The 72,089-nt window shown below is 37.0% G+C and overlaps 1 protein-coding gene and 1 pseudogene across 1 annotated transcript; both read right to left on the bottom strand.

Annotated features, from left to right (window-relative positions):
* Nucleotides 1-17,970: 17,970 nt before the first annotated feature.
* Nucleotides 17,971-18,149, bottom strand: LOC119541038 (annotated as a pseudogene).
* A 5,379-nt stretch (nt 18,150-23,528) lies between these two features.
* LGSN (lengsin, lens protein with glutamine synthetase domain) lies at nt 23,529-49,805 on the bottom strand. Its single transcript, XM_037843600.1, has 6 exons — nt 49,757-49,805; nt 47,047-47,157; nt 36,198-36,330; nt 35,293-35,487; nt 31,178-31,344; nt 23,529-25,892 (listed from the first exon to the last, which is right to left on the bottom strand). Exons 2-6 carry the CDS (start codon nt 47,074-47,076, stop codon nt 24,690-24,692), a joined length of 1,728 nt encoding a protein of 575 aa, XP_037699528.1. The 5' UTR covers nt 47,077-47,157; nt 49,757-49,805; the 3' UTR covers nt 23,529-24,689.
* Nucleotides 49,806-72,089: the final 22,284 nt, after the last annotated feature.

Here is a 72,089-nt window from a genome sequence, read left to right as displayed (position 1 = left end):
TGTTTTCATGAACTCTTAGAATTTATCATTAAGATTATGAATGTTAAAGAAAACCCTACTTGTTAAATTTTTGTTAGACATTACAGCAGTACATTTGAGTTCCCAATAACATGCAAAATTCTCATAATTATAAGATGAAAAATATAAATAAAGTGTGGTATCAGATGTATTGAAAAATATACCTGAAGCAATATCAAAAAGAAACACCAAACAATGTTAATAGTTACTGTTAATATGGCTTCTTATAGGAAATTCTTATATTTATATTTTCTAATTTTTCTACACTGAGCAAAAATTAACATTGAAAAGTTTTAAAAACTTAAAATAGATTAACTTCAAGTTTCTAGTCTATGCAAAGTATGTTATCATTACGTGTTTGAGGTTTGAGAAACCCCATCCCACCCTGCTCAGTTTCTCCTCCAAAAAGATGTCATGGTGCCTAAAATTTTATTGTTAGTTTTTTCTTCCTTTGGATTTCTCCTATCCAGTTTTAAAACTCCTGGCTGTGTTCAACAAATTAAACAGTCATAAGAATATAGTATTAACTGATCTGATGTTTTATATTCAGTGGGTAGAACATAGAGCAGAAGCAAGCATCAGATGGAGGATGCAGCACCAATAAGGAAAATTTCCAGAAAAATGTAGTGGTGGGCATCAATGTTGAGTTTTGCTTCTTTCCAATTTTCACTCCAACTGTCCCTGATATCTCATTCAAGCAGATTAACTTCCAAAGATAATCCAACAGATTGCCTAACTGTTAGTTATGCCTTTAACCATGTCATCAGAAAGATCTTATGAGAAAGATCTCTATCCCTAAAGCCATATTAATTACATAAAACAAATTGCATAATTTTTCTTACTGTTTTTATACCATCAATACTTTGAAAGCAGAAGTGAGTTTATCAACTTTATAAAATGTGGGTTTGTTTTAATTATATGGATATGTGTATGTACTTGATTCTAATTGCTGCTGTAACCACCACAAACTATAGCTTAAAGCAATGCAAATTTATTATTGTACAGTTCTGGAGATCAGAAGTCCAAAATCAGTCTCACTGGGCTAAAGTCAAGGTGTCTGCAGGGCTGGTTCCTTCTGGAGGCTCTAGATGTAAACCCATGCTTTGCCTCTTCCATCTTCTAGAAGCCATAGGCATTCCTTGGCCTATTCATTCCAAATTCTGCTTCTGTCACATCAGCATCTCTGACTTTGACCCCATTCCTCTCTCTTATAAGGACCCTGTGATTACACTGGGCACATCATCCAGGATAATCTCCCCATCTCCATGGCCTTAATTCAACTACATATGCAAAATCCCTTTGCAATGTAAAGTAACAAAATCATCACAAATCCCATGGATTAGGATGGGAGCATATTTAGGGAGCATTATTCTGCCTAGCAAAGCATAGTGTAAGTATTTCCAGATAACTGACAAGTATTTTATTTCTTTGAAACCAATTATAGATATAAAATCAAGATTATAAACATGTTGATAACTAAGTAAAATCCAATATTTGTTTTCACCAAATCAAATACATCATCAATATTTTTAAATAGCATAAAATAAGTTTTGGCAAATGTTGTCATTTGATGGACCTAAGGTGTGTCAATAATTTGCATAAAATGGTTTTAAAGTTAAAGGTATTCAAACCTTTCTTTTAAGAGAATTTACAAAATTTATAACAGGCTTTTTCCTTTCGAGTTTTTATAGACAATTTGTAGACTAAATGTCTGTGGATGTCAGTAATTTATTCAGCAAGGAATGTCATTTAATCAAATTGTAACTAGTATAGTTGTTGCACTGTACCCTCAGGACCCTTTGAAAATGAGAAAAGAACAATCCAAATTGTTTATTCTGATTAGAAGTAAAGAAGCTGCTGGGGGAGAGTAATAGCAAGACAGAAGAAAAATAAGTGCTCTGTGAATGTTCTAATAATGAATCTGATTTTTTTTCTGATAGTGCCAAGCAGTATGGGTAATAGGGTAATAGAGAGACCTGGATTAGTGATTTGAGCTAAAGAAATAGCAGTGCAACCCCAAAGAGTGCAATAACCAGAGTGAAATCAGTTCTTGGACTAGAGAGTAAAAGTCTGCCTCATCTTTTCTGCCAGAATATGGGTCAGAAAAACCCCTTATCATAGAAAAACAGTATAACTCTTAAGAAAAATAAAATGCTTTTAGGTTCTCCCAGAATTTCTCACAATTTCCCAGAGTACTTGAGAAAAGAAGATATGATAGTTTATACTGACTTTTATAAAAGCAGAATTTGTTCATTTTCTAAAATCCTAATCTAAAATCTTTGGAAAATAAAATCTAAATATTTCATTAATAAATTCAATCATCCTAGAAGGTTGGCACCAGGCTAATGGAAATTCCCTTGATTATATTGTTTTACTTCATTGCCCAATTTGGCATCCCCTAAACGCAACTGAAATTGCATTTTGATTAAAGTAAGTCATGAATAGTCACAAAAATTAAGTATTTCAATTTGTAAACATTTCATCAGTATGTGTCAGATGTGTACTGGGCATCCACTGTGTTCAGTGCACTAGAAGTGAATAATAATGGAAGTCAGATCATGTCGCCTCTGCTCAAACCCTGCCATGGAGCCCATCTGGCCCAGAGGAAAAGCCAAAGGACTTGTGTAGGCTTGTGAGGCCCCCTTAATTCTCTACCCCTCCCCCTTACTTCCATGACTTATCTCCTGCTCCTCCTCCTGCCCCCTCACCTAGCTGCAGCCTCTCTGGGACCTCTGGGCAGGCTCCTGTGCAAGAATATTGGCACTATCCTGGGGCCCTCTTCTTCCAGGTATCTAGTTAGCTAACTTCCTGCCTTCTAAACTTTGCTTGAATCTCACCTTCCAGTGGAACCTTCTCTGACTATCCTATGCAACACTGCAATAGACCCCTGCCTCACACACCACCACCACCATGATTCCAATCCCTTTGCCCCCTCCTTTTTTATCTTTCCATGTCACTTGTGGGCTTCTAACATTCTATAAACTAACTGATTGATTGATTATAATTATTTTTTTCATTGTTTCTCTCCTCCCACTGTAATACAAGCTTTGTGATGACAAGAACTATCTGTTCTGTTGATTGATTTATCCCAAGATCATAGAATTGTGCCTGGGACAGAGCAGGCATACATTGACTGTATGTTGAGCAAATTAATACAAATAAAGGACAGGATTTTTTAAAATTATGCTTTAATCCTTGCAATAAAACTGTGAATTAGATGTCATCACTAACTTATTTTTACAGATGGCTAATATAAGAGTTTGAGAAGTTAAATGATTTATGCATATCGTACAGCTAATAAATGGAAGAGCTGAATTTTAAGCTCAAAATCTTTATATTGTCCAACATACCACACAGAAAATGAGTTTTCATTCTTTAATTCAATAATTATTTCCTGAGTAACTAGGCCATACAAACCATCATGCTACAGTGATTGTAATTGTAATAAGATATGGACCTTGTCCTCAAGGGGGTTACTGTCTGTCCAATATGTTTTAAAATGAGAACAGGTGAAAATATATTAGGACAAGACATTTAAAAAAGAGAAATATCTGAAAAGAAATAGCAAAAGCTTTCTCCATTTGCATTCCCCTCTCATTCACTTAATAATGGACCCTGTCAAAACAAGAGTTCAAGTTGATTTGGTGATGAGAAGGGGGCTGAACTAATAAGTCTTTGAAAAAGACATTGTAACAAGGACATGGGCTTTGTCTATATTAGGTGTGAGAAAATGTTTACTCCTTTGAGTCTGGCTTAGGATGTCACATTACTTACAAGATCCTGACTGGGTTTCTGTGGTTAATAAAATCTCTTACTTATTTGCAAATTAGACCACGGGGTCAAAGAAAAGTCATATTTTCCATTTAAGGTGTGGCTTGAAGGGAATAAGAGATGTTATCAGTGTGAAAAAGAAAGAACATTGAAGCTGGGGGTTTTTTGTTGTTGTTTGTTTTTTGTTTTCTCTTTTGGGGGTGGTGGTGGTGGTGGGGTAGTGGTTGTGGTGTGTAGCTGGGTTTTGAAGGTAGAAGATTTGAGCAGATAGAGAAGTAGAAAAATGGTAGTTCAGGTAAAAGGAATACCAAGAGAAAAAGCAGGCTTAGTGGTAGGAAAATGACAAGTGAGAATAGGAATTGTAAATAGTTCAGTTTGGCTTGAGTGTGAGGCCCATGAAGAGCAGTGAAGACTGGAGATTACAAGATAAGAAATATAAATAATGTACTGTAGGCAGCTGTGAGCCACTAATGGTTATTCTTCAGGGGATGACAATAACAGAACTATTCTAAAAAGCTTGATCTGTGTGTAAAAATATTTATATATATTATTAGTAGGAAAAAAACAGTGAGAAATAGACTATTCTGTGTGTGTCTTCCCACAAACACATGAAACTTATAAAAACACATTCACATATTTTGGCATCTAAGAACCCAAATAGGGAACATAGAACAGAACTTGGGCATAGGTTACCTTAAGTTAGCTCCCTGTAACAAGAAGAATCCTCATCAAGACAATCAAATGCATGGACATCAGCAAAAAATTACAAGCCATACTGTGTAACAAGAAGATAGGACTCAATTAAGGGAACAAATTAAAACTTCAGGTAACACTCAGAAGTTGGAACAACTAATCAAAGATGATCAATCAAATCTCCTAAATCAATTCAAAGAGATGGTTAAATATGGGTAAAGAGATAAAGGACATTAAAAAGACACTGGGTGATCCTAAAGCATAATTTTTAAGTATAAAAAGAAACATAACAGAAATTATGGGGATGAAAGGCACAATAGTAAAGATTAAAAATACACTAGAGGCATACAACAGCAGATTTGAAGAGGCAAAAGAAAGAATCAGTGAACTTGAAGACAGGACAATCAAAATCATACAGACAGAAGAACAGAAAGAACAAAAAATTTAAAAAATTGAGCAGTGTCTCAGAGATTTGAGTGACACATGAAGTGTACAAACATATGTGTCATGAGCATTCTGGAAAGAAGAGAAGGGAAAAGAGGCAGAAACAATATTTGATGAAATAATGACCAAAAATTTCCCAACTCTTATGGAAGCCATAAATATACATGCCCAAGAAGCACAATATATTCTAAAGAGAATAAATCCTAATAGGCCTACTCAGAGCACATACTAATCAGAATGTTAAATGCCAAAAGATAAAGAGAGAATTCTGAAAGCAGCAAGAGAAAAGTGATTCATCACTTACACAGGATTCTCAAATACTAATTTCACATCAGAAACTATAGAGGCAAGAAGGCAGTGGTATGATATATTTAAGGTACTGAAAGAGAAAAAATGCCAGCCAAAAGTTATTCATCTGGTAAAACTATCCTTTAAAAATTAGGAAGAGCTTAAAATATTCATAGATAAACAGAAACTGAGAGAGTTCATCAATGAAAGATCTGGCCTACAAGAATTGCCAAAGGTAGTTCTGCAGGGTGAATGATGCCCACTGTCAACACAGTTATTCAAAAGTGTACTGGAAGTTCTAGCCAGAGCAGTTATGCAAGAGAAAGGAATAAGAGGCATCCAAGTTGTAAAGGAAGAAGTAAAACTTTCACTATTTGCAGATGACATGATCCTATATAAAGTCCTGAAAAATCTACAATAGAGCTACTAGAGCTATTACATGAAAAGAAGAAGAAGAAGGAGGAGAAGGAGGAGGTGGAGGAGGAAGAGAAGGAGAAGAAGGAGAAGGAGGAGGGGAGGGGGAGGGGGAGGAGAGGAAGAAGGAGAATCACCTATGCCACCCTAGGAAACCTTGATTAACAGATTTTTGGCTTATTTATTATTCTGTCTGAAAGATTCTCTGCAGAACCCATCCACCAAGAAGACCCAAATCCCTTCAAGTTTGAAGAATCCATCTGTTTGTTAATAATATGAGTCTTATCATCAGATACTATTTTTGGGGGGTGAACAATGGAAATTCACATTAAGCTTCTACCTAGAACTGCTGTTCAGATATTGAGAAGAATCTCTGGCACTCTTAGCATATCCTAATGAGTAATTTCTCTGGTCCACCCCACCCTAGTGGTCTCTCACAAATAGTGTGAGAGTCATTAGAGAATAAACCATGTACTTAAGCTAATTATTCTATAGTTCTAAGCCCATACAAACTACTTTTAATAAGCTAGTCTCCATCAAAATTATATTACACATTATAAATTTCCCTCATTAGAGAGGTCTGTTTGAAGTCTCTCTTTCTCTCCTTATCTGTGAGGCTAACTCATTTCTTATGTGTGCTTTGCAGTGTTATGAAGCGTCCATCCTTTCTCATCACCATAACCTTAAGCTATTGTGTGAATCCCACCCTCTCTGTCCTTTTTCCCACTGTACTTTTTCACCTAAAGAACATAAAGACTTGTGATTCTCACACCTCTGATGCCCACTAAGGTTGTGGTGATCTTCTTTCTCTGCTAATTCTCCTTTTATGCTTTTCTGGGCCATTGGTAGTTACCAAAGTTACCAATAATGCTGTAAAAATAGGTCACCAAATGTAGATATTTTTTAATGGGTAATTGTATTAAGACTCACTTGTGGGTCTTAGGAGCATTGTATATTGGGGATCATACCCTTCCTTGTTGTCTTTCTCTCTCTGAAACTAGGGTATAGGGATAGTGTATGGGAAGATCAATATTTTAAGTCTTTCTTCTATTTATCATCTCTCTATGCTTTACCAATGAAGCAAAAGAAACATAGCCAGTGTGCTATTTATATGAAACTATAGACTACTCACAAAGCAGAGACCTGACATACTAAAATTGATGTATTATATCAAATATATAACCTATTAAATAAATATCAGAGTCAAATTTTATGTATGTCCCATAATTTGAAGAATTTAGAGGATTTTTGGAAAAGAGAAAGGAAAAGTCATCGCAATGAAGCCAAAGTTGATCTTTTAAGCTAATTTTACAGATCTACGAGAGTAAAATAATAATTCTGTGGATGATGGTTATAATACTGGTGATAATTGCAAAAGCTCTTGGATGATTACAAAGAAGACACTAATGATTTTTAAAGGAAATGTTTCAAAATAAAATTGCAGTTTTGAAACCATCTACATTTTTAAAGCATTCTAATAAGGAAGGCTAAAATAAAAAACAACCTTGAAATTTTTGTTTTTCTTAACAGACAGCAATTAAGCTTTATGATTGTTTCAGGCTTGATAAGCTTCTGCTTAATTATCCTTCTCTCCTTGTCATCCTCCCTACATGCATTATTGCTCAGAAAAAAAAAAATTATGTATGTGCTATAAAAATAATGCCTGCCCCTTACTGAGTATCTTTCACATGCAGACTGTAGTAGGCACTCTACAAATCTTATTTCACAACTCCACAAGAGGTGTGTTCTTATATCCATTTTATAGTTGAAAACACCAATCTCTCACATTTACACAATGGTAAGTGGCAGCCTGGGATCCAACTCTTTCGGCATTGAGAGTATCTTGATTGATTTCTACTTACATCAAAAGGCTTACAAAAAAATAGTATTAAATTCACAAACAAAAATTCTCCTCCTTTCCTGTACCTATGCTTCCTCCCCACTTGGAAAGGTGTTTTCCAGTATAACCTTCACTTCTCTGCACACTCCCTCTCTCTCCTCAGCTATCCACAGCAACTGTCAGCAGAAGTTCCTCCAGAGCTCTAAGGACGTAGGCAGCAGAAGATAGTACTTAGTAACCATCAGAGCAGATAAATAATTCTCTGTTTCTCAAATAGCTGTCTACAAAATATGTCACTGAGAAGATTTTTTTATGCAGATTTTGGGGTTCTACCTTCAAGTAATTCTTTTTAGTTGAGCTGGGGTGAGGCCTAGGAATCTGTATTTTTAAAGCTTCCCAAGATGCTTCTCATTCACAGGCAGGTTTGGTAACTGTTAGTTAAATCAGAAGCAGAGCTGATAATACTCTGAAAGTCCAGGAGTAAGAAACATTTGGCTGCACATTAGAATTTACCTTGGGAGGTTTTTTAAATCCTGATGCTCAGGTCCTAGCCCAGAGCAATCACATCAGCATGTCTGGAGGTAGGACTTGAGCATCAGTATTTTTTCAAGCTCCCCAGGTGTTTTAGTTTTCTGGCTGCTAAAACAAATACCATAAAAAGGGTTGGCTTAACAACAGGCATTTATTGGCTCATCATTTCAGAGGCTAGAGGGCTTGTTTCCTCCCAGGGTTGGTATCTTCTAGCTGGCCGGCAATCTTTGGGGTTCCTTGGCTTTTCTGTCACATGGCGATGTCAATGTACATGATGGCATCTTCTCTTTTCTCTTCTGGGTTCCATTGATTTGCCGCTTCTGGCTGCTCACAGTGTGGTCTGTCTCTCTCTCTCTCCCTCTCTCTCTCTCTGAATTTCATTCTGCTTATAAAGGACTCCAGTAATCAGATTAAAACCCAAACTGATTGAATTAGGCCACGTCTTAACTAAAGTAACATCTTTAAGAGGTCCTATTTACAATGGCTCCACACCCACAAGACCAGGGTTTAGGACCTGACATGCCTTTTGTGGGGCCATGATTTGATCCCCAATCCCAGGTAACTACAATGTGCAGCCAAGGTTGAAAACCATTGCTTTAAGGTGGAAATAGACAGTCTGAGTTTTTGTTTTATTTGTCCCTCAGTTTGCTTATCTCTGTTCCTTCTGCTGCTCTCTGCTCCCCAGGACGCAGCTGTAGTCATCACCCTGAGTGTGATGATGTGTGAGCCTGTCTGCACTATGAGTGCAGCTAGTGGGCAGTAAACTGGGTTTGCAGCTTCTAGTTGGCCTGCCTTCCTCTGGATCAAAATATGGAAATGTCCAAAACTGAAATTTGAAGAAAAGTGTACCCTAAGTTCATTCATTACACAATGGATATTTGTTAAGTTGAATGTAAACATTATCTTTCAGAGAAATGTAGATGATTTTCTATTTCTAACTTGTTTACACTTGCCCATACACAAATACCCCCCCACACACACACACACACTTATATAACCTCCAGTGCTTAAACCTATGTCCTCTCATATATTTCAGGACTCTGTGACTCTGCTGGGGGAAAAAGGAAGGCAGAATAACTTTGCCTGCAATGTCTGTGTAAAACTGGAATACAGTAAGTAAAATTAAGATCTCAAAGATTATTAATGGTAGTGGTAACCAATATGTTTACATAGCATTTCTCGGGCTAATCCAATTCCCAAAGGGCATTGTGAGTAAAGTTTTAAGTGCAGTGGGGGAATATTTCACATTCCTGAGGGAAAACAGGAAGCCAGCAGCTGACAATGACATAGCAGCGAGCATCCAGGGTCCAGCAATCAAAAGCTAATGGGGTGAAAAAGGACTGGAAGAATATGAGTCACTGACACCTGCTGGCATTTTTCCTGGAACAGGTTTGAACACACTTTTTTATCTAAAATCCTCCCCCACTCCTTTTCTTTTTACTTAGTGTGTTTGAATCAGGCCCAATGTGCTCTAAAATCACCTCAGGGGTTCAGAAGGATACCTGATTTCCTGTCAGTAAGAACATAAAACAGGATCGCAACAGTCTGACTAGTGATTGGGAGGTAGAGAGAAATTGAAAATTCTTTCCAGTTTATGCCTAAGTCAATTTAAATCAGGGGTTGGGACAAACTCAAGCAGGACAAGCACACAGTTTTATGAGCCAATTCAAAATGTGTTTTAAAACAAATTTAGAACCCAAAAGGCAATTTAATTCAAAATTCCTCTAGGCAAAAAACCAATGGGACTTTAAAACATAGCAAAATGCAAGTAAAAGGGCAAATTCAGGATAAAAATATTTTACAAGTTCCAGTGACAGCACAAAAATCCATTTAAATACAGAATAATAGGAAACTGATGTTGTGCAGCATTTTAGAAAAAGTATTAGACTGGGAATTAGCAGATCATGATATAGTTTCAGTTCTGCCAGTAACTAATGGCCCTGGGGTGGTCATATGAAATTTTCTGGGCCTTAGGTTCCTCATTCTTAAAAGAAAGGTAAGTGATAATTGGCATCTATCACATCCCCAAAATGCTGTGGTTCTGTATATACTCAGAAACCTCACACTATGAACTGTCTGAAAGGTCTGCATTATTTGATTATATCATAAGTGAAAGGGTTTAAAAATCATATTTGATACTTTTAATTCCTTCCCCCTTTAATAGACCAAAACCCAACCTAACCTCACCCTACTTAAATTTAGTCTACAGAAAATTAATAGTGCTGTACTATAAAGGCAAATGGTTTCCAGAATCGAGAACATATTTCAAGGTTGGTAAAATATTTCCTCTAGAAATTGTTTCTCCTTAATTACATATCCCAAAAATGTTTTAACTAAAGGAGATCATGAAATCAGGGAATTATTTATCTCTAGCTAGAAAAATTAAAATTTGTATTAACTGATGGGTAGGATTTTTCAATTCAGTGCTTACCCAAATCCCATCTCCTTCTGGGTGGTTTGAAGCTGTATATGCCCCAGAAAATCATGTTTTTAGATTGAATCCATTCCTGTGGGTGTGATCCCATTGTAAGTGGGGTGTTTTGATAAGGCTGCTTCATTCAGTTAAGGTATGACCCACCACAGACAGGATGGGTCTTAATCTTCTTACAGAAGTCATTTATAAGAAGAATGAAACTCAGACACAGAGAGAAAGCCACAGAAAGCCAGAAGCGGAAATAGAACCCAGAAGAGAAGAGAGAGCCCAGGAGACACCGTCATGTGCCTTGCCATGTGACAGAGGAATCAAGGATTGCCGGCAGCCAGGACGGAATGCCACCATCTTTGGGGAGAAAGCATAGCTTTCTTTCTTTTAATAGAAATTAAAATTAAATTAAAAGAAAGCATAGCTTTCTTTTAATGATGCCTTGATTTGGACAGTTTCCTTATCTCAAAACTGTGAGCTAATAAATTCCAATTGTTTGAGCCAAACCATTTCATGGTATTTGCTTGAGCAGCCTAGGAAACTAAAACAGATTTTGGTACCAGGATAGCAGGGTGCTGCTATTGCAAATACCAAAAATGTAGAAATGGCTTTGGAGTTGGGTAATGGACAGAGGCTGGAAGAATTGTGAGGTGCTTGATTAAAAAAAGGCCTAGATTGCTTTAAAGAGACCGTTGGTAGAAATATGGATGCTACAGTCACTTCCAATGAGGCCTTAGAAGGTATTGGAAACTGGAGGAAAGATGATCGTTGTTTTAAAGTGGCAGAGAACTTGGCAAAATTGCATTCTGATAATGGACAGACGGCAGAACTTGAAAGCAATAAACTTGAATATTTATCTGAGGAAATTTCCAAGCTAAATGGGGAATATGCAGCCTGGTTTCTCCTTGCAGCTTACAGTAAAATGCAAGAGGAAAGGGATAAGCTAAGAACTGAACTCCTAGGAACAAAGTAACCAGAAACTGATGGTTTGGAAAATTCTGAGCTTCCAGAAATCGAGTCCCCAGAGAATAGTGCTCCATGTATCTGGTTAGCCATTTCAATACCAGTCAGGACTGGAGATACAGATATCCAGGAAGGATCCATGAACAGTTCTTTCGTCTGATGAACTGAACCCCTATGAACTACATGCAAGACTGATAAGTTTTGTGCATAATCTGTATGAATGGAACCATTGCCAGCCTGGACTAAAAGGACAGAGAAGGGACAAATTGAAAGAAAAATCACTTCAAGGGAAGAAGAACCATGGAAGTGGAGGTCTGTGCCAGAGATATCTTCTTGGGCCAAAAGAGTGGACCCACCCATGTGTGTGGAAAGGATGAGACTGCCCTGGCACTTGGAGAGGGTGGGCCTTCCACCCTGTTGTTCCAGAAGAATGCTGCCACCCCAGTGCTGAGGGGGGCTGGAGCCTGTGCCCTGGCATTTACAGAGAGCTTGGCCACCATCCTGATGCTTTGAGAAGGTGGGGCCTTCACCCCAGTGTTTGAGGACAGCATGGCTGCTGGGCAAGCACTAAAGAGTGGGGCTGCCATGTCACCAGATCTGAAGGACAAAACATCATTACATAGATGACTCTCAAACCTTGAAATCTAATGGAGTACGCCCTACTGGGTTTCTAAATTGTTTGGGACCCACGATCCCTGTTTTCCTTCCAATTTCTGCATATGGGAATGGAAATGTTTATGTCCCTCCATGGTATATCAGAAGCAGATAACTGGTTCTCTAGGCTTCACAGGTCCACAGATGGAGAGGAATTGTGCCCCAGGACAGACCACATCCATAAATGATTTTGATCAGACTTTGTACTAAACATTGTTTCTTTCATGACTTAAGGCTTTTGGAATATTGTGATGGAATTAATGCATTTTGCATGTTGAAAGAGCATGTCTTTTTGGTGTCTACAGGGTGGAGTGTGGTGCTTTGAAGCTGAATGTACCCAGAAAAACATGTTCTTAGATTTAATCCATATCTGTGGATGTGAACCCATTGTAAGCAGGACCTCTTGATCCACCTCAATCAAGATGGGTCTTAATCCTCTTACTGGAGTCCTTTACAAGCAGCATGAAACTCAGACAAACAGAGAGCCACAGGAAGCAAGAAGTTGAAATGGAACCTGGAAGAGAAGGAAGAAACCAGAAGATGCTGCCATATATGCCTTGCCATGTGACAGAGGAACCGAGGATCACTGGCAGCCAGCCCCACAATGCCACAGTCTTTGGGGAAAAAGCATTACCTTGATGATGCCTTGATTTGGGTATTTTCCCAGCCTCAAAACTGTGAGTGAATAAATTCCCATTGTTTAAGCCAGACCATTTCATGGTATTTGCTCAAGCAGCCTAGGTAACTAAAACATCTTCCTTACTCCAACATCCTCATTCTCTCTGAATCCTTTTTCCCACCATCTTCTTGCCTCCCACCAACAGGAAGAGTTCTGTTTGTAAAATGCTATTGTCTTACTGTGTGATATATTGAAGCTCATGGTGTAGCTTTATTGTGAGACTCTTATTCTCTGTGCAGCTGCATGAAACCAACTGAGTCACAGTATGGTGAAATTCGGATATAATATGGATCTAGAGCATTTTATTGTGACGCTTTGTGGTAGCACTCAATAATTCACTATGAACTGTAACTTGAGGTGAAATTTCAATCATTGACAATGGAAAGTGTAGTCTTACTATATGGAAGTCATGAAAAAGCAACCTCAAAATAACTTCTTTGGGCATAAGACATGTCCGTTACTAATATTCCTCTTGCTAAGAGGGATGAAAGATTTTACCTTATCAAAAAATCATTAATACTAGCGTTCATAGTACACCATGCCAAAATTGAGAGGGGAAACAACAATGTGATGATCTTTATCTTTCATTCATTTTAAGATCAGCTATATTTTGTAAACACTTTGAGATTGCTTGTGAACATCTTAATTTGTCCAAATGTTATTTTTAATTTAATAAATCCAGTAATCATTATTTGAAATATGTAGCACAAAGAGGGACTGCAAATAAAGTAGATTATTATTCTAGGGGTGATTTTTTAAGTCTTCATAAAAAGTATACATAAACTTTGAGAGGATTTTTTAATCTGAAAATAAACTAGAAGTCATCAAGTGTATAAAACTCTATGATATTTCTGGGTCTAAATTCTGTTAACAATATATAATGTTTTATTTCTAGATTTAATTATGGATATCCTTAGTGGGAAAGGATTTTTATTTAAAAGGTTATCATAAATCTTTCACTCTTTAGAATAAGCTTACTTTCCTTGAAATCTAATTAAATGAGCTCTTTTTAGAAGAAACTCCAATGTCAAATATCATTTTTTGTATATGTTAGGTTTTTGTCCTTCATATAAATTATTCAAATATGTCTTTCTCTTAACTTTGCATATTTCTTCTCTGACTTATCATGATAAATGTACTGGGAGTAAGAAAATGAGTGAATAGCCCTGAATTTAGTCTTTTCTGTTATTCGAGAAACTCATTGTGATTGAGCATGTCAGAAAGATTCCTCTCGATTTCATACACAGATGAAAATCCATGCTATAGGGGATGTCTTCCAGAAAGTTCTATCTGTGACTATTCTCTTCTTACATGTAGATTGCATATAAATGTAAAAAATGATGTTTGGGGAATTGCTTGAATCAGATGAACTGTTATATATTCTCTGTCAGTCAAAGGCTAATGTTACTCTCTCAGCTCCTGTGTGTTCTTCAAAGCGTCCCTCTCGGCTGTAGCAAGCTCACTCCTTCTGTCTGAGCTTATGTAGTGCTCTAGTAAACTAATCAAGGCTCATGCTGAATGGGCGGGGCCACACCTCCATGGAAATCATCCAGAGTTATCACTCACAGTTGGGTGGGTCGCATCTCCATGGAAACACTCAAAGAATTACAATCTAATCAACACTAATATGTCCACCCACACAGATTGCATCAAAGATAATGGAGTTTGGGGAGACATAATACATTCAAACTGGCACATCACACATACACAAGAATAATTCTGTAAATAATTGCAAATACTGCATGTTTAACAAATGCCAGGCTCTATTCTAGGGGCTTTACATACATTAACCAACTTAATCCTCACAATGACTTTTGAGGTTTTATTACTATCCTTCTTTTCACAGATGCAGAAACTGAAGAACTCAGAGTAAGTACATGTTAGAGCTAAGACTGTAACACAGACAGTCTCACGCCAGAGACTGTACTATAAGATATTACACTAGACAATCCCAATAGGCAAAATGACTTTACTTTTTCAAATTTTTCAGTTTTCTGGGTTTTTGTGTAGAGATTTAGATCAATAATAGATAACTACATCGTTTTTCTCAGTCCCATCACGCAGTGTGTGATGTGTGTGTGTGTGTGTGTGCATTTGAATCTGTTGTGACTAAACATTTTGGAATCCTTTACAGAAGTGTGGACAAATGCAATGTGTAAATTGTTTTTTCCTATTGTGAGTATATATCCTGACTTGGTTGTTTCTATCATATGAAAAACTGCGCTGATCAGGCAATCACTTACTGCTAGAGAAAACAAAGAGGCGTGGATGGCATAACCCAAATCTGTGCTGAAGGAAAACCGTGTGACTACTTGATCATGCAAGAATTTTGCCTTCTGGGAATATCAGAGCTCAATAAGGTCAAATGTGCTGCCAGAATTCTATTCTTAAAAATATCCCAAACCAAACAGGCTTGGGAGGCTATTTTCATAGAGTCTCTCTCCTTCCCTAAAGGAGTAAGCAATGAAGTGAAGTGGGATCATTCACATGTCAGGAAGCTTTTAACTGTCTTGGCTACAAACTTGATTAATAGTCATCACATTGGACCTAATAGCACAGCAGATAACATACATTTTTTTAAGCATGTAAAAGCCTTCCTTGGGTATTAAGAAGATATCCTAGGTGTGAGAACAGCTGTTTGGCTTCTGTAGCAATTTAGAATAGCTAACATTAGCCCCAGGGGAACAAGAAACTAGAAGCATGGAAATAAAATCTTGAAAGCAGCAGAAGCGGGTGTGTGTATGTGTTTTTTAGATTCAGGGCTTATGGAAATCTCTGTGGACTATTGGACAGGTCCTAATCTTGCAGGGCAGTTCTTCTTAAGCTTAAGCATGCAGAGGAATGGCTTAGAGCACTCTTGAAAACACATTGGCCTGGGCCTGAGAATTTGCATTTCTAAAAAGCTCAGAGAGGCTACCAGTTGCTGCGGCTGCAGAGGCTGCAAGGATTCCATTCTGAGTAGCACTGTTTTAGGCATCCTGGTAACCACTGATTCTGAAGCTACCTCGCTTTTCACTAGTTTTTTCCTTTCTTTCATACCAGAGAAACACAGAAGTACCTTTTGCAACTACAAGACATGCAAAACAATTACTCCCCTATGCTGAAAAAAAGAAAAAAAGTAATATTATCACTGTCATTATTATTAGCTCACCATGTCCCACAGGGCTTCCTTGGCTGGTTATATGAGTCTGATTGAAGTGGGGAAACTGTCCTATTCCATACCACCACCACCCCCATATGTCTCAACTGTGGCAAGTGACCTTGCCAATAGAATCCTTGGGGTATTGTTTCTTACCTTAAAGGGTGGCCGAGAGGATCTGAAGCAGCATGCAAATAGGGTTCAAGTCTGATGCTCTCTGCAGATTTCAGTCAAGATGTTTCCTTATTCTCCAATCAACTTTAGATTTACATTAATACAACACCTAGCAAAATTTTCAGTAAACACTGGGTGAGTAAATCATACCATCATTCTTTTAGTGTCATATTTTAGAGGAATGTCCAAAGCAGCTTAAAACAATACATTTGTGAGTCTCCTTAGAATTTGACCTGACCTAGTTATGTGTAGTCTTTTTAAGAATAAATAAATAAATGGAAATAAATTATTGTAACAGATTTCTTGTTGTGGGTAAGGAGGATATCTTCATTTATAGATGGAGGAATTGTGGCTCAAAGAAATGTGGTTACCTTCCGGAGATCACTTGCCAAGAACATAGAGAGGCGGCAGTTCTGCTATAAGCCACAGTGGTGTGGGGAGAGGTGAAGCCTTTGCCAAAGCAACACGGTGGGCGGGGGATAACCTAGGCCCTTCAGTGGATGGAGGGCGTGACTGAGGTTCAGAGGACCCCTAGTGCCAGCAAGAGCTGAAGCGGGACTGAGTGAGCAGAAGAGAAGGATCTGGGGGGTTCCCTGACCAAGTGAAGAGCACAGACCACATGTCTTATCAGCGGACAGAAGCAGGATGACCAGTGACCAGGTGTGACAACAGCAGACATCTCCTGGGGGGAGGCAAGTGAAGAAGAATATCAGAGGACCAACTTGGAGATTTTTTAGGCCATGTGGGATGATATGGAAGTCATAAAATAAGCACTGGACATGTTGAGTTTGAGATCCCTGTAAGACATTCAAATGAAATTGATTTGGAAATCATCTGCTTGTAGATGGGAACAGAAGTGATGGGCCTTTCAATGGATACCCACTGGGTTGTCATCCCATCCCACAAGGATTTCCCTTCTCTGTCCCCACCCACATTGTACTAGAGAGCAGACATGTTCATACAATGTGACTTCTCCCTCCCAGGCCATGGTTAACTAGACGAGGAGTGGGTACATTATCCAAGCTGAACCAGGGAATTTGGAGTTGGGACCAGGAGAGCCCAGCTTCAGACAGATTGTTTCTTGAACATAGAAGAAGTAAACTTGGGCTGTTGTTTCAGCAGCCATTTTCGGTAGTATAGAGAAGGAAACAGAAAACTGGCATACAGCAAGAGAAAAAAGCATGATGCTGGAAAGAAGAGAAATTTAGAAAAGAGAGCAAAGAGAGAAGAATTTGGTGCCTGCAGTGCTTTGGTGCCTGGTTAGATCCATTCCTGAGACCTTAGAGTCCTTGGGATCCATGAGTTACTCTTCTAGATTCACACACACACCTTCTTTTTGTTTAATTTCATTTCCATTACTTTGAATCAAAAATTTTAATTAATGGAAAATAATATTAATAACAGATAAGCTCTTATAGGGACACTTTTTAGAGTGAGGAGGGAATCTAGAATAGAAGATTCCTGGATAATAACCATTATATAAGTATCAGGTTGAAGAAAGGAATGATGGGAGATGGATGGAGAAGCAGCCAGAGAGAAAAGTAACCCTAGAGCCAATAAGTGTTTTACAAACCAAGGGAGCACCATTTCAACAAAAGAGAGTTCAGCAGTGTCAAATTCTGCCTGTCTGGTAGTCATGAACTGCGAAGAGTGCGAGATGGCCAGTGGATTTAACAAGAGGGAGGTCACTGTTAATTTTGTTGAGAGCAGTTGGAGTGGATTGGTGGGGGTAGAAGCCAGAATATTTGGAGGAAGTGACAGGAAACTGTGAGGAGTAAATAATAAGAGGAAGTAGAGAGAATATGGATATATAATCCAATAACAAATTTTATTTTGAAGAGGAGAGAGAGCAAGAACAGGAGTTGGGATTAATGAAGAGTTTTTTCTCTTCTTTTGTTCTGTGTATGTGCATATTTTTTTTCTTTCTTTTTTTTTTTTTTTTTCAATGCACTGTTCCTGGAAGTACTGCAACTAGTTCTATGCATGGAGTGGACGGAGCAAGCCCCCATTCTATCTCCCAGCTCCAAAAATCCTTCTGATATATTGTCCTCAGATAGAGGATGCACCAGATACTAAACTGATCAGAACAGATACTACACTTGATCGGCTGAGAAGCGACATGTGCATATGTTTTAAATATAAACTGGAAATATGTCAGCATGTTTTGAATTCTGGTAGGAAAGAAATTGCAGGAGAGGGACATACTGGAGAGACAGGGAAGAAGGGGCTAATTGTTAGCGTTAGGCCTGAAGAGGACAGAGCGTTGAATCCAAAGAACACCCCAGGGACTCTTCTTGCATGGCAGGGGCAGGAGGAGGAAAGGTGGTAGCCTCAGGTAAGAGGCCAGGTCGCTGGCAGGGAATTAAGGAAGTAAGACCACTGACACAGCTGCTTTGATGTCTGAATTCTCTTCTCCCCTCTCTAGCCACATTCTTTTTCTTTCTTCAATTCCTGGAGACATAGGGCCTGAAAACTATTGCTATCTTAAGGGAAATGAGTTTGGAGCCAAGGAAATCTGTGACAGAGCTGAGACTTTAATATTACTTGATCAGTGTTGTCCTCCTCTATGCTCTTTTGAGCTCCTCCTTGACATATACATTCTGTCATGTATCCTAGACTTTTATAAACATATATTATTCCTTCAGCTAAATTGCAAGACCATATATTGTCCATTTTTGTAACTTCCCCTTCAATAGCTTATATACAATATGGCTCTCAAAACCAATCACTTAATAGATGGAATAGAAATGCTGCTTGGTATCTAACTTCAATAATTTAATATCTAACAATCTCTTTCAACTTCAGACACTAAAGTATCACAATTCCTGTTACCTAATAAAAAGTGAAATGGCATATTTGTTTTGTAGTTACCTCAGAAAGAAAACTAGCAATTTGTAGAATTTATTTAATTTGTAGATATTTTAAAGCTCTTGTAAACCGAGACATTTAAATGACCTCCCAATAAGTAGCAAATTATAGCTAGATTTTCATCATTCTTTTGGTAGTTTATTATATATTAAATGTTTCTTCTTTAGTCCTTTTCAGACCTATTTCTTCCAAATCCACTGCGAAGTCATCCAGAATTTAAGAAACTGTGGATCAATTCTGGGCATCACATACTGCAGCTAATGGTTCCATGGCTTCATATTTCTAATGGCTCTTGAGTATACACTTCAGATTGAGTAATACATCCTTCCAATGGTCTTCTCTCCTCACCCCAATACTGAGCCTGTTCTTAACATCTGTTAACCCAAATATATTCAAATACAAGTCATGGAATATGAAATGCATTTCTGATTTTAGCATTCTAATACATTTTTTCAGCTTTTATTTATATAAGATCTGGTTACTTTCATGTTTAACATTAGGCTTTGCAATGAATTCTTAGTGACAGATACTGACTGTTTAATGGTACGTTGCTGCCCTCTAGCTTATGTTTGAAAGGTTCTATACAACGTAACAATCTATTCAATAAGTTTCTTGTACATACCCAATAAATTGTTATTTGTTAGTTATCAATGAATCATATATCATTAGTTCTATAAAAATAGATGTATAGGGTTATTAATTAAAGTTATACATTTATTTTCTTTCCAGTTGTTCATATTAACTCTGAAAAGAGAAATCCTTAAAAAAGGAAACAAAAGAAAAAACTTTGTTCTTATCTCGTTGTGTGCTCAATTCTCAGACCACTCTCTCTTTATCCCTTGAATTTATATTCTTCCCCTTCATGCAGGCTGACTGATTTCAAAAATCAATGTGTTTTCCTTATCTTTTATTCTTTAAGAAGTCAAAGTGAAGAAGTATCAAATCTTTTATGCTCTCAGTGAATGCTGAATTCTTGTCAAAGGATATTTCTGAAGATGGAGCAAAATAACTTAAATGGCACCTGATCAAATTTCAAGTGCTGTCAGACATTTCAACCAGGTAGTTTTTATGTTCAAAAATTATAAAACTATTAAAAGGCTGAATTACTATAGTTCTCTGAGAAAAAATCTGAAATAAATGATGTTATGGTCTAATATTTCTTTGTGATGAGATTTTCTGACCTGGAAAGCGTTATCAAGCAGGTAGTTACCTGAAAACTTCCACATCTGCTTTGCTGATTTGTTTGTAGTCCAACATATCAACTAAAACTCAGTGAAATTACATTAAATTGAATTGCATATTAACAAAAAGGAAAGGTTCAGTTATTAACTATCTCCTTGCCTTTTGGTGCCCAGAAGCCTTAAAACTGAAATATCATGCAAAGCATAGTTTTCAGTGTTGTACTTAGCAGGGACTATAAAGTGAATGGCATTTTAGTATAGCACAGAGACCATGGGACTCAAAGAATGGAAATCTGGATTTGATCCCTAGTTCTTCCAATACTTCTCTGAGTCTTAAATTTCTTACTTTTAAAATAATGACCACGCTTTTCTTGAAAATTTTAGAGAGCATCAAATAAGGTGTGATGGTTGGGTTCATGTGTCAACTTGGCCAGGTGTCTGGTCAAGCAAGCACTGGCATAACAGTTGCTGTGAGGATGATTGTGGCTGATTAATAAACCAACCAGCTGGTTTATTAAATCATCAGTCAATTGGCTGCAGCTATGACTGATGACTCAAAGAAGGGCGTGTCTTCCACAATGAGAGAATTCAGTTGGCTGGATTTAATCCAGTCAATCAGTTGAAGACTTTTAAGCGAGACAGATAGAGGACCTTCACTTCTTTGGCTGACCAGTGAAGCATTTCCTAAGGAGTTCATCGAAGGTGCCAGTTCATTTTCTAAGGAGTTCATCGAAGCTGCCAGTTCATTTCCTGAGGAGTTCATCAGATATCTTCATTGGAGTTGCCAGTTTGCTGACTGCCCTATGGAATTTGGACTCATGCATACCCACAGTTGCATGAGACACTTTTATAAATCTTATATTCATAGATATCTCTCATTGATTCTGTTTCCCTAGAGAACCCTAAAGATATTAAGTGGTTTACAGAATCTTGACAGAGCCAGAAAAAAATCAGGCTGGGAAGCTATCCCTGACTGCCCCAGAGATACCCTGCAGCCACCGCTGCTGGGCAACAGCACAACCAGCGATGGCTCCAGACCCCAGTCACTGCTGCCGTCTTCCAGCTCATCCGGAATAGACTTCACCTGGGCTGAATGATTGGCAGAGTCTTTGTACTGCAGATGCAAGAGAAACTGAAAAGGTGAGGTTCTGGCTTTCCTTTGGGAGAGAGAAGTCAAACGGGGAAGAATTCCACAAACGTAAGAGAGCTGGTGAAAAGTTCCACATGGCCAAAAAGTATGCTCCTTTGCCCTGCTCCATTTGTTACAATCTCCATCAAACTGATCAAAGCTGGGTTTACTCAGGAGTTTCTAGAAATAGGGAACCTGAAGAAGTTAATCCAATAGCAGAAATTTTAGGACCAATAACAAACCACAAACCACTGATACTCTCAGCTGTCTCCACCTGTATTTCTCTTCTCTCATCTCTACGAGTTTTATCCTGTCCAAGCATAGTAATGTATTATGTTTACACCATAAACAGTCAATGACTGATTGAACATTTTTTGAGTTCCAGAACATCTTTAAGGCACAAGAAACATAAATATAAAAATTTCCTGAACTCATATCCTATTTAGAAAAACTCATGTAAATAGCTAATTTTTGGCAACACGAGAGATGCTCTAATGGGAAAGATGCAAGATAGAAAGCACATATGTAATATTTAGAGATACAAGTTCTAACAGCTTTAATAGGAAACCAAAGATTAAAGCTCTTCTCTAATAATACCTATATGATAAACAATGGTAATTCTATTTTGTTAAGCAGGTTACTGGAGATATTTCAATAGACTGTTCCATGTGACTGATAAGTTCAGACTTTACTGTGTGCATTCAACTTTTATTCACATTAACTTTTCATTGCATTCAAACCATCATTTCAAACTTTGTTGTTATTATATTGTGGTTGCAGACACTGTAAAATGAAATTTTAGATAACAAAATATCCTTGAAAATAGAAACTTCTTACTATGATTCTAATGTTTTAGTTTCTAGTCTTAAAACGTTATAGTTTTTAATTTACATTTCATATGTATACTCATTTAATAACCAACTTTAAATTCAGTAATCACATTTTCCCCTAAGCTTTGATTAGAACAATTATAGCAAATGAAAATAAGAAAGTAATTTCAGTGAAGAGCATCATAAAGCATCCTTTTCAAGTCATAAAGAATCCTTCTAAATCATTTCAGCATTAGGCCAACAAAACTTCTTTCTGTTCTGCCTAAAAGACACAAATCCAAAACTCTTTCATTATTTGCCGTTCTTTTTTGTCTTGACCTCTCTTAGTACAATGGCTTCCGGCAGAAGGCTTGGCACACAAAAGGTGCTCAGTAAATCCTACTGAATGAAAGTCTGGGCTTCATACCTAGAGCAAGAGGGTAGAAGCATCTACACAAAGTCCTCTCAAAAATAGAAAGCCTGTGAATGAAATAGAAAAGAAACAACTGAATTTTTATTGCTACCCCAATATTTCTTTAGCTTAAGCTTTCTTGCACAATGCTTACTTTTGCTTTGCTTTAAAGAACAAGATTATGTGTTAACACAAACCTAACAAATCTCCCTGGAGATTGCCACACTAACATGTTATAAACTGATTTTAACATATGGGTGAATATTTTCTGTCAACTCGCTACTGTACATTTAACTGAAGATAATGTTCACAAATACATAATTCTCTCATGCTGGCATCCCCAGGATTGCTTTTTAAGTTAGGCTAATCAAGTGTAAGAAAAAAAATAAAGGCTATAAACAGTGATTAGCAGAGATTTTATGGCATATTTACTTGTTGTGGTAAAACTATGCCAAAGCATTAGCCATGTTTCATGAATGCCCATGAACTACGAAAAGATATATACAGCTCTATTAGAGCAAGAGAAACGTGTAATTTTTTGTGCGTGTGGATCCCTCTAGGATTCTCCCCTCCAGACAGTGGAGAGACTGAGGAAGTGGCATTTCACTGATTCTTATAAGTTTAGCCTCTAGTCCCCACATTTCTTATATGCCCCACTCCATACACACACACACGCGCGCGCGCGCGCGTGCACATACACATACACTCAGATTCATATTCACAATCACACACAAACACACATACACAGGCAGGAAAGAAGGTGAGTTTTGCTGTGAGTAACAAAGACCCCAAATCACTGTGCTTAAAGAAGAGAGAAGTTTCTTCCTCTTTCAGTTAAAAATCTGGATGTAGGAGTCAAGCTCTGCTCCAAGAAGCAGATCTTCGACCTTGTTACTCTATTTGGTGTGGCCTCCTATCTCAAGTGCCTTACGCCAGCCACATTATTTGCAAGCCAGCCAGCAGGAAGAGGAAAGGCAGAAGGAGAGGGAAAGGGCAGGCACACAGCATCTGTCCCTAAGAAAGCTTCCTAGAGGCTTCCATACAATACTTCTACTTACATCTCTTTCACTTGAACCTAATAACACGACCACATGCAGCCACCATGTTGCTCAGAGATGTCGTTTTTATTTTGCATAGTATGTTTCTGACTAACACTTTGAAATTCTATTACTGAGAACAGAGGGGAAAACGAATATTGGCAGACAATATATGATATGATATGATATGATATATGATATGATATGATATATGATATGATAGCTGCAAGATTATCTCATTCAAACAAAGGCCTGGGAGCTTTAATATTCTCGGGGGAGATACCAGCCTCTGTAAGCAGCAGAATCAGTAATTTAAATACAATTTTAAGCTAGAAACAAAGCTCTGATTAGCTAGGCAGTTTTCTCATATTCTAGAGGGCACTAGAGGTTTCAAAGAGATATCTCGGGCAACAAGCAAGGATGGAGCAAGGCAGGCAAAGCCCATACCTCTACCCCAATATACATAGACCCCATTCCACCTATTATATATATGTTGGCTTTTGTATACAGCTTTATTTAAAGCAAAGCTTTGGCTACTTTTAAATATTGGAGCGCATTATTCCCTGTCCTAATTCTATTCTTTGTGGATTTGTGTCTTGGGGAATTATAGCTTTGAAATTCCTACATCTTTCAGGAGCTTGTGGGGAAGGGTGAAAAGAGATGGAACATATGTGAAAACTTCTGCTGACTCATTATCACGACAGATTTTTGCAAAACATTTCACTTACTAGGAAAAATCACAATGATGCTTGCAAACTGGATCCCCAAAATGTCTTAATTAGTGAGATTATATTAATAAATATTTTTGTCTCCGTGGCAGTCACAACCCATGTGTATAATTGAAATTATTCCTGTTTTTTAGTCATTTACATTTTGTTTTCTAATGTTTAAGTGTTTTTCATGTGTGAATATATTTATTGCCCAAGAAAACTGAATATTCCTATCTAGGTCAATATACGTAAGCACAGAAGAAATGATGACTGATTGGCAAGATCTGTTAAGTTTGCATACTACAGCTTCACCACAACTTTATTGTTTGTTTCCACTAGTAGAATCCTCTCAAGCAGCCCCATTTCATCTGTCAAATATTCCATCCAGACATTAAAGAGTGAAAGTATTTGTAGTCTTTTTTTTAAAGCTATGATAGTCCAATCTTTTAGTTCTGACATATCAGCTACTTACATAATATTAGCATTTCTAAAGGAATAGCTAAAGGTTTTATTCTAAATAAAATACTCTAAGAACTTATTTCTCTCAGCATCTGTTTCCTCATTTTCCAACTCGTATTTCTTCATGGCAACAAAATATCGAATGAAAGTTTCTCCTAGAGCCTCTCTCAGACAGTGATCATTCTCTAGGGCCACGAGAGCATCTTCCAGTTTCAAAGGGATCTGAGAAGGTTTTGACTGATAAAGGTCTGTGCTGTTATCTGGACCAGGCGAGACACCATCCCTGCTCTGAAGTCCATCCAAGCCGGCAGCAATGGTCGCCGCCAGCACCAAGTAAGGGTTTGCTGTTGCTGAGCCTAGTTTATTTTCTATCCGGGTGCCTTTCTCACCATGACACTTGATATTAAAAGCACAGCTGTTATCATTGTATCCCCATGTTGTAGGCACACTCTCCTCCTTCAGGTCTTTACTCTCCTTGGAATATCGCTTTCGGCAGCTAACAGCAGGTGCCATCAGGCAGCTGAGAGCAGGAGAGTGCTTCAAGAGTCCTGCCAACCATTTTTTCCCAGTGACTGTGAGCTGCTCGACCCCAGAATTGCTGCAGAACAAGTTTTCCTTCCCACTGACATCCCAGAGACTATGAGACAAAATTCCTGAATTGCACAATCCAGTCTCAATGAAAAAGCTAGAAATGTAATTATATTTCCTTGCCACTTCTTTGACACCTGTTTTGAGAGTGAAAGCATTATCCGCTGAAATGATGCCAAATTCAGGCAGAAAACAGATTTCCATCTGACCAGGCCTGGTAGAGGAGGAAAAGCTCTCAACATTGGCTCCAGTTTGATACAAGCCATCAACTAGTTCCTGGATAAAGGGCCGGTCATGATTATTAAGTAATGTTGAGGCAGGAAAAGATATAGTCTTTGAATTGATAATTTCAGGGACACCAAAAATGCAAAAATCATAGATGAAGGCAGAGAGCAGGGAAAAGCCAGAGTCTTGCAGCTGATTCAGCTGCCTCTTTGCAATGTACCTTGGAGAAGTCAACAGAGGATCACCGGTCACGGTGAATGTATCACATATCACTCTTGCAGTTCTCTCAGCCCATGGCAAAACTCTGAAGGTTGATAATTCTGGCATCAGGACTATGTCACTATTAAAACAAGTTGCTCTTATGTGATTCACTTCATTGTCTTTCGGATGTGGTATCAATTCGAGATAACCTCTAGGCATGTAAACTCCATGGATCACTTTTTCCTACAGAAGGAAAGGATAGAGCAATTTGGTTTTGAAACATGAAAACACAAAGAGGTTGAAAAAGGAGATTTGCTAATCAGAAAACAAATTGTGTTTAAGGTCTGTTGGTTAACATTAGCTTGACATAAGATAAATTTTAGTATTTTAAAACCAAACCCCTCAAGGTTACTTTTACAAATAATGCAAATTTAATATATTTAGCTTAGAAGGCTTTGCATGATCTTAGATCTGAAAACAGGAATCATAAATGAAAGGTATAATGATTACAAAATCTCTTTATGGCAAAAGACAAAAGCAAAGCCTTATGGAATTATATGAAGCTATCCTAATCAAAAATACTTTTTAAAAATCTTTTTATTTTATGGCATAGTTGATAATACTTCAGATAAGGTCTTATTTGGGAGTATTCGATTATAATCCCTGTAGTTAACTGACTCCCAGAAAGTCCACAGTAAAGAATCCTCAGACCGTCTCAGTGAGCAGTGGCCAGTCTTAGACCATGCAAGACCTGGTGTACCAACATCAGAGTAGTCAGGCTTGCTGATAGCTGTAGCTCCTTGTCATTCACTTTTTTTGTTTGTTTGTTTTTAAGTAACTAGTACAAGTCATTTATTTTCCTTCTCCAGTCTGATGATAGATCCAGAGTCAACTGATATCTAAAGCATATGTCAAAGGCATGAGATAAGAAACTCTTAGTCATTGCAAAAGTGCATTATAATATCTGTATTTGTTTTCATTTTGATCATGTTCTCTACTAAATTCACACTAATTATATGTCTTTTTCTATTTACTAATGGAAGAAATCAGGCAAGATCTAGAACGTCTCACTCTAGAGACCTTGTGGTGGGGATCTACCAGAAAAAAATTTCTCAAGGAGCCCTCTAAGACCTGGGTTTGGAACCTTCTAGATGTGGCCACGTGAGATTATTCTAGCAATATGAGGTATTTGTAGTGATTTATTTTTATTCATGTCTTTATTTTATTACTTATTTACCCATACACTGGATAAAGGGACTGTCTGTCACAAGGTTTTTACAATCACATGGTCACAAGATGAAAGCTATATAGTTATACAATCATTATCAAAGATCAAAGCTACTGCGTTACAGTTCAACAATTTCAGGTATTTCCTTCTGGCTATTCTAATACACTAGGAACTAAAAAATAATATCTATATAATGAGTCAGTAGTCATAATCATTTGTTAAATCCTAACTTCTCAGTTACAACTCCTCCCTCTCATTTGATCATTCTCTCAGTCCTCAGGGATATCTGGGCAATGAGCATTCTAATTTTCTTCATGCTGAAAGGGGTGTTGACGTCATGGGGTAGAGGAATAAAACTGGTTATGTTCTTGGAGAGACTGGTACTTCTGGGTTTTCGGGGCTTATCTGGCATAGGAGCCATCTGAAGGCTTTAAGTTTCTAAAAAATAATATAAACTTAATAGGTAAAAAATTTATACAGTCTTCGAGGTATTTTTTAGGGGTTTCAGGTATTTTTTAGGGGTTTCAGGAATACTGTTGGTTGGGGCTTGGCATATTGTGGCAATTTGCGATATCCAGCTGAGGCTCGCATAAGAGTAACCTCCAGAATGATCTCTCAACTCTATTTGAGATCTCTTAGTCACTGAAACTTTATTTTGTTTCATTTTTCTTCCCCCTTTTGGTCAAGAAGGCATTATCAATCCCATGATGCCAGGGCCAGGCTCATCCCTGGGAGTCATGTCCCACATTGCCAGGGTGTCATTCACTTTCATAGTGCCCTTAAGACGTAACTCCCTTATACTGTCTCACAGAGCCCCCAGAAAATTTGCTTACGGGTCTAAATCTCCAAAACAATTCTCCAAAATGTATCCTTTCACTCAGTATGAACTGGGTGTGAGCAAATCTGACTTCTAGTTCTAGCTCTTTCGTTAATTAGCTGTATAAAGTTGGGCAAGTTGCTTGGACTAGATGTGCCTCAGCTTCTATGTCTGTAAAACAGAAGAGTTAGACTAGATGATTGCTAAGGTGCTTTCTAGCCATATATACATGTAGGATTTGATGCATATGGTCATTTATTTAACTTTTGCTATGTACCAGACAACATGGAAGTGATGAGGTTATGAAGTGAATAGACACATAAAACAATTGTTAGAAATTGTGTAATAGGAATATCAACAAGGCTTTGTGTGCTAAGGTTTACATTAATAGGTGGAAGAAAAGTCCTGACTATATAGTTTGGTTCCCATGATGTTAGTGAGCATCCTGAACTTAATAAAACATCCTAACATTCTACAAGCAGGACTCTTTAATATGTTCCCTCCACATCCCAAAGAGAACATGGCTAGCAAAGAGGGGCTGGCACTAGCAGAGCTAATCTACTGGTCCACTCTCCTGGCTTGGACCATGAGCTACATCCTCCTTCACTCTCCTCCATCTCTACATGTACTTTCAAATGCCATTTTGACATGGCTGATCCATACCTGCTCTAACCAGTACTAAAGTTGAGTGAAGCAAGCATTACTCAGCATCTACTTACTTACACAACTCACTCAAGGACCCAATATAGAAACTTAAAGTGTGGGATCTTAGAGTGCTTTCGTATGAAAATTCCTTAATTCAAATTTTCACGAAATGAAATAAGGTATTTCCCTACTTGTCAATTTCTTAGTTTGAAATTCTGTGTTAGTTCTATATGTATCCCAAATTAGGGGCATTGTATTTTATTCATGAGACTTCTAAGAGTTCCTACAATTTAAATCTGTGTTCTTAGTCACTTCGTTTACAAACAGTATAGAACAGCTGGGTACCATTTCACTCTAATAGTCATTCATGATCTTGAAGAATAGTATAAAATTGTGCTTTATTCTTCAGGCTATTTGATTCGTATTTCTCTGAGCACTCTTTTCTAACACTGCAATACTCTTTTTCTTTTTTGCATGTTCTCAATTCAAACTACTCTCAGTTTTGGGAAATATATATATATATATATATATATATATATATATATATATATAAACAAATCTTGTTCATCACAATAAATTATCTTAAGTTGTGTTTATAGATAAAAAGACTGGAACAACTTCACTCTCCAATATAGATTGCTATGGACTCAGTGGAAATTACTGCATAACAGCACAGGCCCCTATGATGATGGAAATTAAACCAAAGTAAAGTTGACCTTTTGAAACAAACCAAGAATTAGCTATGCATTCTACAGCAATATATTGTGTTTTGATTAGATCCAAGATAGGAAGAACCCATATTATCTAAATGTTACCTAAATTCAGTCTTTCAATAACACAGGGACAGTATTAATTGGCTTTAAAGTTTAAATAAGCTAATGTTTGTAAGGCATTTAGCACAGTGCCAGGCACTTGATAGGTTCTCTAAAGAGTAGAAGTCATTATCATGGGTTCCTAAATTGGTCTTTTCCAGTTACATAACGGTATTTTCCTCTATTCTTAATGGACGGCCATGTTTTTTTTAAATCAGTTTTTTCTTTCATTTAACAAGAAAGAATGCTTAGATCAATTGAAGAAATAAAAGGATATATTAAAGGTAAGCTGAAGACAGTAGATGTAATAAAAAGAGCACTGATGTGGAAGGGAGGAGTCTTGGAATGATAATCCTTTGAGGAAACTTTCCTTAACATTTTGGGCCTCTATTTCCTCATCTATAAATAAAGATGATGGATTAGATTATCTCTTATATCCATTCTTGGTCTGATGATAATTTTCAAACTGATGTTTTATTTTCCATAAGTAGAAAAAAGTTTTAAAATTATCTTAAATCACAAATATTCATGGTGCAAATACTTATAACCATTTAGACCTTCACAACTTCCAAAGTGAATTTTAAGTGTCTTCTTAAAAACATATAAATACTGTATGATCATTAAATAAGAATAAAATAACAATTGCTAGGTAGTGAAATGGCAAAGTGAGTTGTACAAGAAAATTGAGACTAAGAATAAACATAGCTAATGAAAGGAAGTATAATGGGTTACATCAAAACTCTTATGTTGAGCAAACCTTTACCCCAGCACTAAACTCCAGCAAAAAAAGTAGTTCTTATATGTGAGACAATGAACCAGATAATGAGAAATATTTTCAATGGTGGTTTGGGAAAAATAAAGCAAAAATTGTCTCCTTATGTCAACTTATATCTATCCTCAGTAAATGTAGGGATCATATTAAATTATATTTTTGTAAAGGGATTCTATTAAAGAACTAGAACAATGTTCTAAATATACAGCTTTTTGGTTCTATTAGTGGAATCAATGATTAGAATTTGACAAAACTAAGTGGTCTCTGACAAGGGCCTGAAGCGCCCATTATGTTTTTTTTATTGACTGAAAGAGATTCCTGTAAATTAGATTCTGGGCCTGCCCACAGTAAATTTAACATTTTGTTATAAAAATAAGGCTACAAGCATTCGTGCCTGAATAGAGAAGAACAATATCTGCAGGCAGGTCCAAAGAATCACTTAACAAACAAATTTGAATCTGTTGGAATTCTTTAAAAAGTGCTTTGAAGATGCCCAGTTTGTCACAATATAAAGCAAAAGAGAAAAAACTACAACTTGATAGTAAAGTCATAACATTTTACATTATACTTAAAAAATAGCCTTAGAGGATATTTAACTTTTACACTTTCTTATATGGTATTGACTGATGTTCCTTTAAGAAAGGCGTCAATGAATCAATCATTAAAATAAACACATGGCATAAACTAACTTAAAAAAATCTCAGGAAGTCTCAAAATATATTCAGAAATAGAATCTTTCTCAATAGCAATATTTTTAAGAACTTAAAAATATTCATTAAGACATCCAACAACAATGGAGTATTTTCATATCAGAATTAGGAGCTGGCAGGGATATGCATTGTATCTAGCAAATTCTATTTAATCATTTTTCCCTTTTATATTTGCTCCTGGGTCTCTTCTTGTAATTTTCTCATGTCAAATAAAATATAATCATCATAATTGCAGTAAAGGAGAAAAGATAATTCTGTAGAGGGAAATTATTCAAGGCAGAAGGACTAAAATTACCAGTCTTAATTAGTTTTGTATTTCCATTGGGTAAAGGAATTGCTGTTTGGGGGCTGAGAGTACATGTTCAGCTCCTCAGGGAGCAATAATGTGTTTGAGGAGAGACAAGGGAAGAAACAAAATAAATTATTGGTTTTCAGCTTGAATTGCTGTACAGATTACCAGAAAATAAGAGAGAGTAATAAGGACCATTTGCTTGCTAATGGTCATGAAATTACATTCAATCATATCTCCATGTATAAAACTCACTTGAAAAAAGTGAGCAGGGATACTCTTGGACCTGGACACACCATGGAGGTCTGCTGCTTCAAACTGCACAAACTGGAGGCGATTTCTGGCCATCTCTTGTTTAATGTGTTTCATTCTAGAGGAGAGTTGAGGTGGGGTAGGAATCTGGGTGTTGTCCCCGGTGTGATCTGTAAAATAAAGAGTGGTTCTAAAATCGCTCACCATGAAGAACTGAGAAGCAACAGGAGGCTTGCGAGCAGTGAATAAGTTGTGATTACTAACAAAAGCATTACATACTCATCATCCCAAGAACATTTATCTCTAAATAGCCTAAGAGATAATCACTGAAATCTACATGGAAGTTAACTTTATTTGCCTAAGTATATAGCAATATTGTATACAAGTACTTACTGAAAAGGCCTTTGCTTATGGAAATTAGAATATATTGGCATAGTTGAACCACATAAATCTCTGTATAGGTGACTATCTTTGAAAGATTCTGAGCTTCTTGAATTAACTGGTAATGCTCAGATTAAAAGTTCCTATATGATTGAAGATAAAGTTGTAATTTTTTATTGTTGCTTATTTTTCATCCTCTCCTCCTTCTCCTTCTCCCTCTCCTTCTTCACCAAAAGGGCTTTATTTCTTTATAATGGGATCTCAATCCAAGAAGTTTATATCTCTCAGTCAAATTTTAAATTGGTTTATTTAAACATGTAAACAATGTTTTTCCAAGAATGAGAATGGAAGACATGAAAAATCTGGACTGCATACTCAATTTTAAAATTAGAAACATAAAAGAGAATATTTGAAAATTGTAAAACTTTAGAATTAGAGGAAACCTTAGAGATAAGTCAACTATTCCAACCAACTCTTAGGCTTAAGTCCCAGAGAGGTACAATGAGGTACCCCAAGTGACACTATCAGTGCATTGCCAAAATTGAAACTAAAATCCAGACCTCTCGAATCCCTGTGGGTGGCTCATTACCACAAAATGAATAAATATATCTAAATCATATAGAATAGTCTGGCCACATAGTACACACCACATAGGTGTGAGCGACTGTCAGAATTTTCAGAGAGGTGGCAGAAGGTAGCAGTAGTGGTTCAGCACAAATGCTAGGACCCATCTGCCTCTCTTAAAATCCTGCCTTTGCCCTGGCAAATTTCTTATCCTTTTTGTGCCTTGGCTACTGCATTGATAAAATGTTACTTACTTCATAGGGTTGCCATGAGGATAAAACAAGTTATTTAACAGTGCTGGGCAAAGAGCCAGGAACATATAAGTGCTGCTTAAATGTATAAAATGAACGCAATTACTCTAACTCTAGGAAATGGTACACGATCATGTCTGCATCTGAACACTCATCAATCTGTCACATCGTTCTGATGTTGAGCAGCTATCATTTTAAAGTGATAGCTGAGTATCCGTTTTCAAGATATAATTAGATTTTAAAAATAAGCATAAAGATTGACAGTTAAAAACATACATTAAGTAGATTTTAAGTACATGAAGCATGAGGAAAACAACTGGTTCCACCTGTGCAAATATATTAGAGATAATTTCCTGTCACTGATACATTTGGCTACTCTCAGACCCCTGAGGCTTTGTAACCACCTTTCATTTAACACAAGCAATTAAGCTGTAGCAATTACAATGCTTCATGCTGAATTAGCAGTTGCTGTGTTCCCAACCTGTTCTGAAATACTGGGTGTTCTGAGGAAGTGGAATAATGCTCCTTAAATAAAATAAAATTTATAGACATTAAAAAAATTGACTTTTCAGATAATCAATATTCTAAACAGACTGAACAATTATATATAAGCTATAAATATTTTAACATAATAAAAAAGATCAGAAGGCTTCTCCCCTGAAAGGAATAAGGTAATTTTAATGGTTCGCCAGTAATAAAACCACAGGTAATACTATTCATTCTTTTGCTTATCTGCATCTTCTAAATTTTCTACTGTAAATAAGTATTATTTTAACATAAGAAAAAGATATTTTTTCAACACCATGTACTATGCACACTGAATGTATATCTAGGAAGCAGCCAGAAAAAGCCCTGCCTTCATGGAGATTATATTCTATTGAGTAGAACTACAGACAATAAACATACCATGAAATACAAAAATGGGATAATTTCACGGGGTAAAAAGTGCTCGGGAAAAAAAAAAACAAAAACATAATCACCTGTAGTATTAATTCAATGAGATTTGGCTACCCAACTTGATTCACTTTAGGATCACCAAGTTTCACTATGGTTACCCAGTGAGTTTATTATCCTGTTTCCATTTCCTTCAGAGCCCTTATGATAATCATTTGCTGTCTGTCACCCTTCACTAGGGAGTAGGCTGCATGACAGCAGGGGCTTAGCTTAGTTTTACTTGCTGCTGTATCCTCAGTACCTGTAACAGTACAGGCATATCATAGGCACTCAATATTCCTTGAATGAATAAGTGTGTGAATAAATGAATAATTTGACCTTGTCTGACCAACAAGTAAAAATTGGCATCACATATTGTGAACTTTCATTCACTTAAAATTGCAATTCTTTTGCCAAATATGAGAACTCTATCCAATCTAATTTCATTTTTGAGGCATCAACTAATCTTGCTGCATCATTATCTGAACTTACAATTAAACTTTTGGTCAGCCCTCGCCAGATGCACATGATGAATGGCAGGCAGATAACTGTCAGTTCAGGGGCTCATTTGTTTTTCTTACAGTGTGGTTCATGGGAGATATTCTTGTTTTTTATCCCTTCAGAGGACCAATAAATTAAATCAATGTGCTTGTATAGAGGAAGTTTTACTGCTGTGAATATTTAGGTGGGGGTGGGGTGGGAATAAGAAAACATTTTTTTAAAGAACCTCAAAGCTCTATGGCAACTAGAACTTTTGGAGAGACGTTGCCCATGTTCAGTGACAATAAGGAAATATTTCATTTAGAGAGAACAAGCCATGCTCACTTACAAATGGCAGACTGAAGTAGGCAGTTGGTCTTTCGGAAATACCAATTGAAAAGAAGAAAAGTGAATTTGAGAGCACACTGTGTAATGCATTCAGTTTACTGAATGCCTGGGATATCTGTCACACTCTTTTCTGAGAACCTGCCCTCCTTCGTCTGTATGGCTATTGTGAGAACTGCCTTGCTAGAGAAAATGTGTTGGTTTGGTAGGCAGAATGGCCCCCCAAATACATTCATGCCCTAATCCCTGGAAACCTGTGTATATTTTAAATTGCAATGGTAAGAGGGTCTTTGTGGATGTAATTAAGGTTATAGACCTTAAAATAGGGAGAACACCCTGTTTATCCAGATGAGTCCTTAAAAGCGAGAACACTTTTTGACTAGAGGCAGAACAGAGATGTCAGAATAGAAGGGAAATTCAGAGGGATTTGGGGTGTTGCTGACTCTGAGATATAGCACTAGAGAGAGGCTTCAAGGAGTTAACAACAGCTTCCACTGACAGCCAGCAAAGGAAACAGGAACCTCAGTCCTAGAACCTTAAGCAACCACCTTCTGCCAGCAACTGGAATAGCAAATTCTGCCCCAGAATCTCCTAAGAGCGTTGCCAGCCAATATCTTGATTTCAGCCTTGTAAAATTTGAAGCAAAGAAACCAGCCAAGCCAACTGGACTTCTGACATACAGAACTGTGGCATAATAAATTAGTGTTGTTTTAAGTGCTAAGTTTGTGGTTATTTGTTTTAGCAGCATTAGAAAATTAATACAGATGGAGTCCTGAAGGTGTTCACTCTCTGGGCTCCAGTTGCTCCTTAGACTCTGCTACATGTCTGTCTTTAAATACCTCCTTTTAGCTAGTTTCTATCACTTGCATCCAAGAAAGTTTTAACCAATATATGCATATACAAAAATAGCTATATCACTATCGGTAAGCCAGAAATTTGGAATAGCAGAATTTCACTTTCAGAAAAGATGAGAGATCATCCACGCAATGCCACTGTAAATAAAAAACTGTAAAGCACCTTATGAATGTTAAGTGTATAAATTCTTTTTATATATTGTGACTCCTAGCCTAGCATTCCTCAACCAACATCACATTATTTATAGTTCAATAACAAATTTGGGATTAGAGGCTGGAACCATATGCCAGCTGGTTTCAGAGTCCTTACCTGTATGACTAGAGTTTAGGTTAAATTCACTACCAGGAGTGCTGGCTGGTATTTTGGAGGGTGATGGTCTTATCACCACTGTCTGCTCCTTGGAATCCTTGTCATCAAGTGGTGGATCAGACTCAGAGCCAGGTCCCACAACTGGTTTGTGCATATCCTCCAATTGGTGGCATATCATTTGGTTTCTGATCCTCTCTGTAGTAAAAGAAAAAAAAGTTATGTTGCCATTGTTTTCAACTGACTTTTAATATGATATGGGGAGGAATACTTCAGAAAATAGTGTATTCCTAGGCAGTGACATACAAAATGAGGGGCAGTGGCTACGGTCAACTCTGTTTGCAGACCATAAAGGAGTGCATTGTCTGTAGAGAATTTAAAAACAATAATGAAGTCTACAAAAAGTCTGTCTGCTTTTTATTAGTACCATGCACTGGCAATTCCTACTGCCCCACCTTGGTACAAAACTGATCCTAAGATTGAGCCTGCTGTCCAAATTAACATCTAGTTTCAGTACTGTTTCAAGTCTCCCAGAGTCTAGATGGAATTCCAGCTTGTTCCACACCTTTATCCTGGTCTCCCAAATACTTAGTAATGATCTTTGTACTTATTCTCAGTAAAGAAATGTGCTTCTCTGCTCTTCATATGTGCCTTCTGTTTCATTCTCTCCCTTTTTTTACTAGTTATCCTAGTTCTGCTCCTTTAAATTCTGAATATTTGATTATTTTTATATATTTATATTGTGATCTTGTATTTTCCATCTTTTATGTGGACTGTGTAGGAATAAACTTTATTCCTTTGTTCTTTTGTTTCTCCCGAAGAAGAAAAGAAAATAGTTTATGAAAAGGAGGACCAAATAGAATATACATTGACCACACATTCTTGAGGGCTCATAGAACCTAATATACCTTTTGAATTGGATATATCCATTTCTCCTACTTCAGTTGAACAAATATGGGACTTGGAGATTTTTTTTCTTGTCCTTCTTAATTTACTCATCCTACAGGCTTCATTCTCATTACCTTCATCTCTTGTTGTGTCCTGCAATAATTAACAAACCAAAAATCAAATAATGAACCATGCATACCACTGAATTTGAATGTGAAAAGATAGGGCAATTAGGTGGCCAGATTTTTAAATATGCTTAGGAAATTTTTATAATGAGCTAAATTTTGTCTCTTCCACATCCACTTGATTAACTCAAAATTAAGCTTAACATTCTGCTGAGAAGCTGCATTTTCTGTATCTCCTTTTAAATATACTACAGCAAATATCCTTAAAGTAACATCCTGTACAACTAGTCAAGATTTCTAACTTTTTTTTTCTACTTTGGGATATTTTATATTATTTATTCCTAAATAATGTTACCAACCCTATTTCAGCTCAAAAATCCTCTTTTTTATGATTTTTACCTTTTTTAGGATCTTGAAGCTTTTTGACCAGAGGCATAATAAGTAGCTCAAGAATTGGATTCTCTTGTTCTCTCTTTTTCCCTACCCTCAAATTTATTGTGTTGACACTTACTTTGCTTAATATTCATAAAACGCTATTTTGTACTATTACATGTGTGCTTTACATGTGTGAAACAAATGTCACATTCCAGTGATTTTATAGCTTGGGAAGATCTAAAATCTGTTTCCTTTTAAAACAAAATAACCTAACTTCTACAATCTAGTTATAATCTTTACAGGGCTACAGTCCTGTCAAGGGGTACTCCCAGCAGGGTGTTTGACAGTGAGACAGGGGCCAGCATGGGGTCAGGTGTCTCAGCACCAACAGTGGACAGAATCACCTCTGCAGTCCCAGCACACAAAGGCTGACCCTGGCATTGTTAAGGCTTTTTGCAAACCCCTCATGGTGGTTTGAGAGGATAGGAATGTGACGAGGTCAGTGTCAAAATCCACATTTTAAAATGCTATGAGATTTGCCAGTTCAAAACGTCATTCTGCTTCCCAAAAGCTAGAGACACAAGACCATAGAAAAATTCATTTTAATAACATTAGCCAGCCCTCATATAATTCAGACAAAAAGGGAAAGTTTCTTAAAAAACAAAAAAGCAAAGACAATTCACATAAATACTTACTAACCTGAGAATTTCTCCAGTAAGAACCCAAGAACTAAGTGTTAGTTAGTTTGTGACTCTCTGACTTCATGACAGATGCTCCAATTTTTTTTTCAAATGAAGAATGGATTTAGTTCAACCTTTTGATTTTCTTTTATGTACTAGGGTAATCAGAGAGTAGACATAGCCACAGTAGCTGAAACAAATTGATTGGATCCCTGGTTTATCCCACCTCCATTATAGTATTTTTCTTCTTAAAGTTTCATTTGCATTTAGTCACAGTGTCAATGATGTTTCAGTAAAAAGCCTACTAGCCAAGATTCACGAGGTTTGGGTTCTAATCCTGGCTTTTCTGCTAAGGAGCAAGTCTTCCTGGAGCTTTGGAATTCTTATATGTAAACACTAATATAAATAAGATTACACCTAGCAATATTTTAAAATTATTTTTATAACCAGGTAATATAATATTTCATATCTCATTTAATCCTCACAACCACAGCCTGGGGAAAGTTTATTATTACCTCCATTTTGGCCAAAGCAGAAATAAGCACAAGGAGGTTAAGTGATTTGTTCAAGGTCATATGGTGGGCAACAAAGAATGGTAACTCACATCCAAGTCTTCATTTGGGGTGCTTCCAACATTGTTGTGACCAGACTGTTGACCTAGATAGAACTCTACTTCTATTATTTAACATTATCCGTGAACCATGAAAACTTATTCAGTCAACTTCCTCAGTTATATATTCTTTTTCAATTGTATGTTATTCTAAAATAAATCTTTCCTGTATAATTTAAACACATCATCATCAGCTTAACCTTCATCTGTCCAAACAATGAGCATTTAACCTAATAGAGATAAAGCAAAGTCAAGGACATAAAAATAAATGAAGCATGGACCCCTTCATAAAGAATCTTACAATGTAGTGCCAGCAATAAAGTGCTATTATGGGAAGTTAAGGGCTTCCATGTTGTAAAGAAAGAGACATGCTTAGATTACCCTAGTTTAGGGACAGCAAACTCAAATATCAGGCAGATAGCAAAGAGAGGCAGTAGGCCATGTGGTGAGCACGAGTCCATACCTCCACTCAGGAAGGAGCCAACACTTGGCTCCAGCCAATGGTTGCCGTATCAAAATGTGGCATCACTGTGGCCAATTTTCCAAATTTTCAAGAAATGCCAGAAATCTGGATTTTTAGGTGAAATTTTATGATTTTTAAATGTGGGCTATTAATTCAAAGTACAATCTGGGGAGTAAAGAAGACAAAAAAGAAGCCATACAGCCAGGTCTCAGAAAGACTGGAATACTGTTCAGAATATGCAACAAATCTGCAGGGCACCTGGGGGCAGAGGTAACACCAGTGACCACTTATCTTCTTCCCAGTAGTGGTATCTGGGGTGGCATAAGTGATGATGGTCAAAATATTCAACCATTAGTTCAGCAACAGGCCCAGAACAATAAAAACAGCAAACACTTTTATTGAACTTACTAAGTACCAGGCCTTTTCTACATGCTTAACTTTTATTAGCGCATTTAGTCACAAAACAACCCCTTGAGGTATGTACATTATCATTAGCATGTTACAGATGAAAGACAAATTCAAAGAAAGACTAATTAGCCACAGGTCACACATCTTGTAAGTGATGGAGTTAGGCTTTGAACTCAGCCAGTTAGCTCCATAACACAAGTGCTTAACTCATCCTTAAAGAACACCCACCATAGGCTGGAAAGCCCCCTCACCATTGTTGGGTGCTAGGGTGCTGGGGCAGGGTACTCTCAGGCCCCTGCAGAGCCAGGGATTAATTCTTTAGTTGGTGGATTGTGGAGAGGTCCAAGGACCCCAGGGGAAGAGTGGGACACCTAGAGAAGTTGGGGAGGGGCACGTTTAAGTGGCTCTTGTCAGCAGTTGTTAACCAGCCACTTCTGAAATATTTCACTGTTTATCAAGCAATTGGCCCTACTGTTGGGTTCCATTCAGCTGACTAATCTGCATCGTTGCCCCATAATATTGAACACAGGACTCTGATTCTGCTCCTGCTGCTGTGGACTAAGTAAAACTATCTGGCTGCAGACTAAGTAAAACTATCTGGCTGATCTCAACCTCATGGCATCTGCTGTCTCATGCTTCTGCTTACTGTTGCTCTTTGTGTGCCTCTCTGCTTCTGCATTCCTCTGATGTTTGCCACCGCCTGTGCTTTATATGAAACACCCAGATAAGTTTGTTAGGTCATGTAAGGTGGAATGATATAATGATGGATAGTGCGGTCTCTGAAATCAGACTGTCTCCCTTCATGTCCTGGCACTACCACTTAGCAGCTGTGTGACTTTGACCAAGTTATTAACATGGCCTCTTCCTTAAGTCTCCTCAACTCCAAAATATTGCAAATGTTATTTGGGTTTATTTGATAAGTTAGTAAGCATTTAGAGCAATGCCTGGCACATAGTAAGTGCTACATAAATGTTAGCCATGATTAGTATTGCCCAGTCTCCATGAAAGACCAAGGGTCTCTGTGGGGAAGATGCATCATTCCAGGTCACCTTATGGATGCCTGACCAGTCTAGAGATGGCTCCCATCGAGGCGGACGCCAACCCCTTGTCTAAGCAGCTCTAGATTTGAACACAATGAGCAAGAGGGAACTGCTCAGAGAGATGGGGGGCGGACAAGGAGCCTGAGTTCCCAGAAGGGGCAGAGTGACCAACATACTCTTGTTTGGGCACTACAATACAGCTATTTTATAAATATTTTATAAATAGGGTTTTCAAATAGTCAAGGAATCTAGCCAAAGCTTAGTCAGAGGTAGAGTTGGGGTTAGTTAAATCAGGTTGGAAGCACCACGAGCATATTCATAGATACGCAATTTCATTTTGATCACATGGTATAAATACAAAAATCAAATCCATGCTTAATTCAGACAATCTCAAAATTTAACTACAACAGGTTACTTCTGATTTCTTTTGGCAATTCCACCAGAGAAGATTTTTCCATGTCTCAAAATGTTGCTGCTCTGATTCCATCAGATGGCTCCTTTGTCTCATATACTGGATTGACCCACAAAAGAATGTTTCTGTTACATTTTCAGAATTCATGGTTTTCTCAGCACAGTGTTTCCTTTGAAAATTGTTTGCATGGCTTAATTTAAGTTTGCCATTTTTCATTGCAACTCAGTGGCTTGATCAAATTAACTAAAAGAGGCTTAACCTAAAGAAATTCTGCCATGCATTAAATTTAGACCTTAATTTGACTTAATAAATTTCCTTCCAATATAATAACTAGTATTATTTAGATTCCAAGTATCACTGATTTTATTCATTTACTTTTAATTATCTCTAAGAAGTGCCTTTTTAATGTCAATACTTTAAAAACCTTTGTTTTGAACCCTGTATAATGGCTCTTACCTGAGGTATCAACATTAACACATTTACCAAACACTGATTTTGTTAATGACAGCGGTGCATTAAAAAGAAAGAAAGTCCCCAAATTCTCATCAAATTCTAATCTCTTTTAGAAATAACGGGGGAAAAGGATCAATTAATATCAAATTTTAAAGAATATGTCAAGAGATAAGAATGTGCTTCAATTTTCTACAAGTGTGTTCTGCAAAGAAAAAGAGAGGAAAATGTATTAAAATATTTATAAAAGAGATATTTCAAAGAACAAATCACAAATTTGCTTCAACTAATCTAAAAATATTCATACCTATTAATCTAATATTCCTACTATGGCAATTTAGCCTAAATAAATAATCAAAAAATGTGAAGTTATATGCACATCTATTGCCACCTTCTTTATGACAGTGAAAACTTGAAAGCAGCATAGAATAAAGTAGGAAGAGTTAAATACATTGTGGTAATTCCATTCAATGAATTCACCATTGAAAAATAAGCCGTTCCTTAGCTCATCTTTCGTCACCTGGATTACTACAATCATGACTTAACTGCTCTCCCTGCGTCTAGTGCTATCCTCCTATAAAATACTACTGCTCATGTTACTTCTCTAAATCACAATTTCGTCTCTTTATTTCAATGCTTAAGACACCTCCACAATTTCCTATTACCTTCAGGAAAAATTCAAATTTGCATTCTCTGAGGCCCTGCATGATCCAGTCCCACCAATCTCTCTAGGCTCCATGACTGGCTATTTTCACACACAAGCCCTATATCTACCCATCTGAAGCTAGTTTCATCATTCCTCTAGCCCACTTTGCTTTCATTCTCATTTGGGATCCTACACTGAAAAGTCCCCAGATGGCCTATCCCTGTGAGAGAGTTATCTCCTATTCTACTCACTGCTGAAAATTAACCCACAGGATTGTTTGCTGTAGCCACTCCATTCAAAGAGGATTAATATTCTTAAATCCCCAGTGATAATATATCTGTGATTAAGTTTCATAGCCCATTCAAATAACTCATAATTATTTTCATTACAATTAGTAAATTATATAATCCCCTTTTAGAGATCTCACCTAGTAATTTGTAAAATAACTCCCAGTATCATTTAAGTAGCTTTCTTTCATCCACACACTTTTTCCTCCAAACCAAAAGACAATGATTAGTCTTGTGATTCTTTATATATAATATATATTTAGGTATCAATAATAGAATTAAGAATCACTGCAGCTATGTCAGTACACTATAAACCTTAGAGATGTACTTCTCACGGAACTTTTTATCCAAAAAACCAGACCATCATCTGTATATTTTTAAAGAAATCTAATGTTAAACTGTATTGTCATTTAGGAGGCTCCACTTGAAAACATGGAACCTCTAGAGATTTTTGTTTTGATTTGTCCTTTATTACAAATGAAATGAGTCTCATTGCAAAAATTCCAATGTGGAGACTCAGAAAATAAAATGCAAAGCTAAAAAAACACTTTTTTTAAAGTAAAAGTCTCTTGTTTTCCCCATCCTTTAGATTTTTGACAAATAAATATTTTTAGAAAGACTTGTATCTTGATGTTACTAGAAATAATTATGTAATGATTAATTTTCTAATAAATGTTCTTTAATAATTGCTTTTTTAGTGGAGATTTAACATGTCATACTGATTTGGACCAGAGACATTTTGAAATATACAAAATATAGAAATTGAAAAGAGTAGATGTAGTACATTCATATCTATTGTTGACAGGTGACTTACAGGGGCCACTCTACTTTGTATAAATTCATTTATCAATTCAACAAGTACTTAGTGAACACCTAGAATAGGCCAGTCATAGGTCTAGATGCTCTAGGAGAAATGAAGGTTTACTACATGATGTTCCATGGAACATAAATATAACACATGTTAAAAAGTTGTTTGCTAAGTATATGTTATACGACTGAGGAAACTGCTGGAACCATTTTGCCTATGAGGCAACTGAGATCTGAAAGATACAGTAACTCACTTGGGTTCATACCTACAAAGTGACAGGAAACAAATCTGTGTGGCTTATTTCACTTCTTCATGTTTCTTTCAAACTTTATAGATGACAAAATATTGAAATTTAAAGATGTTGCCTTTTGAACAATGCTAAATTCTGTACAGTTTTATACAAAAGGTAACAGGAAACAAATCTTTTCTTTAAACATCACATTTCAACTGAGAGTACCTCTGTCTTTTGTAGTGAAACTAATCACAAAAGGAAAAAAACAGGTAAATAAATTTCTTAGAAGTTATAGAGAATCAGAATTTTAATCAATACAGGAAAGATCAATTATGAGCTCAAAATGGAATGGGTTATTTGGAAAAGCATTGAGATTCTCATCCCTGAGCACATTGGTGGAGGGAGTCAATGGTCAAGCATTAGGGTGACTTGGATAATTTCCAGTTCTACCACTCCAGGTACTCAGTTCTTTTCAACAACATAACCTGGGTCCAAGTTGGCAGATAGGTAGAACTATGTTACCATCAATTAGCTGTCATTGACCCAAGAATTATAGAGCACAAATATCATAATAAAGAACCTCTATATGAGAGAAGTGATAGAATGAAAATGTGGCTAATACCCATTTGAAAACCTATGGATCTTGCTTCCATACCCAACAAGCTGATGAAATAGGCAACAGTAGCACCAAGCCCATAAATAAATCTCACCTGTCAGGGCAAGGCACTACCAAATCTGCACGAGAAAATTCCTTACGGAAAAGTGTGCCTAACCAATAGCTTCAGAGAGTGGGAAAAATATTTTATAAAAATCTAACAACACGTGATTTTCGTAAGATGAAGCTAACTTTCATAAAGGAAGCAAAAAACTGTGGTCAATTCTCCGAGCTTAATGCTAGTACTGGTTTTATTTAGCATTTGTAAAAGTGAACAGAAAAAGAAATCTCCATATTTTCCAAAGAAATTAAGATTGTACAACTAAATATATATTTATTTGTGTAGAAAGATCCAAAGTAATTTCTGATGATTTTGTAGTTGAGCAGAAAAGCAACAAAAAATGCTTCAGAGGTAAGAAAAGACATGTAGAAAAAAATTACAAATATACAGTATATAATATGTATTTATGATAATGGACTCTGAAACACAGCATGAAAAAGATTCAAGGGCATTATAGAATTGTCAGTGAAGACATCAACTAATGAGCTGCTTCAGATAAAAAATATTGGGCCTCATCTAAAAGACCATTTTAAATATGACAAGAGAAGGCTTTTATCCTTAGCAAATATTGTGATGTGCCTATAACTAGCATACTAAATATAATTCTAGTCATTATACCTTAGAAAAGCCTTAATGGGCTAGAGATGGATATATATGTGTTTCTATATATCTATCACAGATATTTGCATACATACACAATTGTATCATTAGCATTATTGTATTATCATTATATAATTGTTGTCATTATTATCATGTGTAAAGCCAAATAAAATGGTAAAGTTGCTGGCAGTTCTACCATGTAAGGGAAAAATGTAAAACTCCTTAAGGCTATAAAAATGAAAACTTAGGGAGACATCACCAGTCAGTCCGTAACAGTAAAGGATAGCATAACAACTCCTGTTTAATGAACGGAATGCTCACTCTGTCCTAAGCACTTAACAAATGCATTAACTCTATTAATACCTGTGAAATTTCAAAGTAGGTTCTATTAATGTCCCCAGATGAGGCACAGTAAAGTCCAATAATTTGCCCCATGTCACACAGCTAGTAACAGGCAGAGCCAAAATGAAAATGCAGGCATGCTTATTTCAGGGATTGTGCTTTTAATCACTGCAGGTAAAACATGAAACTAATTCTAACATTGAGATTTCTTAACTGAGAGAGGCACTTATTAAACTGGAAAGAAGTGGATTTGAGGTAAATAAAAATAAGGATACAATGAATTATAAACCTTGAAATCAGAAAACAAAACTTCTGAATCCAAAGAGATAAAATGCATTGAAAGAAAAAATAAAAAGGATCAGGATGGCTTTATAGAATTTTACAGATAATGTCATAAAGCAGGAGAAATTGGGAAAGTTGGAGTGTGAAAATCCCTAGCCTCTTGAGTCTCCCCTCTGGAAGGTCAGCCATATCCTCCCATAGGGTTACATTTAGAGCCCCCAACGGTGACAGCCTGCAGAGCCGGACAAAAATATGGTCTTGCCCCAAATAGCATCCATTACTTCTGGGATATGGAAGCATAAACCCATTGTGTCTGCTTGTGCATGCGTTTTCTGCATTGAATCCTAAGCATCTACATGGCAGAGAATAGATCTTAACTAACCTGCCTGGCACATCACCCAGCTCAGTGTCATACATAAAGTTCCAGAAAAATAGATTTTAATTATGATGATGTGCTGCCATTTCCCTCAACTTCACAACTTCATACACACATAGGCTCTACTTTGGGGAATAAAATTGTGTTTTTCTATTTTCTGTTCACCATTGCTAAGACTTTGGCTGAATGCATGACTTTATGACATTGTTTTGAACAGGAATTCTCAGTAAAATACTCTTTAGGAAAAGTACTGCATCTAATATGGATAAGGTTTTTGTTGAAAATGCTGCTGAAGAAATTGTTCAAGTTGAGGAAGTACCACCCTAGAGGATTTTTTGCACACACAATCTGCCGTTCTGAATCCATTGAGCCTTTGTTTAGCTGACATGCTTTTGCAGCTAACCTCGTGCTGCTGCTGCTCACGTTACCAGAGAATCTGGCATGGGACAAAAATCATTATCCTTTTCTAGACATTAGTAAACTGAAAAAGGAATGCTATATACCATCTCACTCCCTCTTTCCCATATTCTTTCTACTCCTGAGAACATGACCCTGTACAGGAAAGTATGAAGGAGGTTACTCAGTGGAGACATGGGTCAAACAGACAGCCAAGACTTGCCTTATCTCTATTAAATACAACGTTCTATCCAAGTTATCAAGGATCTTTTTCCCAAAAGACAAAAGTATGTCTCTTGCTGTGAAAACCACATACTTTAAAATCATATTGTTGGTTTCTATTCTCCTAAGAATGAATAATCAACATTTGGTCTAGACTGGTCTGGGGTGGGAATCTGGTGTGTGTGGTATGTGGTGGGGGGGGTTGTTGGGGGGTGGGCAGAGGGTAGAGTTCTTAAGGATTTTTCCACAGGAGCTGGATCACATGGTGTCTTTGGCTGAAATTTTGGGAGCTGGAGGAAAGAATACAGTTCTCTCAGGAGTAGTAAAACCTAGGCCAATGAGAAGTTAAATAGTTAGAAATCAAAATCTCAAAAAAGTTAATGATATACCTACCTTTCTTTCTCTAAGCCATCATTTGTAGCTATAAATTTACTTTCAAATAAATCCCTTCTCTTATACAAACAAGTCCATTGTTTGATGTCTCTGACAATTAGAGGATACTGTACCAAATAAACAGCAGCTTCTCCTTAAAAAGTCCTTTTTTCACATAGTCTTCCCCAGTTTCCTTTGTGGGAAATACATTCATTATTCTGTCCCTCCCAAAGCAAATTGCTTATACCCATTATACATAGTAGGGACCCCCTTCTCTACTAGATGGAGAATGAGCAGGGACCATGTTCACTGTAGGTCACTACTTCATATAAAATGCACTGGTCTACCACTGTGCCATGCACATAGTAGGTGCACTTCTTGAAATATACTATTTTAACTTATGTAAAGAAAACCCACATCCTCCTCAACTTGACAATGCATCCAAATCTAAACTTGAATCTTTCAGAATTATTAGTCAGAAATACAAGAGTAGATGTTGGGTACATACGTATTAAAGGCTAATGAGAAATGCTATCTGTTGTAAATTCATTACTTTAACATATTCTGGAGCAGATGAATAACTGTCACTATTTAAATGCTAGGCATTTAATAAAATTTGAAAATGGGTTCTCACCTTTAGTCATTTAACTTCAAAACATTTTTACTAGTGAGACACAAAGCTTTAAGAGAAACAAAGATTGGGCTCTCAATAGCAATCAAAATAGGCATAAAAATTTTTATAGCAAAGTTAGGCTTCTGAAATTCAGAGCTTAATGTTATTTTAAATGATTACTCAAACTAAGTGAGCTTTCCTAGATGCAAATTCTGTATTAGGTTTTTATATATTTATAAACTCAATGTGTAGTAGAGAAGAGAGTTTCTTCACAAACTTTTCCAGAACAGACTTATAACAAGTATAATCATGCTGTCCTTATTCAGACTGGCACTCAAATAGTTTGACATAGAATAACAAAAGGCTTTGCTGTCAGTATTTTGGTAAATAGCATTTTAATTATTAACTTCATACCTCCTGCAGAAGGTCCTCTTCATCATTCATCTCAGCACTTTTTTATTTTAGTTGACTTCTGGAACCACAATATCCCCAACAAATGCTCTCAACATGTATTTATATGTATACCTGCAACAAAGACTGCAGATGATGAATTCCATGGAGGCTCTCCAGAGAGGTCTGGCAGGTAATAAAAGATAAATGCCAGACTGTGATGTGTCATGCCCAAGGCACAGTATGTCAGAAATGCACTAGAAAAGTCAAATAACAAATGCTCGTCTATGCCTGACTCCCTGCAAACAAAGGGCATACAAAGCTTTTAAATCTGTGTTGATTGACTTTTTTCTACAACACACAGAATTTTTGTTATATAACAATTGTATTCTGTAGTGAAATCTATTGTTAGACAGCCAGATGATGAAACATTCATTAGACAACCATTGTATCAAAGCCCCTAGAAAAATATCCAAAAGGAAAAATACAGCTGTAAATGACCCAGATTTCTATCACTCATTTATAATTCCTATTTTTCTCTTTTTTATTTTCTAGGATCCCTTCTGGCCTCCAAATTAATTCCAGTCCTTTGTTATGTAACTGCAACCATCTTTTTTAAGTCTCTCCAATTCTCCAAATGTCAGTCTTTGACAAACCCCAGCCCATCCCAGCTATCACAATGAACATGGAATCACCTGCAGGCTGTGCCACATGGTCCCAGAAACAACCCTACCTCAGTCAGAGGAAATAGGAAATGCTTTCCCTGCACTAGCAAAGGGAGTTTGAAATTAAGCTTCTGCTGCTTTCAACTGCAACCTCAAGTACAGTTGGTGGGGAAAGAAATGGGATTTCTTCTGAATCAGACAACACTGTCTGAGCATTCTCCTTCTGAGAGTGAGTGACTAGTTTCCCCAGATCACCTCTGTCCAGGACTTCTCTCCTTGGGGAAGCCCAGGCCTACAGTCCAGTCAGTCAGCAAGGCCTGACTCTTTTGCCTCATTTAAAAAGCACCATTTCTTAAGGACTGTCACTGTTCCTGTTTCTATCTGAGTAGCCCTGGTCTATACCCGACTCTAATGTCTGTGGTCTGTGCTACCCGATCTGTGCCCCAACCCTGGATTTAGAACTAGCTTTGATGCTGATGCTCACCTGGAACTATATCCTTGACATGGCTGATGTGGACTCTTAGACCTCACCAAGGAAAGGGACCTTATCATTCAACATAGTCTTTGACTTGCTCCTGTTACTTTCCCAGATCTCTGCTAGGGTTTTAAATTCCCAGAATTCCCTGTGGCAGAGCCTCACCTGGTTTTCTTCAGTCTCCTGATACCATATTTCCTCCTACTCTTACAACTATTTTTAGCATGTGCCATTGTGTTATGGAAAAAGTTTGGTGAAAACACTTGGTTTCATTTCTGAAATGCTTTCCCTTTTTATCAGAGAAAAGAACTATTCAAACTGGGTTACATATTAGGACATATTAAGAATAAAATTCTCCCTATAGCAAAACCTATGCAAATTGTCTCCTGGGAATTTTATTCCCATCTAAGATCCAACTTTATTCATTTCATCTTCTTTTCTTTATCAATGTGTACCCATGTGTTTGTTCTAGTATCCTTTCCAGAGCCCTTGATTTCATATGGTACTAATATAATTTATGTCCATTTTTATGAAAGAATTATAAAGCTTTCAACAAATTCAAATCTAGTATTTTAAAAGGGCCCAACATGGGGAGTTTATTCCTTGAAAGTATGATTTTTCTCCCTGCAATTCCATGTTCATTTATATTTGTGTAATCAACTCTGTTTTTTCCTTTGTGTCCTTGTATTTGTTCAACTTCCCATTTGTCTCTCTTTGTCCCTATTTTCTACCTTATAAATTTCAATATCTTCTCAGTTTCCTCTCTGTAAAACTTTCTAATCAAATTGTAACCTAGAAATCAAGCATACTTTTTATAACAGTTGCTATATTGCTGATGTATTTTATTCTCTGTTGCAAATTACAAAGCTAAGTATCTGAAAAGTTTTCATCCAAATCCAAGTGTTAATTTTCTTTAAAAATTCTAATAACTCATATATTTATTTTATAGAATCAAGATTAAACTTAAAAAAACATGGCTGACATTCTCAGATAACCAGTATTGTTTATATAAAACACAGCAATCTAAACAGTGCTTGCATCCACAAACATCCCATTTCTGTTACCCTCTAAATTAAAAATTCATCCTAATTCTAAAATTCAAGACATTAAGATGGAAATGTTGTATCATAAAATATGTGAGTTTGTTCATTTCTTACAAATAAATCAGATAATAATTAGATCTCACTAATTTCTTAGAACTGATTCATTCCTTATTTATAAGTTTTCATGTGACACACGGAGCATTCACATGCTTTCTAGAAATAAGAGAAATGAGACAAAAATAGAAGCTATGATCAAAAGGATTTTAAAAAAATGATCAATTTAGGGGTTCTGACATGTGAATAATAGAAATTCTAGAAAAGTTAAAAGGAGAAAAGATAGAAGAGGAAGTCTTTAAAAAAATAATTTCAATCTTCTGATTTCCACTTGGACAAGCTTGGAAATTGAGGCTCCCATTCTAACAACAAGCAAAAAAAAAGTGGAATAACTGAAATATAACAACTCTTCTGAGATTCAGCAGAGAATTGAGGTCACAAGGCATCCTGCTGCCCTGAAAAGTAGAGACAGAGGTAAACACAGATTCACAGCTTACCTGAACCAGAAGCCCAGGAGCATAAGCTCCCCACTGGAACCACTACCTGTAGGAACACTTAAGCTAAAACTATGAAATAGCTTGAGATAAAAATGAGAAGAAATATTTGAAGCAATAATGACTATTTTCAAGTGCACTACTCTCAAGTGCACTAACTTCAGAGTTAAAAAACTCCAAGAGTGATCTTAGGAAGAGGCCCCATTCTTTTGTGAGTTTTACTGCCAGGAGCCCTGCCAGGTTCTCACTGTGAAGACTGAAGGGAAAGTCCCTGTGCCGGTTGGAATATATTATGTCCCCCAGAAAAGTCCACGGTCTTTGATGCAGTCTTGTGGAGCAGATGCATTGGTGGGGATTAGGTTCAAACATTAGGATTAGGGTGTTTCTGTGGCAATGCACCCCAAAGGGCTGTGGGTGATGACTCCAGTTGGATGATTTCCATGGAGGTGTTGCCCCACCCATTCAGGGTGGGTCTAAATTGAATCACTGGAACCATATAGATGAGCTGGAAAACAGAAGGAACTCAGTGCAGCTGAGAGTGACATTTTGAAGAGGAGCCACAGCCAAGAGGGACACTTTGAAGAAAGCACAGGAGCTGCAGATGAGAGACATTTTGAAGATGTCCATTGAAAGCAGACTCTTGCTCCAGAGAAGCTAAGAGAGGGCAAATACCCCAAGTGCAACTAAAAATGACATTTTTGAGGAACTGCAGCCTAGAGAGGAATGTCCTGGGAGAAAGCCATTTTGAAACCAGAACTTTGGAGCAGATGCCAGCCATGTGCCTTCCCAGCTAACAGAGATTTTCCAGACACCATTGGCCATCCCCCAGTGAAAGTAGCCGATTGCTGATGTGTTACCGTGGACACTTTATGGCCTTGAGACTGTAATGGTGTAACCAAATAAACCCCCTTTTATAAAAGCCAATCTATTTCTGGTGTTTCGCATTCCAGCAGCATTAGCAAACTAGAACAGATTTTGGTACCAGGAGTGGGGTGCTGCTGAGTTTGCAAATACCAAACATGTTGGAATGGCTTTTTAAATGGATAAGGAAAAGATTCTGGAAGAATTGTGAGGAGCTTGATAGAAAAGGCCTAAACTGCTTTGAAGACACTGTGGAACTATGGACTCTAAAGATACTTCTGACGAGGCCTTGAACAGTAATGATGAATGTGTTGTTGCGAACTGGAAGAAAGGTGACCCTTGTTTTAAAGTGGCAGAGAATTTAGCAAAATTGATTCCTGGTGTCAGATGGAAGGAATAATTTGAAAGCAACCACCTGGAATACTTAGCTGAGGAGATCTCCTGACTATGTGTGGAGGATGTACCCTGGCTTCTCCTTGCAGCTTATAGTAAAATGAGAGCAGAAAGAGATAAACTTAGAACTGAACTCTTGGGTTCAAAGAAACCAGAAGCTGATGGCTTGGAAAATTACAGGCTTCCAGGGGGTGGAATCCCAGAAGCTACAGCCCAACATGAGGATGTAACCAAACATGGAACCCAGCCACAATTTCAGTACAAGCCAAGATTGGAAAAGGAATTAAGCAGAAAGGATTTGTGGAAAGTCCTATTGTCTGACGGCTTTGACCCCTGTATGCTTCATGTGAAGTCAACAGAATTTTTGTGAGATCTTTATAGACAGAGCTATTGCCAGTCTGGACTGGAGGAGACAGACAATGAAGAAATTGAAAGAAAAATTTCTTCAAAGACAGAGCTATGGAGGTTGAAGTCTGGAGTCAAGAGGCCTTGGGCTGGGAGAGTGGAGTGGCGCACATGTATGGAAAGGGTGAATTTGCCCTGGAGGTTGAGGGTGGCCATTCTGCCTCGATGCTCTGTAAGAGTTTTGCCACCCCAGGTCCCAAAGAGGGTGGAGCACATTCCCAGGGAATTGGGGAGAGCCTGGCTGCCACGCCACTGTTCTGAAGGGGTTGAGCATGTGCCCCAGAGATGGAAAGGAATCCGGGTGCTGCCCCAATGTTTGAGGAGGGTGGGGTCGAGAAGGTGGTCTCCCCAATGTATGGATATGTTAGAGAACTCACCCTAGCATTTGGAGAGGAAAGGGCTGCTGAAAAGACCCTTAGGAAGGGTTAGACTCCTGCTCTCTCAAGCCCCAAGGATGCAATGTCATTCTGTAAATGACTCTCAGACTTTGAAATCTAATGGAGTTTGTCCTGTGGGTTTTAGGAACCATTTTGGTCCTGTTAACCCTGTTTTCCTTACTATTTCTCCTTATGGTAATGGGAATGTTTATCCTACGAGAGTCCCTCCTTTGTATACTGGAAGCACATAACTTGTTCTAAGTTCACAGGTCCACAGTCAGAGGGGAATTTTGCTTTTGGGCAGACCACACCTGTAACTGATTTAATGGGATCTTGTACTTAACTATTGTTACTGAAATGATTTAAGTTTTTGTGATATTGTGATGGGATGAATGTATTTTGCATTTGGAAAGAATATGTTTTTCTGGGGTCCAGGGGGTGGGATGTGACAGTTTGAATGTATTACGTCCCCCAGAAAAGGTCATGTTCTTTGATGCAGTCTTGTGGGGTGGACGTGTTGGTGGGGATTAGGTTCAAACATTAGGATTGGGGTGTTTCTGTGGAGATGTGCCCCACCCAACTGGTTGCATCTCCACAGAAACTGTGGATGACTCTGGTTGGATAATTTCCATGGAGGTGTTGCCCCGCCCATTCAGTGTGGGTCTAAATTGAATCACTGGAGCCATATAGATGAGTTGTCAAACAGAAGGAACTCAGTGCAGCTGAGAGTGACATTTTGAAGAGGAGCCACAGCCAAGAGGGACACTTTAAAGAAAGCACAGGAGCTGCAGATGAGAGACATTTTGAAGATGGCCGTTGAAAGCAGACTCTTGCTCTGGAGAAGCTAAGAGAGGGCAAATACCCCAAGTGCAACTAAAAGTGACATTTTTGAGGAACTGCAGCCTAGAGAGGAACATCCTGAGAGAAAGCCATTTTGAAACCAGAACTTCGGAGCAGATGTCAGCCACGTGCCTTCCCAGCTAACAGAGATTTTCCAGATGCCATTGGCCATCCTCCAGTGAAGGTACCCGATTGCTGATGTGTTACCTTGGACACTTTATGGCCTTAAGACTGTAACAGTATAACCAAATAAACCCCCTTTTATAAAAGCCAATCCATTTCTGGTGTTTTGCATTCAAGCAGCATTAGCAAACTACAACAGCCCCTTCCTCCTAGTTCCAGCAAGGGGAAGGGAAAAGTGACCATTTTGAAATACACCCAGTGCATTCTGTTCTTCTTAACAAAGGACTGTGCTTGATAGTAACTATTTTACCAGAGTCTAACCAACATGGGTTTTAGCAGAGTCCCTTTATCCTTCTGTATCAACTAAGGGGGCAGTTGGGAAAGAAAGCTGGAAACCATTTGTGAAAGCCACAGCCCAGGGACACAGGCTCACTAAAAGTCTGAGACCTAGTCACAAGATTATAAAATGGTTCCCCTCTCCACACATTACCCCTAAATCAATAGGGCTCCTGTATAATAACAGGGGTTTACAGGTGAAAGAACAAATCTCAGATCTTATTTAAGAAGTCACTAAGGAAACCAAAAATAACAGAAGAGACAAAAACAAGAACACCAAAGGAAAGATTAGCCTCTGGTAACTACAGCTATAGCAAACAGTAAACACTTAGTCCAATAAATAGAAAGCTTCACACTAAAGTCCTATTTAACTCAGTTCCTTTTACTCAGTACAATATGTCCAGCTTTCCACAAAAAGATTACAAGGCATACTAAAAGACACAATAAACAGTCTGACGAGATATAGAAATCATCAGGAAAAGACTTGGGGCAGAGATTTTAGAAATATCAGACCAGGAATTTAAAATTAGGACTCTAATAGAAAAAGTGGACAACATGCAAAAACAGATGGATAATGTAAACAGAGTGATGGAAATTTGAAAAAAGAATCAAAAGAAATGATAAAAATCAAAAGAATAAAAGAAATGAAGAATGCCTTTGATTAGCCCATCAGTAGACTGAATATGGCCTAGGAAAAAAATCAGTGAGCTTGAAGATACGGCAATAGAAACTTCAAAACCTGAAATGCAAAGAGAAAATAAGAATGAAAAAAAAATAGAGTGAAATATCCAAGAACTGTGGGACAATAGCAAGACCAGAAGGAAAATAAAGATACAAATGAACAGAAGAAATATTTGAAGTAATAATGACTATTTTCTAAAATTAGTGAAATACCAACCACAGACCCAGGAAGCTCATAGAACATCAACCAGGATAAATTTCAATAAATCTATGCTTAGGCATATTACATTCAAATTACAAAAAAGCAAAGACAAAGAGAACATCTTGAAAGAAGCCAGAGGAAAAAATTACCTTACCTATAGAGGAAAAAGAATAAGAATCATATTGGACTTCTCTTCAAAGACCAAGCAAACAAGAAGAGAATGAATTGAAATATTTAAAGTGTTGAGAGAAGAAACCACCAACCTAGAATTCTGTATCCAGCAAAATTATCCTTCAAAAGTAAAGGTGACATAAGGACTTTCTCAAACAAAAACTGAGGAAATTTGTCAACAGTAGACCTGCCTTGCAATAAAGTTAAAAGAAGCTCTTCAGAGTGAAGGAATATTATACAGGTCAGAAAATTCAGTCTCCATAAAGAAAGGGGGAGTGTTTGAGAAGGAATAAATGGAGGTAAAGTAAAAATGTTTTATTTTGCTTATTCTTATCTGATCCAACAGATAACAGTTTGTTCAAAATAATAATAGCAACAATATATTGGATGATTCTAGTTTATGTATAAGTGAAATGATTGACAGCAATGTTAAAAGGGACAGGAGGGAGGAATTGGGAATACCCTGCTGTAAAGTACCTACAGTACCTGTGAAGTGAGCCAGTTTTATTTGAAAGTGGACTTAGATTAGTTGCAAACATATGTTGCAAACTCTAGGGCAACCACTTAAGTTTTGTTAAAAGTATAATTGATATGCTAAGAGAGGAGAGAAAACGGAATTATGTAAAATTCTCAACTAAATCTGGAGAAGGCAAAAAAATAGTGGACGACAAAAAAGAAACAAAGAATAAAAAAACAAATAGAAAAGTTACGAATATGATAGATATTAATCGAACTATGTAAACAAACACTTTAAATATGAATGGTTTAATATACCAATAAAAGACGAACTATCAGAATGGATAAAAACAAGACCCAACTATATGCTGTCTGGAAGGAATCCACTCTAAATAGATAAAGATAAAGACACATAGATTAAAAGTAAAGGGATGAAGAAAGATTTATAATCCTAATTCTAATCAAAAGAAAGCTGTAGCAGCTATAATAATTTCAAACAAAACATATGTCCGAGGATGGAAATTTATCAGAGATACAGAGGAATACTTTGTGCTGATAAAGGAGTGAATTCTCCAAGAAGACAAAACAATCCTTAATGTGTATGTGCCTAAAAACAGATCATCAAAATACATGAGACAAAAACTGATAGAACTGCAAGGAGAAATAAATAAATCCACTATTGTACTTACAGACTTCAACATCCTTCTTTCAGTAATTGATAGATCCAGCAGGCAGAAATTAAATAAAGATGTAGTTGAATTGAAGAGGCCCATCAGTCAACTAGGTCCAATTGATGTTTATAGAATACTTTACCCCAAAACAACAGAATACACATTCTTCTCAAGCCCACATGGAACATTCACCAAGGTAAACCTGGGCCATAAGACATAGTTTAAAATTTAAAAAAAATAAATCATACAAAATATGCTCCTAGACCACACTAGAACTAAGCTAGAAATCTATAATAGAAAAACAGCTGGAAAATCCCAAAATAGTTGTAGATTAAACAACATATTTCTAAGTAATGCATGGGTCAAAGAAGAGTCTCAAGAGAAATTTTTTAAATGTTTTGGTCTAAATGAAAATGAAAACACAACTTATCAAAATGTGTCGGATGCAGTAAAAAAAGTGTTTAGAGGGAAATTTATAGCATCAAATTCTTGCATTAGAAAAAAAGAGGAAGATCTAAAATAAATAATCTAAACTTACACATTAGGAAACTCAAAAAAGAAGAGCAAATTAAAACCAAAATAAAGAGGAAAAAAAAGAAAGTATAAAAATTAGAACTGAAATCAATGAAGTTGAAAACAATAGAAAAAATCAGTGAAACCAAAATCTGGTTCTTCGAAATGGTCAGTATAATTGATAAACTTCTAGCCAGGCTAACCAAGAAAAAAAGAGAGAAAACACAAATTACTAGTATTAGAAACTAAAGAGGGGGCCATCACTACGAATTCCATGGACAGTAAAAGGATAACAAAGGAATATTATGAACAATTGTATGCCCACAAATTTGATAGCTTTGATGAATTGGACCAATTCCTTGAAAGACACAATCTACCAAAACCCACACAAGGAGAAATACAAAATCTTAATTGCTCCATGTCCATTAAAGAAATTGAATCAACAATAAATAACCTTTCAAAACAGAAAGCATCAAGACCAGGTGGTTCACTGGTAGATTCTATAAAACATTTAAAGAAAAAAATGATATCAATTCTTTACAATATCTTCTAGAAAACAGAAGCAGAGAGAACACTCCCTAACTCATTTAATGAGGCCATTATTACCCTAATACCAAAACCAGACAAAGACTTTACAAGAAGGACTATTACAGACCAATATCTCTTATGAACATAGACGTAAAAAAATCTTGAAGAAAAAAATTAGTAAATCAAATCTAACAATATATATAAAATATTATACATCATGGCCAAGTCGAATTTATTCCAGGTATGCACGATTGATTAAACATTAGAAAATCAATTAATGTAATCCATCACATCAACACACTAAAGAAGAAAAATCATATGAGAATATCAATAGATGCAGAAAAAGCATTTGACAAAATCACATATTCTTGATAAAACCTCTCAGCAAACTAGGAATAGAAGGGAACTTATTCAACTTGATAAAGAACATTTACAAAAACCTTATAGCCAGTATCATGCTTAATGGTGAGAAACTAGATGCTTTCCCCCTAAGACCCTGAATAAGGCAAAGATGTCCCCTCTCACCACTACTATTCAATATCATACTGGAAGTCCTATTAATGTGGTAAGACAAGAAAAGAAATAAAATGTATACACACTGGGAAGGAAGAAATAAAACTATCTTTGTTCACTGTTATAATATTCTATGTAGAAAATCCCAAAGAATAAAGAAAAAAAAAATCTAGAACTAATAAGTTCTTCTAAGAGCTTACAGCTAGGTTGCAAGATACCAATGGTAATAGACGAAAGTCCATTGCTTTCCTATATACCAGCAATGAACAACTGAAATTTGAAATTAAAAACACAACACCATTTACACTAGCATAGAAAAAAATGACCTAGGTGTTTAGTTAGCAAAATATGTGTATCTACATGAGAAAAACTACAAAACTCTGATGAAATAAATCAAATGGACTGATAGGGAGACTTAAAATTCTTAATATGTCGATTCTTCCCAATTTGATCTATAGATTCAGTGCAATCCCAATCAAAATCCCAGAAAGTTATTCTGTGGATATCAGCAAGTTCATTCTTAAGTTTAAATGGAAGGCAAAGACCCAGAATATCCAACACAATACTGAAGAAGAACAAATTTGGATTTCTGACACCACCTAACTTCAAAATTGTCAAGAAGAGTGTGCTATTGGCAAAAGAATAGACAAATAGCTTATTAGAACAGAATAGAGAACCAAGAAATAGACCCACACAAATATAGTCAACTGGTCTTTGACAAAGGAACAAAGGCAATTCAATGAAGAAAGGATACTCTTTCCAACAAATGGTGCAGAAAGAACTGGACACCCACATATAAAATGATGAATTTAGATACAGACCTTACACCTTTCACAAAAACTAACTCAAAATGTATTACGGTTCCAAGCAAAATGCAGCACTATACAACTCTGGAAGATAACAGAAGAAAATCTAGGTGACCTTGGGTTTGGTGATGATTTCTTAGATACAATCCCAAAAAACACAATTCACGAAAGAAAAGAAACTGATGTTAGACTTCATTAAAATTAAAAATTTCTGTTCTGCAAAAGACACAGATAAGGGGAGCAAAAAGACACAAACTGGGAGAAAATATTTTCAAAACACATATCTGACAAAGCACTTGTATTTAAAACACACAGAGAACTCTTAAGACTTAATAATAAGAAAACAACACAGTGAAAAAATTGGCAAAAAATCTAAACAGACAGATACCTTACCAAAGAAGGTATACAGACTGCAAACATTAGAATGCACTCAAATATTCATAGCAACTTTACTCATAATTGCCAAGAATTAGAAGCAACCAAGATGTGCTTCAATAAGTGAATGGGTTAACACACTGTAGTACATCTATACAATGGAATAATATTCAGTGATAAAAAGAAATGAGCTATCAAGCCATAAAAAGACATGGAGGAATCTTAAATGCATATTGCTAACTTAAAAAAGCCAGTCTTGAAAAGGCTACATATCGTATGATACCAACTATATGACATTCTGGAAAAGGCAAAACTAGAGAGACAATAAAAAGACCAAAGGTTTCCAAGGGTTCAGGGGGAGAGGAGACGGATGAATAGGTAGAGCACGGGGCATTTTTAGGGCAGTGAAACTATTCAGTATGACACTGTAATGATGGACACAGGATACTATGTATTTGTCAATACCCATAGGACTGTATATACAACACAAAGAGTGAACTCTAATGTAAACTATAGACTTTAGTTAATAATAATATATCAGTATATTATATCAATCAATTATAACAAATATACCACACTAACACAAGTTATTAATAACAGAGAAACTGTGAAGGGGTATATGGGAATTCTGTATTCTCTGTGCATTTTTCTGTAAACCTAAAACTGCTCTAAAAATAAAGTCTATCAAAAAATAATCATAATTTCCCAGAATTGAATGGCATGAGTTTCCAGAATTAAAGGGTACACCGAGTGACTAGCAAAACAGATGAACAGATCCATAGCAGGTCCATCATTGTGACATTTCAGAACTCCAGCACATGGGAAGGATGAGGACTCACAATGAACTCAGAGTTCTTATTAGTGGCACTGGACACAAGAAGACAACAGAGAAAAGCTTTAAAATCCTGTGGGAAAATAATTTCAAACCCATAATTCTATATGCAGTCAAAACTATCAAGCAAGTGAAAAGCAGAATGAAGCCATGTTTCACAGACCTCCCACATACTCCTTCTCAGAAAACTAATGGAGGATATGTTTCTCCAAAACAGAAAACTGAAAAAGAAGAAAATCAAGGATACAAGTAACAGGAGATCCACACCAGGGAAAGGAAAGGGAATACCCAGGAAATTGAAAAGGAGGGATCTCAGAATGACAACTAAATGCCATCAGTAAAGTACTACCAACTCTTTGCAGGACAAAAGACCCCAGGAAATATTTTTCAAGGATAAATTGATAAAATACTCCTTTATCTGAATGTTTTGAGGAGCATTAAGAGGTTAAATTTCTAATACATACATAGGAGTCTAAGCAAATGGGAAAAAATACAATTATTTAACTGCATGAAAAACAAAAAATTGTGCAGGCAAGAAAAAGTAATCATATAATAATACTACATGAAGCTCAGTTGTGAATAACTTTACATAGTCATAATAATGTAAATGCTAAATATTGATCTTGCCAAAATTACAATATTATTTTATTAGGAGGATTAGGGGAATTAGAAGTATGCTTGGGGATTCAGGCAGGGGGTTGAAGGAATGCTAAATCCTCATTTATCCGTAGTGACAAGTCAATAATTAATGCCAAAAACTGAGATGAATAAACAGCAAAACAAGGACAATTTTTAGACTTGTTGAGTTAATATAAAAAGATCCAGCTAAAGTTGAGAGTGAATGCCTTGGGAGGGGAAACGTAGGGAGATGAGAGAGAGGATTATTTAAACTCTGCAAACATATAACTTTGATAAACTGGAAAATGAATACTGGAAAAGTAAAGTAAGTTATTGATATACTTTCTTGAAAAAAAACCAGACCTTATTTAATTCCCTTATGTACAGTTAGTCACTTTGGCTTTTGTATAACTTTATATAGTACTTACCATGTTATACTGTATTTTACCTGTTTTTTATATCTCCCATCTAAGCTGTGAATTCTTAGAGGGTTTGGATTTTTTTTCTGTAACTCTAGCACCTGGAACACTGCCTATTTCATATTAGATCAATATATTTTGTTAAATGAGTGAATGAATGATGTATGAGAAAGATTGAATTTATCATCTGTGGGAAAACAATCCCACAATTCTATTATGAAAATTAAGTATATATTGCCAAAGAGCAAATAGTGTCTTAAGCCATTCTAAATCAAATTTTTATGACTTGGTTTCAAGTGATATCCTCTATACTCCTGTCAATCACTAAAGCCACCAATGTTATGAGTGCTTTCTTTCTATTAGATAAAGGATTGGAAACATCTATTATCAAACATCTTTACCCATTAGTAAAATTTATATTCATGAATTTTTTAGGTAAAGTCATAGCCCGTCACACAATTTATATGCCAAGCATTTAAGTGTTCTCTGACCAGGTTGCTGATTTCAGAAAGTAATCTAAATATTATTTACTCCTGTTTTGGATTTGTTGAGGATCATTCTAGGGGTGGCCAGTTAAGTCTGATTCATGAACTGCATGCAATATTCCCACCACATTGCCTCCTAGATATGTATCAAAATTAAAGAAAGTTTACATCATCTACCTGAATCAAATGACCTGTAAGTTTTTCTGCAACACAGAGAGAATTATGACCTATATTCAAAAACAAACAAACAAAAAACAGTAAGTATAAAGATATTAGACTCCAAAATCTTAGGGCCCAAGATAACTCAAAAGAAAACTGGTTTCCTTTGAATACTAGGGTATTTTAATGGATGGTGGGTGATTATCTAAATAGCATATATCTCATGCCCATTAGTATGTTTTGTTATATTCACAAGTAAATTTCTGATGACATCATAATTTTAAAGTCATATGTCTTTAATTAAGGAAACCTATTTTAGGGGGAAAAAAGAAAGCCTTCCAAAGATACTTCTCTCCATGGCTCATTAATTGAGCTTCTTCAGTGAAAGGCTCTGTGCTACACTTTGCACATCAACCCTTTCTTTCACTTTGGAATTGTGTTCTGGATGAAGCTGGAGTGTCCACACTGTTTCTTCTCCTCCAGTTGTTAAATTTTGGGATTACAACAAAAGCCTCAGGAATTAAATATTTATCACTGCTACATTATTGTAGTAGATGAGAATTAAATAATAGGATACATTTACATAGCTCTTAGTTTGTACAGGTACACTTCTAAGTGCTTTATAAATACTAACTCATTTAGTGCCCCCAACAACCAATACTACTATCTCTACTTTACAAATGGGATGCTTGAGGCATAGAAATATTTAGTGTCTTGCCAAAAGCCCCTCAGTAAGTGTCATAATCAGGATCTGAACTCCAAATAGCTTGGCTCCAGAATCCATGCTTTCAACCACCAGGGCAAGATGGGAAGGAATTCAGGTTAAAAATGCAACTTCTAAGGAAGCAAAAATATATGCATAAATGCGCTGGTGGAGCCTATCAGGTGGCACACAGGTAAAAGAAAACTCTGCTGGCATCCTTTATTAGCCTAAAATTATCTGGTCTGAGTGGGGAGATGTATTTGATCACTTGCAGCAAAATTCAAGTAGTCCATCTATTTTAGGACAGCACAGGTGACTCAACTGAACTTTTTACTTTTACTGAACTTTGATGCTTGATATTCTCTGTACTAGCATTCCTAAATACTGAAGACTTCAGATGGTCTTAGTCTGCATGGCAAAGTTGATGATTCTTTCATCTGTAGAAAATAAGTGATAATATAGTTAGTGGAAAGTTTGAGGAAAAAGGAAAAAAATCAGAATGGCATTTGTAGAGAATTTGAGACCAAGATACATTTCACATATTTTTGTCTCTCCTTTTACAGAAACTGCTAATTTGGTTTTTTTTTTCCTCCAATTTCCAGTGAGAAAGAGAAATCCTTGAAATCCTTTTAAGCAGTACTGAAAATAATTACTGAAAGACAATTAACACATGCACGTGACTTTAAAGAATAAATTTAGGTTTTTAATTTAAAACAAGCAAACTTTTTCTGTAAAGGGCCATTTTAGGCTTTACAGACCAGATAGTCTCAGTTGTAGTGTGAAAACAGCCTCAGACACTATATAAACAAGTTACCTTGGCTGTGTTTCATCGAAATTTTACAAAAACAGGCAGCAGGCCAGCTTGTTACCATAGTTTGCCAATCCCAATCAAAAGGGTTTGATGAGCAAATATATATATTGACTCCTTGAATCTTCTTTGAGAGTTGTTTCCATTTTTTATTTAAAAAGAAACTATATAATAATATATCCTATGCATAATATATACCTTTTAGAAAATAAATGTAAAATATTTAGACAGAAGACACATGAACAAATAAATAATTTTGCATTTGAAAAATCTCCTTTCATCAAGGTCCAAATATCTGGTAGAATTCTTATTTAGCACATTGCCTCATATTCAGTTTAGAGCCAGCAAAAGCATTAGTAAATACTATTTGCTTAATGCAAAACCCTTTCTTCTGATATGCTTTATGTCTTTCATGAGGCATATACTTTTTTCCTCAAAGTGATGTATGATGTGTTCTTTAAAATGTTGATTGAAAATATATCACTTAAGTTCCAAGAAATAAAATAAATTTTCTCAAACAATTGTAATTTTAACCACAAATTTTTACTATATCAAAAATTTATAAAATGTTAAACTTCACCCTTTAGTAAGTATTGAGGTAAAATCAGATTGTATCAATAGTCACGTTTCTTATATACATTTATGTGTATTATTTTATGTCTTGTTAGGGCTTTGCTAGTTCATTCATTTATTTCATTATTTAAGTTTCTTCATTCATTCCTTTATTCATGTCATAATCATCATCAATGTTTGGAATAAATTTCAGCATTGACATTAAACTAAAATATCACAAACCCACTTTCTGTTTGTTGCTTGTTTTATCACTGGGTTTAATGTAGTCTTGAAAAATTAAACTTTTTTTTTTTAATTTATGCTTTTTAAAAATAGAGTGTGTCATCCCAGGTATCTGATGCCTCACAACTCTGCACAGAACCACTTCTAACACTGGAGCTCAGGCTGCTGCGAACATGGCTAACAGCCTGATTATAGGCTAACTAGGCAGGCAGCTACTCTAGTCATTTGTTGTGTTAGGAGGACATGATATAACCAAGTCCATGATATTAACATAAGAGGCATTAAAAGTCTCACTGTAATTTAAAATCAGCTTTTTCAAAGGAGAAACCAAATGTCAGTAAAGGGCTTAAAAGATGGATGGGACATATAATTTACTGTCAATAAGCTCATTTTCAACATTTTTCATTCACAAGCATTTGTTCAATACCTACTATATAGATTCAAAGGACTGTATCAGTCAAAATGATTCTAGCCATTGAGCCACGAATCTAAAAGATTGTAATCTTTCCCGGTACCACTCTTCTGGGACAACACACGGGAAGACTGTTCAAACTCAAGTGCTTCTCTTGCCAAAAAGACGTAATTTAATTGAATGGATCCAGAGAAGAGTGACTAAAATGATTAAAAGAATTATGGGATTCATTTTGGGAGAACAGATTGCAGAAGCTAAAGTTTACTAAGTACCAACAAGGGGAAACAGTATGTTGTTTACCACTAAGTTACTGCCTTTGGATGAATTATTTAGCAGAATTGAAGGAGAAAAGGATATAAATTAAGGATAAACTAATTCTTTCATTGTAGGAGAAACAGTAGAAGAAAATGAAGGCACAATGCTCCTGGTTTTATTTCATGTATATGTATATTATATATATGTCACAATGAAATATATGAAACACAAAAGTTTTTGTCTTCCCAGCACTGATTGCTAAAGCAATGGGATAAAACCTACCTTATGAGATTAAGGGAATAACCACTTTTGTGAGAATGATGGATGAATCCAGAGAAGAGAATAGTCTTTCCCACCACTTCTCATATCAATAAAAAAAACTCAGAAAACAAACAAACATGATTTAGGGTCAACATCAGGCATGATAAAAGTGATGGAAAAGACTCTTCTACCTTACCTTTTCTGGAATTGTAATTATTATTCTAGAGGCTGTGTGGGTTTGTTCCTCTTTCACATGTACCAGTTATGATATAGACAACTGGAAGAGAGCCACTGGCACCCTTTATTGAGGAGGTTGTGGCACAAAGATTGTGAAGAGTAATATCTGGGCTCTCCTAGAAGTGCTGGAACCTCGGATCACAAAAACTCTCAGAGGCCCCCTCTGCCTACCCAGCCCCCTCTTCTACCCTGTTCCTCCCAGAACAGTTCATTTTCTGAGGAAACAGTAGAAGTCTACAGGTCTGAGATTTAAAACCCATCAGGAAAAAAGTAGTCAATGTGAGTTGAGGATCAGCAAGTTTGGGAGTAAGTGGAACACATACTGACAGGGAACATGACAAAAATTTTTTTCTCCTTTTCATTTGCTCTGGAAAGGGACTTCTCTTGTCATCTGCCCTTCTATAAACCTAACCAACCAACACTTGGAAAATAATGTAACCTCTGAAAAAATCACATGACAGTTATGTAGAATTGATACAATAAAAAACTAGCTCAATATCATTTTATCATTTTCAATGATGCACACATATCCATTAAGCAGTCATGTATTTAGCAGAAATTTCATAGAATTGATACAATAGAAAACTAGTTCAAAATCATTTTATCATTTTCAGTGATTTCCACAAATCCATTAAGCATTCATGTATTTAGCAGAAATTTCATAAAGTTAAATGAAGTCAGTCTTGAATGTGGCAGCATGAAATTCTGAATTCCAAAGCATTAAGAAATTTGTAATCATATTAATGAGTGTAATTAGTTAGGGTTCTCTAGGGAAACAGAACCAGCAGGCAATATCTGTAAATATGAGATTTTATGAAAGCATCTCATGCAACGGTGGGGACGCATGAGTCCAAATTCCGTAGGGCAGGCAGCAAGATGGCAACTCCAATGAAGGTCTTCAGTGAACTCCCCAGGAGAGGATGGTCAGCTGAAGAAGAAGTGAATGTTCTCTCTCTTCTCCCTTGAAAGTCTTTAACTGATTGGATTAAATACATCTGATTGAATTCTCTCATTGTGGAAGACATGCCTTTCGTGGATGTGATCAGCCACAGATGCAGTCAATTGAATGATGATTTAATAACCAGACTTCTGGTTTATTAACCAGCCACAAATGTCTTTGCAGTAAAGATTAGGCCAGTGCTTGCTTGACCAGACACCTGGACACCATCACCTGCCAAGCTGACACATGAACATAACCATCACAGTCCACCCCTTGTCAGCTTGGCAGCTATACACATCACCTTAAACCATATTAATTCCTACATAGAACACAATAACAGACATATGTTTCACCTAACATTACTCAGCTGTCACAAGTACAACCAGAAACACATAAATCTCTCCAGAATAGGGTGCAAGTCCTTGGGTAACAGTCACTCTTCAACTTGATACCTTGTAACTTAAATACTGTGAAATGAATAATACAAATTATGTCATACAGTAAGGGGATAAGACAGAGAAGAAAACAAAGATATTTGATTTATTGACAAATACAAACATACTCATAACAAAACATGGAGGAACTATTCATGTCATCATATCCTTCATTTCTGTAACTGGTCACAAGGCTGTAGTTCATATTTATCACTACCTTCTTCCACTATCTATTCCATGTTCCCTTTACCCTCAGCAAGCACTTCAGCTGGCCATGGTTCTTTGCCTGGTGGGGTGACCCAAACCTTCATTCCTGAAGTTTCTGGGCCATTGGTAGTCCTGCCTGGATTGGGTTGTTGCAGTTTTCCATTGGCTTTAATCACGGCCTGGTAGTACCAAGAGACACCCTAGGAGATCTCCTGTATTCCAGGAAAACTCCTATTTACCTCCAATGTGAAGTTGCAGTGCTATTTCCCCTTGATAGTCAGGATCAATCACCTCAACCAGTACAGTAACCCCCTTTCTTGCTTGTTGATACAGAGGCATGAGAAGCCCAAAGTTGCCAGGCGGCAGTCTTAACTTCTAGTTCGATGGGATTATTGTTGTGTGTCCTGGTAGAAGCACTCCTCCTTTTGGAACTAAGACTTGTAGACAAGCAGAACTTAAAGTTGCAGGGATAGGAAGAAAAATTTTCCTAGTGGATCACTAGGAGTGATAGTGAGTGGTGCCACTCCCATTTCCACCCCTTGATTCCTAGATGCATGAATTCTGGCTATAGGAGAAACAGCATCAAAGAGTGGACGCTGATTCAGGGCATACGCAGCTTCCTGGAGAACACTGCCCCAGTCCTGCAAGGTGTTGCCACCTAGTTGACACTGTAGTTGAGTCTTCAAAAGGCCATTCCACCATTCTATCAACACAGCTGCCTCTGGATGATGGGGAACATGGTAAGACCAGAGAATTCCATGAACATGTGTGCACTGCCTCACTTCATTTGCTGTGAAGTGGGCTCCTTGATCAGAAGCAATGCTGTGTGGATACCATGACAGTGGAAAATGCATTCAGTTAGTCCTTGGACTGAGTGTGGGACTCTGCTGCTGGCAGATTGGGTATTCAGCAGTGGCTGCAGCCAGGCCAGGCTTGGTGAGTGGAAGTCCATGTTGCTGAGCCCATGCATAACCTCCATCCCTACCACTATGACCACTTTGTTCATGAGCCCATTGGGAAATGACAAGAGTGGCTGGGGAAAGAGGCTGACTGGTAGCCACAGAATAGTTCATCTTATCAAATTGATTATTAAAATCTTCCTCTGCTGAAGTAACCTCTGGTGAACATTCAAATGGGAAACAAATATCTTCATGGTTTTTGCCCACTCAGAAAAGCCTATCCACATACCTCTTCCCCAGACTTCTTTGTCACCAATTTTCCACTTATGTTCCTTCCAAGTCCCTGACTATCCAGCCAAACCATTAGCTTCAGCCTATGAATCAATATACAAATGCACTTCCTGTCAGATCTCCTAGAAACTTTTCTGGCCACTCAGTAAATGGGCTGGAGTAGCACACCCAAATGAGGAATACATTGTTTCCAAAATCCAAAGAGGCCAACTAGGACTTGTGCCTCTTTTTCTGGTCATAGGAGGGGCCAGATGCAACAGGTTATCCTTCACCTTAGAAGGGATATCTCAACATGCCCCACACCACTGGATACCTAGCAATTTTACTGAGGTGGAAGGTCCCTGTATTTTTGCTGGATTTATCTCCCATCCTCTGACACACAAATGCCTTACCAATAAGTATAAAGTAGTTGCTACTTCTTGCCCACTGGTCCAATCAACATGATATCATCAATATAATGGACCAGTGTGATGTCTTGTGGGAGGGAGAAATGATCACAGTCACTGCTGACAATATTATGACATAGAGCTGGAGAGTTGATATACACCTGAGGTAGGAGAGTGAAGGTATGCTTCTGGCCCTGTTTTCCATTTTGGTAGCCACATCTATCTTGTTCATGATTAACTGCTGCCATATGGCTTCTGCCAATTCACGATCTGATTATCCCCATTGTGTTTAAAGATACCAGCACAGTGACAGCAGTTCCCATAGTAATATCTAACCTACAGAGAAGGGCAACTACAGAGCTCTTCAGGGATAATGGAGTAGTTTCAAAAATTTATTCCTCACAGTCCTGGTAAAAGGTGGGTCCTCTGGACATTCCAGGGGTATGTGAGCAGGTCTTCCATGATAAATCTACTCTAACATTCCAATATCTCTAAGCCTTTGAATACCCTCCTCCACATTATACCAGGGCAGTTCTGGCATTTCTATCTCAGGTAATGTTGGCCAACTTTTGATCACCTAAACAAACTTTTGATTCACCTAAACAAAGTGTTAACACCCTTTCTAACCCCTTGAGCTACAACATTGAATGCATAATCTTTGCTTGGTGGGCCCATATCAATAAATTCAACCTGATCCAATTTTATATTCCTTCCACCATTATCCCACACCCTTAATATCCATTCCCATACATATTCCCCTTATTTCTGTCTATATAAATTGGAAAACTCATGCCGTTCTTTCGGAGTGTAGCATACTTCCTTATGGATCACACTTTGTACCTCACCCTTCAGGGCATGTTGAGACTTTAGTTATAGGTCTTGAAGAAAAGAGTGTTGGTGGGGGTGGGTCATGAAAATAATTAGAAGTATCCCTCAAGCCAATTACCTCAGGACATTCCATTGCAGTTTCATATTCTGAAACAGGATTAAGCTCTCCAGACAGAGGACTGAGGGCTGCTTCCTTAGGGGAGGTAATTGCAGGTTTAGCAGGAACTGAAGGGCTAATCTCTTTCGGTGAAGGTTGGATGGTAGGCTCCTCAAAAGCTGTTTCCTCAAGGCAGGCTGGAGGTTGAGTAGCTGTCTCCTCAGGACAGACCATTACAGGTATATCTAGCAAAGACTCAGCAGAATCCAGGGTTCCAGTGTCCTCACTGCCATTATTATCAATCCATATGTCCCCATTCCAAGTTTCAGGATCCCATTCTTTTCCAATCAATGCCTTTACTTTAACAGCAGACATACTGAGAGGTTGAGATTTTAGTTTATGTTGTAAATCTGCCACTTGCACAGAGACTCTGGGTCTGATTTTCATAAATCTCAAGTCTTCTGCCACAGGAAATAAGATTTCCTTTCAGGGCACACATAGAAACCTTTACCTTTGTCATACAGTGTTTAAGTTTCAAATTTGAAGCCTTCAGCTCTTCCTTTTCTCTTATAACTTTATCCAGAGTATCTAAGAACAAGCATCCAATATCATTGTACCTCTTACTTAACACCACAAAACTCTGTTAAGGTGTCAAAAACACTGTCACCCAGAGACTTGCCTCATACAAGAGTATAATTAGGAGAATCAAATGGTGATATTTTTGTATCTCCATTGCCAACTCATGCCATGGACTGTCAGTGCCATCTTGATTACTGGAAATGGAATCATTAGTGCCTTTGAATCTAATCAGAGTTAAAAATCAATCGTAAAAGCACATTTTAAGATTCTGTTTCCCAAGAACCACTCCCATTACCAAGTTGTATTTGTTAGGTTTCTCTAGGGAAACAAACCCAGCAGGATATATCTGTAAATATGTAATTTTTCAAAAGTGTCTCATGTAACTGTGGGGATGCACAAGTCCAAATTCCATAGGGCAGGCAGCAAGATGGCAACCCCAGGAAAGGCTGGCTGTCCGAAGAAGAAGTGAAAGTTCTCTCTTTTCTCTCTTAAAATTCTTCAACTGATTGGATTAAATACAGCTGATTGAATTCTCTCATTGCAGAAGACATACCCTTCATTGATGTGATGAGCTACAGATGAAGTCAATTGACTGATGATTTAATAAACCAGCCTTCTGGTTTATTAACCAGCCACAAATGTCCTTGTAGTAATGGTTACACCAGTGCTTACTTGACCAGACACCTAGGACTGTTACCTGGCCAAGTTTACACATGAACCTAACCATCATAATGAATTAATTTTCTAAAACAGTACAAGCAGTATTTAGGAAGAGATGGGGGTGTTAGAGAATACATTTTTAAAACAATATTAGGTTAATAAATTTGATGCTGTCCATATTTTTCCTACTAATGACAATATTCTATTTGCTAGGCTAGTGCTTAAAATGTATTAAGAACCCCAAAGCATTTGCTCTTGTGTGTATGTCAATCAATACTTACCATATTAAAAATACAAAGAATGAACACAACTCATGTTTAATACAAATGCCATATTTTTTAAGAAAAAAAATGGCTATTTAAAAAAAATGTAACAAAAGATTGACACCATTTTATATGTTTGCAAATCTCTTTAAGATCTTGCATAATAGAAGACCACTGGAATATCATGCCTGCTTTCCCATTCACTCTATTGCAATACCATGTCATGTAGCCTCTGGAAAACTCCGTTGTATGCTTGTGAAACAATGAGAATGGAAAAGGCAAATAGTGTCTTCATATTATTATGAAAATAACTTTGACCTCACAGACTTTCTTAAAGAAATTTGGATCCCCCAGTTTCCCAGAACACATTCTGAGAACTGCTGCTATGGTGAGACAGCCAGCAAATTAGAGATGTGAGTTTTAGAAGAAACCTTGCTCCCTAAAAGCAAATCGCTTAACTTTCTTGATCTTGGATCCCTTATGTGCAAAATAAAGCTAGGGACAAGATGAATTCTCAAGTTTTTCCTAACTACTATTCTGTGATTCTGTAAAATATGAAAGAAAGGGAATTCTATCCACAGTCCCCAACACCTCTGATTCATATTCCCTATGACACCCCCATTCCAACTTTTATGTGCCCCTGCACTACCATGCTGTAATTATGATAACAGGAAATTGACCTTATAAATTAATTCCAAATGCCTAGTAGAAGTAGCCCAGGTGAGAATTGTAAAGTTTCTGTGCAGAGTATCTGGAGTAATAAAAAATAATGACATTCCTAAATGCACTATGAGATCCTGGAACAGAAAAAGGACACTGGTGGGAAAACTGATGAAATCCAAATACATTCTCTATTTTAGTTAACTGCAGTATGCCAAAATTAATTTCTTAGCCTTGACAAATATTCTGCTATTATGTACGATATTAACATAAGAAGAAGCATGGTAAAAAGTATACAGGAGGGGATTGTGGGAAGATGGCAGAGTAGGGAGCTCCAGGACTCAGTTCTTCCACCAAAACAACAATTAAATAGGCAAAAACTGTCTGAAACAGCTATTTTGAAACCCCCAAGGCCAGAAGAACACTGTACAACATCCAGGGAAGAATGGGAAGAAAAGTGATACATTACAGTAAAGAACAGTAAATTGCTCTCTCCAGGCAGCAGCTACTGGCACCAAACCCCTACTCCTGCAGCAGGCCACTGCAGACCCTAGCCCCTGGTTAGCTCACCGCAACAGAAAGGAACATAAAAATCCTCTTCTCCAAGACCAGGGGTGGACATAGCCAATCACTGATTACAGATTTTGATTAGTAAATTTGGATGACAGGGGTCTTGGCTCTGAGGGCAGCTATCATCTCAACCTGTGCTGGACAAAGGAAGTAGCAGCTATTGTTTTAATCCACCCAGACAAAGGCAGTGGTAGCCATTGTTTCACTTGCCCTGGACAGGGGTGGTGGTGATGGAGACTCAAAAATGCTGCACTTATCTCTGTACTATGGGAGACAGTTGGCTGAAAGCCTGCATTTACTGGGCAGGTCAGGAAAGCTCAGATTTGGGGAGCCAACAGAGAAGGTTTTGGTGCCTTCCTGATTCCCTCCCCAGGGCAGAATAGAGCCAGTCTGTACTCCCTTTGTGGGTCCCTGGCCTTGTTTTGACTGGGAAAGACTAACTCGGGAAAGTACTCTGCAGCATGCCCCTCCTCCCAGAATTTGCCCTCCAGACAAAAGCAGCTTGAAAAAACAAAAGGAGTGTAAAAACTATAGAGGTGGACAGTTTGGGACAAACACCTGCCAGTTCCAAACACCTGGGATATGGAGGTCTGTCCCTGGGAAACAGAAAGGACAACCAAACTTGTATAAACAGGGGAGCTCCAAAACAAGTAACAAGCAAAAGCCCAGGACATGACACATGCCCAGAAAGACAAGGAAAACCCTGCACACTGCATTTGCCTTGGGCAGACTTTCCTGATAGGAGGGCTGAAGCTCAAGAAAATCTGTCTTAGCTGAGCTGGCTACAAAATCAAGACACAGACACTGCAGGGAATAAATCCCAAAGTTAACATTTTTAAATATTAACATTTACAGTGTTCAGCAAAAGAGTACAAGACAGACAAACAGGAAATGATGGTCCATCCAATGGAAGAGGCTAAAAATCCAGAAAACCCAAGAAAGAAGATGAGAATGTGGACATACTGGACAAAGCCTTGAAATAGTGATCTTAAAACTGCTCAAGGAGATGAAGGAAAACACAGAGAAAGAACTAAAAGATACCAGGAAAAGAATTAATGAGGAATATTAAAGTCTTAGTAAAGAGGACAGAAATTTAAAAAGAAGCCAAACAGAACTGATGGGGTAGAAGACAACAAAAACTGAAATGAAGAATGCCCAGGAAGGTTTCAAAAGTAGAATAGAACTGGCAGAAAAAGAATAAGCAAACTTGAAAATGAGACAAATTGGGATGAGTCAGGCTGATAAGTAGAAAATAAGAAGTTATACAAAGAAAAAATAGTCTCAGGC

The sequence above is a fragment of the Choloepus didactylus genome, chromosome 7 (assembly GCF_015220235.1).
Source record: "Choloepus didactylus isolate mChoDid1 chromosome 7, mChoDid1.pri, whole genome shotgun sequence".
Classification (NCBI taxonomy): domain Eukaryota; kingdom Metazoa; phylum Chordata; class Mammalia; order Pilosa; family Megalonychidae; genus Choloepus; species Choloepus didactylus.
The sequence above is the reverse complement of the archived record's forward strand: the minus strand, read 5'-3'. Positions and strand labels throughout refer to the sequence as shown.

Coding starts and splice junctions, on each gene's coding strand:
- LGSN (XM_037843600.1), bottom strand. CDS start 47,076: ATGAATGATGAAGAGGACCTTCTGCAGGAG. Junction 36,331..47,046: donor AAGAGGACCTTCTGCAGGAG/GTATGAAGTTAA, acceptor TAATTATTGCAG/GACACAACAAGAGATGAAGG. Junction 35,488..36,197: donor GGATATATCCAATTCAAAAG/GTATATTAGGTT, acceptor CTTTTACTACAG/AGAGGATCAGAAACCAAATG.